We start from the raw sequence: 55,233 nt of genomic DNA, 5'->3' as shown, positions 1-55,233 counted from the left end.
CTACGCCGACGACACCCAGCTGTACCTGTCGTTCCCCCCGACCGATCTGCTAGGATTGAAGCCTGCCTCGCAGACATCTCTGCCTGGATGACCGAGCACCACCTCCAGCTGAACCTCGCCAAAACTGAACTTCTCATCATCCCGGCTAAACCCTCCATCTCCCACAATCTGTCAATCACCCTGGGATCTGCGACGGTGACCCCCTCATCCTCTGCCAGGAACCTTGGGGTTACCATGGATGACGAGCTCTCCCTCACGGCCCACATCGCCGCAGTCTCCCGGTCTTGTAGATTTACCCTCTACAACATCCGGAAGATCAGGAGATACCTGTCTGAGCACTCCACCCAGCTGCTAGTCCAAGCACTGGTCCTCTCCAAGTTGGACTACTGCAACTCGCTGCTCGCTGGTCTCCCAGCATGTGCAACCCGCCCTCTTCAGAGGATTCAGAACGCAGCGGCCCGCCTGGTCTACAATCTACCCAGACGTTCCCATGTTACCCAGCTCCTCATCTCTCTCCACTGGCTACCTATCAACGCCCGTATCAGATTCAAGACCCTGGTACTGACCTTCCGAGCAGTGAACGGGACTGCACCCGTCTACATCAAGTCTCTCCTGCAACCTTATACCCCCACCCGTCACCTACGGTCTTCTTCACACAACCGCCTGGTGGTCCCACCGCTCAAGACTGCCCGGTCCCAACACAAGCTCTTCTCCTGCCTGGCCCCCCAATGGTGGAACCAGCTCCCCACCTCCATCAGGGACACTGACTGTCTCCCCACCTTCAAGAAAAGGTTCAAGACGCACTTGTTCCGGGAGTACAACGGCACTTAAGAATGCTTGGCTGGACTTGTTAGTTAGTTTCCTCCAGGATCACAATGACTCTTATTAAGTGACTCGTTGCTCTTTTAGGTTAGATATAACGAAGCTAAGTCTTGTACTCGCTGTGAAATATTTTACTATTGATTGTTCTTCTACAGGTACAGTCCTGCACTTTTGTGGTTCATGTTGTTTTAATTTGTAACTTGTATAACTGCATGCTCTTATGGGTCTTCCCTTTTGGCACTTGTTTAGCTTTTTCACAATGTATGCTTCATGTTTTGGCTACTTGCAATGTTTGGGACTATCTCGTTGTTATGATCAGTGACCTATGCTCTTTTGTAAAGCTCTCTCTTGGAAGTCGCTTTGGAAAAAAGCGTCTGCTAAATGAATAAATGTAATAAATGTAAATGTAGTCGGGTGCAGTCCCTTTCACTGCTCGGAAGGTCAGTACCAGGGTCTTGAATCTGATACAGTGTTATTTCATGTTTTTCCATGCTCAGCTCACGGTACATGGCAATTTCATTGGTCCGTCCCGATCCTGGTTTTATGTAGTTGTTCCAATACGAGACCCTCCAGACCCAACTTCCCGACCAAATTTTTTTGTGGGCGGGGAGAAGTTGGGCTGGCAGCTAGGCTATCTCGTATTGGGAACAACTACATAAAACCAGGATCTGGGCGGACCAATGAAATTTCCAGGGCGGGCTTTATACGATGATGGACAGATGATCAACAGTAATTAATCAACACCGTCACGAAAGAGCCCTTGGGTTGAATTCGTTTTCAACAAATAACATATGACGTTGCTCTGATTGGTTGTAGGTCTATCCAATTGAGCGTAGAGGCATTTGTTTTACGAGTTCGGTTGAAACACGCCCCGTAGTCACAGCCCAACGGAGAGTTTTCAGACTCATATTCTGACTAGAATTATGAGTATGACAACGTCAGGCTAGCAACATCAAGTCAGCGTATCTGATTTCCTTGCATCATGCTGTGTAAAAGCTGTATTTTGATCGAGACAGGAGCACCTATTTATATCAATAATGATCGATATTGTAAGTACATGAACCCAAGTCTGCACACTTGTCCATGACACAGTTTTACACAAACTACAACAGTGACCTTAGAGAACTAAAACTCTTTATTAACTTGTCTAACACGCCCCCGAGCGTTGTGCACTGTGGGAAGGCCAGCGGTGCAAAGCCTTAAAAAACGCTGCAGTGCGAACGCACTTATCAGCGTGAGAAATAGGCTACTACAAGGTGCTGCGTGAGCGTGAGAAATGCTTGAGTCTCACTGAGAATGCGTGAGACTTGATCTGCGTTAACTTCAAAATGTAGCGACTTATAAATTGTGTTCATATTGCGCTGGGGTTCACATTGGGTGAACACGAGCTTTTCAGGGGTTAAATTTCCCGTGTTTGACACCATGTTTTGTTTGGAGACCACCCTTTTCCGGAGAATTAAGTTAAATTCATCTACAAAAACGTGTTCAGTCTCAAGGTGAAAGTATAGGAAACATCGCGTGCATTTCTGATGCTTTCTACGAAAGCAGATAAAGCAGATGACCACGCATTCACGAAGACATTTTAAAGCTGGCTAAACTACACAGCAAAGGAAAGTCCTGACACGAGTACACACTACAGGCATGTTCAACAAGGATCCTCTACTTAAAGAACACAGCCAACAACTATTTTAATGCCTTGAATCGACTGCGGCATATAATATGCCAAATTTACTCATGACATACATGAAGAACAATCATTAGGCAAATGATTTAACTAGACTGCAATTGCGTTTCTTTTAACTTTGCTTCCTGCAAACGGTCACGTGGAGAAACCTATGTCCAATCAGAAACAAGTGCGCATTGCGATCTTGTGTTGAAGAAATTATTTAAAGGGGAGGTAACGGGGACCTGAACTAACTTTTTTGAGGACCTTGGACAGTTCCATCGACGTTGATCAGTTGGAGACAAGACGCATTCATCATGAAGGAGCAAGTGATCTGAATGATTAAAGGTTCGATCACAGTAAAATGACGAGATATCTTCTTGTTGTATTCTAGGCTATTTCATTTACAATAAATTGCGATTGGCTACTGCACCGGAAAAATCCCTGTCATAAGTCAATGATTTTGAGGAAAAACCCTGGACAAATATGAGAGCGCTCTTTCTGAATGTAATTTTGCTCAAACAAAATTTGTTGGTGCCACAGCTCTAAGACATATGGGTAATTGGGTTCACGCTTTGCTTTATGGCACCCCAAATGCTCATTTTCAGGAAGTATAGAAGAAGAACCCATATTTGCTCAGTGTGATATAACTCCTCCATTCGTTTATTATCTCAGCCACCAGCCATCACATCCATCAGAGGCTGCGACAAGGGCCCAATATTGGTCCCTGAGTCATGTGACTTTAGACCAGTGAAAGCCCTGGCCCTGATTAATGTCGCCACACAGCTCTGAATTTTGAATGAAATCATCTTGTGAATCAATCATTAGTCAAAATTTACAGGCTTTGTAAATGTCAGCAGTGTACAATTCAATACATGTCGACAGAATAACAAGACACTGTCAAATATATTCTACAGACAATATTTCAGTATTACATTTACATTTAGTCATTTAGCAGACGCTCTTATCCAGAGCGACTTACAGTAAGGGACATGCCGAATGGTGCTTTTTTAACTCTGTATTTTTTCCAACTGTAACTTTCTTAATGTGTAATACCTGAACAGTCCAAACATTCATTAATTTAATCAATTACATTTTAGGCTCATTTAAATTGGCACAACGGCGGTAATCTTATTGGCTAAACTGTCTCATATACAGCATCTTATCACCAATAAGTGATCTATTTTTGTAGAAGTCACTGAATGATTGAACAAATAATGTTATGAATCAATACATTAAACAATGAACAAATGAATGTTAAATAATACTTTAAGGGCATTTAATAAAAAGTACTTGTTTCAGGCCTACGTCTGAAGGAACTCTTGTTTTTCCCAAGTCAATCTCAGTGAAAGAAAATGGTTTATGTCACCTGTAATAAATAAAAAAATCCCTTTGACATGCTACTGAATTTTCAAACAGATGTTTCAACCTTTTCAGTGACGTCAAGCCAGTTGTTTTGGTGTCCTCTATCCAATCGGATGCATCAGTTACATTCTACCGGAGCCGAAATGGGTCCATTCATGTACCGTACCTATCATCCCGTACCCCTCATCGGGTGCTCCGTGGAACCCGACTGCTGCTTTAAACGGCAGCACTGACATGGAAACCCCATTGCAGTTGCAGAACGATTTATTTCAAGAACAGCAGTTCCAGCACTGTAAGTACCAGCAATACTGCGGACGAGAGGAACGGCTCACCAAGCAGCGCGATCCATGCACCTGCAATAACTGTACCTGCGATCCAAGAAAAAGCCTTATTTTTCGCGGGTCGTCGCCGACCACTGTTGGAACTTTAAGGACACCATCTGTAACCTCGTCAAAGCAAGGCGGTCAGTTTAGCGTTTGTGAGTTCACACCCTCTAGTCATGGTAGTTCAACCAGACAGCATCACCCTCACCGTCAGCAATGCCACGATCGGCAACTGGGCAGCCCAAGCAGCAGCCACAAAGAGAGTAACTCATACAATGAAATAGCCATGAGCAGCTGCAGATACAACGGCGGCGTAATGCGGCCGCTGAGCAACTTGAGCTCGTCCCGCAGAAACATACACGAGTTTGATTCCGAGTCTCAGCCTCTCCAACCGATCTCTGCCGCAGACCCGTCGGACACCTTGATATCTAAACCGGAGAACAATTCAACAACCCTGATGCCTTACGCATCGGGAGACGGAGGGGGTGGCCACAGTGGCAGTAAATCGGGTAAAAAGAAGAACCAGAACATTGGGGAAAAGCTTGGACACAGAAGGGCCTTGTTTGAGAAAAGGAAACGTCTCAGCGACTATGCTTTAATTTTTGGGATGTTTGGGATCGTTGTTATGGTCATAGAGACCGAACTCTCATGGGGAGCTTATGGAAAGGTGCGTAACTCAATCCCGTAACGTGCAGAGCCAATGCAAATTGATTTTCTAGCATGTTCAGTGGAGTTCGTTCCAAAGTACCTCCTGACATTTCTACATATTTACATTGTTTCCATAACGTAGCATGTGGTCTATTGATTCTGTTTCTTGAGACTTATGTATATCTTTACGGGACCCGCGTCCAACGATAGCTGCATGGCTGGATAGGGATAACGTTGTCCAGGTGCTTGTTATCTCCAGCAACACAAAATAGGCCTAAAGTAGTGACACATGGTGTCACATTTTTTTAATTTATTAATGAGTCAAATGAATTAATGTAAATTGGCAAATCAATTTACCTAGTTTACTGTAATGAAGTCTAGAATTTAGTTATTCTTGAGATATTTCACAATATGTATTGTTGAATTGCTATAGTGTTGTTCCTCTCTTCCCAGGAGTCTTTGTATTCATTAGCTCTAAAATGCCTGATTACCCTTTCTACAATAATTCTCTTGGGTTTGATCATCATCTACCATGCAAGGGAGATTCAGGTATGTGTTTTTCTCCTTCTAAGGTATTAATATCATAGACACACATGGTATTTTCATCATATGGTTAAATAGCATCATTATGTTCAAATACATTCGTCTAACTATGCAGGCTACAGGGCAAGCTACAGAGCTGACATTAGAAAGCAGTGTGCAATAGCTGCAAACAACCATCTTAACAAATATATTGTTGAGCTCAATTGACAGTATTACACACTATATTTACATTTAGTCATTTAGCAGACGCTCTTAGCCAGAGCGACTTACAGTAAGTACGGGGACAATTCCCCCGAGGCAAGTAGGGTGAAATGTCTTGCCCAAAGACACATTTTGGCACGGCTGGGAATTGAACTGGCAACTTTCAGATTACCAGCCCGATTCCCTAACCGCTCAGCCACCTGACTCCCTGAGTCCCTTTACTACGACATAAGCTAATTAAGGAATGAAATCCTATTACTCAAATGTTGACCCATAAAATGAAACTCCAGGCCATACTGTATTAAAATGTGGGAAAGACACACGTTAATAGGTTCCATAATCTAAATTGAAGGTTTGAAAATAAAGGTTTGGTTAATGCAGTGGAAGTACCATTTTTAGAGGATACATGAGCAGCTAAACGATTGAATGGAAAATCTATTTTTCAAGTAATGTTTTATATTTGGCAACCTCAACGGGTTGATGGTTTGGATTTCAACTCCCCCTGAATTGCTTCAGCTCTTGGACAAAACTCAATTTTATGACCTTGCGTCAGAGCATTGTTGCATTATGTTGTTTCTTCCTGCAATTCAGCACTTATGTCTGGGTTGTAGGACTACTTAATTAAAATGAAGAATGGCGGCCCCACATGGTGTTACTCCCGGACATACTGTAAATTACGCTATTGTCAAGAACCTATTAAGCAGCTTGATGTGAGTGAAATAGACAGAAGAAAAAACACATTTGCAAAAGATTGGGGCGCCAAATATGTTCACCACAAAAGATTTTCTTGTGTAGGTGAAAAAAAAAATCACTCAAGCACAATGCATTTTTCAAATAATTAAAAAAATGATCTGGAAAATTGCAACTCTAGAATGATTTGTACTTGCTCCACTCAGTGATTTATATGACTTGTTACTTGTGTTAACTCTTAACTATTTTCTATTCCTCTTTTGACTTATAGCATAAGAATATAAACAGTTGCAGAATGATTTTGTTGTTAGACTCATTTATACAATGTCTTATAGGTGACATGACATGAAAACTTCATTTTATGAGGTTATTTAACATTAATATGAGTTCCCCTAGCCTGCCTTTGGTCCCCCAGTGGCTAGAATTTTCGATAGGTCTAAACAAAGCCCTGGGTGTTCTTCTCCGCCTTTGACAAAATGAAGGCTCAAACGCTCTGTTTGAAAATCTCATCCAAGTGATGTTGATACGAGAAAGGTTACCTCCCCTCTCTCTGCTTTGCCCGTTCAGATCATCTGGCCCCCCCATGAGAAACTGAGCTACCACCGTGCAATGGCAAGTGCGATATCGTTTTTTCCTGGAGAGACATTATGGCGAGCAAACAAACGAAGCACAACAGTTGCTCAGTGCTTGGATGTACAAATGCAAGCACAAGTCTTTATTTAATTCCTTCATCCGAGCCTCTGCACAACCAATATCTAAATTTTATTTTCGCTGGAAAAGCGCCAACACAACTTCCCAAAGTTTTGCATGTCTGCGCCAAACATTTCAGCCACTACTGTTTCCTCAACTTGAGCCAACACAAAGCTGGCCTTGCTGAAATTAAATTCTGGATCATTATTAAATCTCATTGGTCAAGCTACAAACCTTGGACAAGTAAGTTAACTAAAGCTATATCATTTTGTTGCTTTACTGTATACGGTTACCCAGCTTGCTACCCTTAGAATGTGGCTGTAACATTACCTCTGCAGCCAAAAGCTGAGTTACTGTTGCTAACGTAAAGATAAATGCAAATGGCATCAAGTGTGTGTGTGAATACAAACACTGTAACGCCAGTGTTGTACACTTCTTTGTTATTTGGATAACCGCTATGCTGTTGGTGTTATGGGCGTGCGCGATATCCGCCTTTCTCCACATTGAAATGACTGAGTGTGCACCTCTGCAAACCAGGGTGATCCGATGAGAATGGCTAAATTCGAGGCATCTTACAGCAACGGGGGCTACGAGCCATTGCGATACATCCTTTGTAAACATTAGCGCATGTTGCCGCCCCTCTCCTGCTCATTAGCATTTAAAGCTACAGACACAGAAACACTGAATTTCGGGAAAGAGACTTCAGATACAGTATTAGGGGACCACTAAGGCCTGTATAAAAGCATCCAAAAACAGCATGTCATGTCACCTTTAATAGACCACTAGTTCATTGTCTTGTACACTCTTGAAACAAAAGACCCCTGTTTTCATTAGGCCTTTCTGTTATATTTAGGGCTTACAAGCCCCAAAGGCATATCAATCATTGAAATAGCTCAACAGTAAAATGTGTTTCCTTTCAAATAAATTACTGTAAAAGCTTTCTTTTGTAAGGAATGACAGCAATGCATGCATCATTACCATGTATGTATATATTTACAGTATATATATATATATATATATTAGTGCTGTCAAATGATTACAATATTTAATCGCGATTAATCGCATTAATGTCATAGTTACCTCGCGATTAATCACAATTAATCGCACATTTTTATCTATTCTAAATGTCCCTGATTTCTTTTTGTCCCAATCTTTTTTCAAATTTTAATGCTCTTATCAACATAGAAAAGTGGTTCGGATTGCTTTGTGCAAATATTTTTTTTATTGAAAACAACATTGCAATCGCCTGGCTTTGACGAGGGGGCAGAGAATTCGCATCAGCTGTGTGCTTGGCCATCAAGTGGTATTTCAGACTGGACGTGCTGCGATGATAGCTCAGTTTACAACGACAAAACACACAGATCACTGGTCTCGTCAATAGAACCATTTGGCAACTTTTTAAAAGCAAACTTTCCATTCATAATCTTATTGGCATCCATTTCGGCATCTCGCGCTCGTCATCAACTCAAAACGTAACGTTAGCCTACTACCAGAGAATGTCTAATATCCGTAAACGGGCTCTGCTACTACTCTTTAGCCAGCTCGTAAGCCAAACGAGTGTTTGGCGTGCCTGTTGTTTTGTTTCCGGTCTAGCTAGATCCGGTGTGGTGTTGTAGTTTTTCTAACGTCGGTAGTTGTTGCAACAGCATGTGAAAAAAACTACAAAGTTTGCTAGGCCAAAAAGAGCGTTAATCGCGCGATAAAATAATTGACGCCGTTAATTTGGGTTTGCGTTAACGCCGTTAATAACGCGTTAAACTGACAGCACTAATATATATATATATATATATATATATATATATATATATATATATATATATATATATATATTAGACATGCTGTATTTATTTTTTGAACTACACATTCTCTTTGAGATTAAACATACATTTTATTAAATCCTTGCAAATGCTAAAATACATTACCTGGACTGGCAATCTGGCATACCGGGCAAATGCCTGGTGGGCCAACACACTTGGACCGATATGATATATTTAATATATATATGAATCTTTATGTATTTTTTTTATAAACTTAAAATTGGCCAATGACCGGCCCATAAAGCAGGACAGCAGCCCATTGGTTAATTTTCCATAATGACACTGGGCTGGCCCAATCACATCTCTTAACTATTTTGGTATACTGATGGATGGTGTCCGACAGTGGGCTGGTTGGGGAGCGTGGGCCGGTCTGAGCAAAAATGCCAAGGCCATTTTTTTGTCCCAGTCCAGCCCTGACTGTATGTACAACTCTACTTAGATAGACAATCTTCAACAATCTTATTCAGATTAACATTTTCTCTCTTCTACCTTTACTTTTGACATTCCAATGGCATACGTACTGTTATTGCACATCTACACTACTATATTACTTCAAACTCCAGTTGGCTTGGATAGTGAACCCGACTGAAAGCATATACTCACTTTTATTGCCACCTGCAGTTCCAGAGTATATTAGTTGTGGCTAAAGTGTTAAGAGGTGGCAGAGATCTTTTCAATTAAAAGTTATTATCCTCAGAAGGATACATGTGTGCACATCTGTATGTCATGACAAATGCTTGTGTCATGCTTGTGCCCCCCCCCCACACACACACACACACCACATTCCTCTCACGCTTTGAAAGTAATTCACCTGTGAAGACTGTACAGACAGGGACAAAATGTGTTCTCTGGGGTGCTCAATTAGTGTATTGTGCACGTCTGTTCTTTTTAGTTTTTAGTCATCTCTCACATGGAGACTGAAATGACGAGATCAGTCTGAGCATGGGACTCGGACATTAGCTGTCAGGCGAGGTACACAACTGGGACATATCCTCTACATTAAGATGGCAAGATGGTAGTGATTGGTGACATGGAGCTTAAAGCACATCAGATTTCTCTCTGTCTTTATAGATAGACGTCAGGTCCAGGATGTAAGGCATTATCTCTTCAGATTCTATTATACCTCTCTCTCCACTTTCTTTATCTCTCACTGCTTTGCCACCCAACAATTTTATTATTCACCCAACCCCACCACACACTCTTTTTCTTTTTTTCTCTCTTTCTCTCGCTTTCACTCACCCTTCTCTCTGACTCTGCCCCCCCCACCTCTCCCCCACATTCTGGCTCTGTTTCTTTCTCTCTCTCTTTCTCTGTCCAATTAGTGGTAGTTGTTACTCCCTACAACATAGTGTTGCCATTCAGAAACATTTCTGGCTGAGTGATTATTTCCTCAGGTGCTACTGCTCCCTATGTGAGACAGCAGACCTCATGATGTCTTTTGTCGACAGCTGACAATCCATCAGTGCCATTATGCGTTTTGTTTGCTGTGTTGGCAGGAGGCTCTTTTAGAGGAGTCCGTGAACGAACTTGAGAGCTTGGAGACTATGCCTCTACACAAGGACTTGTCATTGTCAACGGTCGTTATGAGAAAGAGAAACCACCTAAAGCATGGTTTTGCTATCTCCACAGATGAGCTTGCTGAGCTTCCAGCATTCCTTGAGTGACACTTATAATTGTTGTTTTGGTTCTTCTTGCATAAAAATAACCTTGCCAGGAGCCAATCAAGTTGAGGGCACTGCTGTATTTGGGTGCCATCTGGTATGATCAGAATACTGCTAAGAACTAATGTGTGATGCTTGGAGATGCGCATTACCGCTCTCAAACCGGTCTTTGATTAGTATTTTCATACATGCATCTGCCCCTTTACCTCCCTTTTTTTAGTATACCCGGGGAGAGAAGATGAGATGTGACAACTTGAGGATTTAATCCAAACTCCACGTATGCCAGCTGTCTGAATGATGGTGAAGCCCCAGTCTATACACTGGTGGTGTCCTCTTGGGGTAGTGCGTGTGTCAAAAGACACTGTGTAACTGCAGGAGATGGTCTACAATTCTCACAGTGAAATCTGTCCTCTACCTGAGATGCCCGACAAGAGTCAGATAACAACGCTGGCTGCTGACTTTGAAGTTTTCACTGAAAAAACTGTCTGAAGGGTAGAGATACTCTGCCTCCCAAAGGGCTGAGGAAAGGAAGGATAATTAATTGCTCGCGTTTGGTAGGGAATGCACTATGTATGATCTGAAAAACGGATGCATAGATCATTTATATGCCAGTGTGTTTACAGTCAGAGCTCTCTGAAGGAAATTAGATGTGATTGGAGCTTTTTTGTTGGCTTCCATCTTTTCTTTTGTGAACAAAAGATTGTGACAGTGGAAGACCTCCTATTTTCAATACAAAGAAAATGCACCCAATAACTTGAGATTTACTGAGCAAGGTGGCCTTTTAGAGGCTCACTTTGATACAATAAATAAACCATTGCATTAATTTCTAATTGGGATAAACCTCTCAACCTAATTTACTAATGAGATTGAGCGATTTCATTCTCAGCGACTAGATATATGTTCCCATCTCCACATTACACAGATTAAATATTGAGCTGGATTCCATTAGTTATATTGAGCAGCGTAGTGAAACCAGTAACCCACCCAAGAAGCACAGTGGATGAGCATCTACCCAGCCATACCTACAGCATATGAGACAGGTGTGGAGGACGAGATGCTGAGGAAAGAGCTGAACTGAGGGACATGTGTAATTGAGTCATGTGGACAAAAAAGAAATTTGGCGCAGTGACATTGTTTATTATACCCAGGAATGCAACTTTACTGTGATGAGCTGGGGAAATACTTCCTTAATGATTAACAGTATTTTTTAGACGACAAGCCAACCATTTGAGTGCAGGCACTGGACCTTGCTAGGTGGCTATATTTAACGAGGGATTGGCCTCGGTTAGAATTTGCCATTAAAGACTTTTCAGAGATCCATTGTGCCTCTTTTAGTATAAGACGTTTTTGTATGTGTATAAGTGTGTATGTGCAAATGTATATGTGTGTGTGTGGTCCATATGGTCTAAATGACACTCAGCAAAGCCATCTCAAGATTTGAACTAACTGAATGCAAAGATTCTTGGCTTGACGAGAACTGGATTACTAGGACAGCCAGTCCACAGTGTCTCCTCTATTTAAGGTAATTGATCACCCAAATGGCCACTTTCAGGGCAATGAAGACTTTTTGCTACTCACAAACTGGAGAGATTTTGATCACTCTGTTTTCATGAATATGTATTTACCCCACCCGCACCCATCCCTTTTTTAGGAGGAATCCCTATTGTAATTGTTGGTATTATTATTAGGATTCCTCCGTCAGGAGGAAGTGTGTCAAAGTGGTATGTAGATCTACTACTTCAAATTGAAGAAGAGAAGATATTTAGAGTAAAGACAAGTTACGTTACATCTGTGTTCAATATCGTCAATTAAAAGTAAAAGCTTTCCAGTTACGAAGCGTTTGTTCGTAGGATTAACGCCAGTTGCAGCAAACACTTAGCTAAGCTACCCCAGCCCTGGTTTGGCTGTTCGTGATGGTCAGCTATGACAGTCGCGCCTTGATTTTTGCATATTTCTCTAAAACTTGATAAAATAAAAACGATCTAGCTATATTATGTACACTTTAAGCTCAATGTTCATACCTTGTTTGGCCAATTTGGTTGATTGTGGGAGAAAAAAAAAGTATGCTGAACTAGTTAAGTTTGATAGGGAGGAATCTTTTTAATGATTTGAAAGGATTTACCATTACTTTTAATGGGAGAATAATTTGCACAAAAACCTTAATTTTGTAAAAAGTATAAAAGTGGGAAATACCAGTAGTCAAAGCCATCATCTCACTTATTTCTCACTTTTATACTTTTTAAAGAATTAAAGTTTTTGTGCAAATTAAAAATGTAGCTCCTTCTTGATTTTTATGTAATGTAAGTAATGGTAAATCCTTTCAAATCATTAAAAAGATTCCTCCTCTATCAAACTTAACTAGTTCAGCATACTTTCAGCTAGAGACATCATTCGACCTTTAAAATGTTCACAAGACATTCAGCTATTCCCAAATGATTCAGCTTTTTCAAATATTCAGCCAATTTTGAATCGTGGCATACTCTGCTGGCTGCTCGCTTTCTGATATTCAACTAAATTGTCAAACAAATTTCCTATAGTTTAACTTACAGAAACAAGTTATACCTTAAAATGTAGGAAAACTTGTCCTCTTTCAGCCAATGTAACTCCTAAAGAGCTCACATTGACAGATTTTCAGCTTTGAGCCTTGAAGCGAGAGCAGCCTTTCAAATTCTTTCACTAACTTCAATGGAGAGGTGGGTAAAATTCGTCAGAGAATTTCGAAAGTAGACGTGTTTTTAAACTGCCGGTAGAGTCGTATTTCTGACCGCACAGACATTTAAAGGACATCTCTGGTTTCGGCAGAGTCTTGGGTCTCGGACAATATCCATATTTTTGGGATTGGATGTATAATTTTGCGTCTAGGTTAACTTGTTTGAGGTGCCCTCAGCGTGGTAACCAAACAAACAAGCACCATGAAAGCAGAATTGGGTAATTCTCTGGTAATGTTTTGGAAACTGCAGGTAGAGTCGTATTTCTGACCGCAGAGACATATAAAGGACATCTCTGCTTTCATTTTTTGGATTGGGCGTATAGGTTTGCGTCTAGGTTAACTTGTTTGAGGTGTGGATGCTAGCTAAATGTGTCATTCTCTCTGCCCAGTTCGTTAGCGAGTACAGCTGCTCCATTGCCGTGGCAACCAAACAGACACGCACCATGAAAGCAGAATAGGGTAACGTTTTTGAAACTGTAAAAAGAGTTGTATTTCTGACTGCACAGACACATAAAGGATATCAATGGAGTCTTGGGTCTCGGAAAATATCCTTACTTTTTGGATTGGACGTGTAGTTTTGCGTCTAGGTTAACTTGTTTGAGGTATGGATGCTAGGCAAATTTCTGTTATTCTCGACGAACCAATAAAGTTAATCATTCATCAAACCCGATTACTAGCAATTGTCGGTTTATGCCAATAATACAATTACTCCGTTTACATGTGTAATTAGTTACGCGATTACTCAATAAACACATCTACATGATTCTTTTTTATGAATCTGCTCCACGGACGAAACTTGCACTAGTATCATCCTTCTGCAACAGTGTCGCAGTGTCTTCTTGTATCGGCCCTACTGCTGTATGTTTGAATCCTACTAAGAAAGCCAAGTAAATGCACTCAATGGTAGGCTACATCTGCTACTGCTATTACTATCCCAATGTAACACAGGTACTTTTGTCTATGGGGACTTTTATTTTGACGATTTTATTTTCTCCGGCGCGCTAGCGGGAGATGCAAAGACTCCTGGGTAGAAGGAGGGCTAGCTAGGAGAGAATGGCTGACACTCCACGATGGCCGTAAAAGCTAATATTGTTGCGTTGGAGCTGTGATGTCGGACAGTGGTGCACGGTCGATCGAGGTTTAACGGGTCTGTGTGGAACTGAGGACTTGTGTGGAGCCGGAGGCATTTTTGGGGGGCCCTGCTGTTTTTGTGAGTCGTCCGTGAACGGTGTTGGAGCGAGGTGGGTTGATTTCCTTCTACGGACCAATTGATTGCACGCGACAGTGAACAATAAGGTGAACGATCGTTGGAGGAGTGGTTTATACATTATTTTCGAGTTTTCTTGTTTTTTTAAAGAGACTGACGATCGCTAGATTTGATTTTTGGGCTACATTATTTTTCTTTCGCGATTTGGATTGCTCGTGTGCGTGCTGCATGCGAGCTTAGCTGTGCTGCGTGCAGGCTGAGCTGCGGCATCTTGTCAGGAAGTTTTCCTGAGTTATTTTATTTACCCTGCCATTCGACATCTCATTGTCCTGCCTCAGCTATTTATTCTGTCATCGTTATCTCCTCAAGTCAACGCATCGGTCGTCAGAAGGAAGACCGGTACAACAGTTCAACACACACACACACACACACACGGACATTTCACTAATACAGACTAAGTGTTTCAATGTAATAATGTAATGTTGTGATAACTTGAGTGGATTTATAAGAATTGTATAAGTGAATTAGAGGTTCTAAGAAACATTTCTGAACTGTTAAGGTTTCTTTTAAGTGTTCATGTTTTATAAGAAATACAGAATAACGTTTTTTTGTACTTTTGTTATTTTATCCTATTAAAGGAAATAGGGTAACATAGGGAAGCAAAATAAACGGCCTGTGGTTAAAACTGAGACATCTGACAGTTGTTGAAGCCCCTTGGGGTAGGGGCGTCTCACTGGCACTATTAGGATTAGGTGGGTGGGGATGTGGATGTGAGCTTGTTTCCACCACATGGACTTCAGGAGGCCACAGTATTAATTTACTCATCTGAGGCCTACGCTACTTATTCCTGTAGTATATATAAAATGGTGTCAGGTAAAACATATACACTGTGCATATTGAGACTCAAAGCACTAGAGTGGGGACCAAGATCCTGTCACTCTTTAAGGCTTCCAGGGTAGTGGTTAAATATCCCCTACGAAACAGGATTCAGTCTTGTTACATTTGGCGTCACGAACAGGATAGAATTATACTGTATCTACCTTCCTTTGTGTGTCACACGGTCACTGGCCTACAAGCTGAAGGATGGCAGTTGGAGGAACTGAAGGAGGAGATGGCGGAGATGCAGAGGCGGTTTGCCGAGCAGGCGGAAGCGCTCAACCAAGCTAGAACCGAACAAAGAGAAGCCCTGTTACTAGCACGAGCTGTCTTTGAGCATCAAACCACTTAAGCTTCCCCAGCTACCATTTATATTCCCAGGGACAGGAAACTTCCAGAGATCAGTGGTCGTTCGACCAATACTGGAGAGTTAAGTGTCAAGGAATGGGTTGCGTCAATGGAATCCGCGTTCCAAGTAATGAAAGTACCTGCCGAAGATCGTGTGGAGTTGGTGAAACAGCATCTCAAAGATGAAGCCAAAGCAACTGTGAGGTTCATGTTGGTTGGGGGTGCAAAATCTACCGATGATATATTTCAAGTCCTATTAAACACCTATGGAGACAAAGTGCCAATCGGAACCAGACTGAAAGATTTTTATGAACGTAAGCAAATGCAAGGAGAGACGATATGTTCGTACGCCTACGACCTACAAGAGAAACTAGCCGAGTTGGGCGCAGAGAGCCTAATCGAGTTCCAGAGGCCGAAAGTGTGTTAAAGGGACAACTTGTCCTGGGCCTTCGAGATGATTTTCTGAGGCGTGAAATGAAAAGGCGAGTTAAAGAGAATACAGGGTTGTCTTTTATTGAGGTAATGCAAGCTAAATCACTTGGGCTGAGGAAGAAGAGACTCAAATGCCAGACATTTCAAAACCCAGCCCCCGTGTTAGAGTAGTAAGTGCTGAGGCAGAACAAGCTTCCTCTTCGTTAACCCTGGAAAAACTGCATGAAGCTATACAGAAGATTGCCGCTAAACAAGAAGAACTACCAGGCCGTACACGGTAATAGCAGAGTACAATTTCAACAGAGCCGTTCCAAAAGACAGCCCCTGAAGGACAGCGATGGCAGATACATCTGTTATTCATGTGGTGAACCTGGGCACACTAGCAGGTACTGCTCTCAGGGTGCTGAACCAGCTACAGTGACTGACAGGTCCCAACGTTTTACACAAGTGCCTGGAACTAACCTTGGAAATGTTCCAACAAATACAGTGCAAAACAGTCCTGGACCATCTATGATAAGAAGTCATACAGCTGAATGGACTGATAAAGCGACCGACACGGTGAAAAATGGCGCATTTGGAGATTGTCTGACTATTGTTAAGATAGCTGGTGTTGAGACAAACTGCCTACTGGATACAGGCTCAGAAGTGTCCACTATTACGGAGTCACACTTTAAGAGGTACTTCGGAGAACAGGAGCTGAGACTGTCATCTGCTCACTGGGTTAGACTCACCGCAGCTAATGGACTCGATATTCCTGTTCTAGGTTGTTTGCAAGCTGATGTGGAGTGCATGGGGAAGGTTCTCCCGGGGAAGTGTATCTTTGTGCTGACAGATACGAGCCCACAAGCAGAGGAGATAAAGGGACTTTCAGGAATCATTGGAATGAATATCATCAGTGAGTTTAAGTCATTGTTTGTCACAGGAGAGAATGTAAAGTCAGCCAACAAATATGGGCAACCTGCAGAAGCAAAGATAGGTAGGGTGTTAGCGAGTGTTGAAACAACCAAAACCTTGAGTCCTGATGGCAAGATTGGGTTTGTCAAAGTTGGGGGAAAAAAACCCATCACCATCCCTCCACTAAGAGTGAAAAGGTGTTCGAAGGTCGTTGCAGAGTGCCACCTAAAGTGAGGTGCCAAGTTTTAGTTGAGCCCGCCACTGGTGTGAGTCTACCCAAGGGGCTCCTAGTGGCCAATGTACTAACCAAAACTGAGGGTGGTAAGGTTTCTGTACGTGTGATGAATTCAAGCGAGCGGACCATCAGACTTAACCCAAGAAGCAGAGTGGCAGCAGTATCTAAACCACGGGAGGTGTTAACTGAGAATACACTGGAGTTCGAGGAGGAGGAAGGGACGCTGCATGTTAGACGAGTGGCGCATGTTCAAGCATTCAAAATTGCCGACAATTCCCCAGTACCAGTCCAGGTGGATTACGAGAAGCTTTCCCCTGCTCAAGGAATGGAACTTAACCAGCTGTTGACAAAGTACAGAGACGTATTCTCCACAAGTGACAGTGACTATGGGTACACACAGTCAGTAGCACATGAAATTCACACCGGCGATGCTCCGCCAGTAAAACAGAGGCACTGTAGAGTACCACCACATGTTTTCCAAGAATTCAAGAAACACGTGCAGGACTTAGTGTCGCAAGGCACCCTTAGGGAGAGTGTGAGTTGGCATCCCCAGCAGTTATAGTTCTGAAGAAGGATGGGAGTGTGCGCTTCTGTTGTGATTACAGAAAGCTAAATCAAGTCACATGCAAAGACGCATATCCACTTCCCAGAGTGGAAGAATCTCTCGACGCACTGGGGAATGCGCAGCTGTTCTCCACCCTAGATCTGGCGGCCGGCTATTTCCAGGTAGCTGTAAATGAGTGTAATCGTGAAAAGACAGCAGTCACTACCCCGTTTGGACTGTTTGAGTGGACGCGGATGCCATTTGGGCTGTGCAATGCGCCAGCCACCTTCCAGCGCCTTATGGGAGTTGTGCTCGGAGACTTAATCTTTGATGTCCTCTTGATATATCTGGATGATATCATCGTGTTTTCCAAAGACTTCAAGAGTCACTGTGAGAGACTAGAGCTGGTCTTTGATCGACTGAAGCGCCATGGCCTGAAGTTGAAACCAAGCAAATGCTTTCTCTTCAAAACTGAGGTGAAGTTTTTAGGCCACGTGATTTCCTCTGAAGGAATCAAAGTCGACAGTGAAAAGGTTAGTGTCTTGGATGCTTTGCCTGTGCCCAAAAGTGTGAAAGAAGTGAGACAATTGATTGGATTCATGAGTTATTACCGGCGGTTCGTACCCAAGTTTGCTCAAATAGCAAAACCATTGCATGCGTTGATGGGCAGCAAAGACAGAAAGAGAGCCTCGGAACTGTTCACGTGGAGTTGCGAATGCCAGACTGCATTTGACCACTTGAAACAATGCCTGATGTCACCACCTGTCCTTGCTTACCCTGACTTCAGCCTTACGTTTATTCTCACCACAGATGGAAGTCTACAGGGCCTCGGAGCTGTATTGAGTCAGAAGCAAGGGGGAACAGAGCGTGTCATCGCATTTGCTAGCAGAGGCCTGAGGGGGTCAGAGCGGAATGACAAGTTTTACAGTGCATTCAAACTGGAGCTGTTGGCCCTTAAGTGGGCTGCAACAGAAAAGTTTAAAGAGTACCTGATGTTCTCCAAGTTCACTGTAATAAATGATCATAACCCACTGCGTTATCTGTAGACTGCAAATCTTGGTGCAGTTGAGCAACGCTGGGTGGCCCAGTTAGCGGAGCTTAATTTTGAGGTTCTGTATAAGCCGGGCAGACTGAACACCAATGCTGATGCCCTGTCAAGAATTCCCTCCAGTGAAGTTCCTGAACGGGATGACACCGAGAAGGATTTCATCCAACTGAACTCTGAGGAAGTGCGTGCGTGCCTGTGGTCTGAGCAAGAGTTCAAGCGGGGCAAGACTGACGTTCAAGTGGCGGTACAAGCATCCATCAAGACAGTGCTAAATGGTTACAGCTGGAACGAAATGAGAGCTGCAAAGAAGTGATGCCTTGATGGGTCCCATGCACAATGCAGTGTCCAAAGACAGAAAACCAAGCAGGGCAGAACAGCAGAGTATGCCAACAGAGTCGAAAAGGCTTTGCAGGGAGTTTGAACGTCTTCAGCTGCATCATGGAGTGATGTTTAGATGTATTCTTGATCCGAGGGATGGAGAGAATATTAGGCAACTAGTTGTTCCAGTCTCCTTACAGCGTTCAGTTTATGACAGTCAACATGAGCACGGAGGTCATTTTGGAGAGAAGAGTACTCTGACAATGATGAGACGGAGCTACTATTGGCCCAACATGTCTAAAGATGTTCAAGGATGGATAGCACAGTGTAAAAGATGTACCCTTGCAAAGGATGTCTTTCCAAGAATCCGAGCTCCGATGACTTGCAGCAATGTCACTGCTCCTTTTGAAGTGCTGGCGATGGACTTCACCCAGCTGGAAATGTCCTCAGGAGGGTACGAAAATGTTCTGGTTCTTACTGATATGTTCACCCGGTTTACAGTTGCTGTCCCAACTAAGAACCAAACGGCGAGTACTACTGCAAAGGCCCTCATCAAACATTGGTTTGTTTACTATGGGTGCCCAGCTCGTCTGCATTCGGATCAGGGAAGATGTTTCGAGGCGCACGTGATCAAGGAAATCTGTAAAGTGTATGGTATTGGAAAAAGTTGTACAAGTCCGTACCTCAAGGAAACTCACAGTGTGAGCGGTTCAACCGCACAATGCATGACATGCTGAGAACGTTAAACCCTGAAAAGAAGAAAGACTGGAAAGCTCACTTACCCGAGCTAGTGATGGCATACAACAATCACGTGCACTCATCCACTGGCTATTCTCCCTTTTACTTGATGTTCGGGAGGGATGCACGCCTTCCATTAGACGTCTTGGGGGGGAAAGGATTTGGAAGAAACTGATGCAGAAAACCTGGATGATTGGGTGAGAAGTCATCATAGTCGACTAAAGACTGCTGTCGAAGTCGCAAATACGGTTGCACAGGAAGCCTCTCGGAGACGTAAAAGAGTGTATGACCGCAAGTCCTCTGGAGCGCTTGTAAGGCCTGGTGACTGTGTGTTGCTACATAATCACAAACACAGGGGCAGAAATAAGATTCAAGACAAGTGGGAAAACAGACCCTACATTGTAGTAAAGCAGAATCATTCAGACATACCTGTATTTACTGTGAAACCCGAAAAAGGGGGACCGTCCAGAGTAGTACACCGAGATCAGCTCCGTCACTGCACATTTCCTTTGTCATTGTCTAGTACCCAACGTACAAACACATGTAGACCTGTAAATCAGTCAGACTCTGAAACTGAATTCCCAGATCTTGTGTGTATTCCAACCACTGGACATAACCAGAGTAGGGGTACAGGGGTGGTACAGACGGAATCCAATGATGTAGATCAAAGAGAGGGTTTAATGCAGGAAGAAGAGACTGTAGATGTGATCCCGGAAAAAGAGTGTGAAGTACGAGAAGCTTCTGATGATGCTGACATCTCAGATGTTGATAGTGACATTTCAGATGTTGATGTTCCAGAGCTTAGATGCTCTCAAAGACAAAACCGTGGTAACTTACCTGTAAGGTATAGAGATGATTATCTGGTGGAATAGTTAAAGGTTGTGATGTGAAATGTGTATGTACTTTGTTGAGATTGAAAAATGATGTATTTTGGTCCATGTTGCACTTTTGAATTGTGTACTGTTCATGTTCCAGGGGCAGGCGGGTTGGAGATGTCGATGGTATGGCAGGGTTTAGCAGGGGGGAATGTAACACAGGTACTTTTGTCTATGGGGACTTTTATTTTGACGATTTTATTTTCTCCGGCGCGCGCTAGCGGGAGATGCAAAGACTCCTGGGTAGAAGGAGGGCTAGCTAGGAGAGAATGGCTGACACTCCAACAGGGGGTCCGCAACCCCCAGGTGGTCCGCAGAGGTACTGCAGGGGGTCGCGAAATGTTTGGTTGATGAGACCAATTTTATATTTCTTTTTTTAAATTGTTTTATCTGTATATTTTATTGTAGTCTTCTCAAAACACATCTAAAATAATAAATTCATTGAACAAGGTTCTCAAGCAACACGCATTTCAACCAACACGTATCGTTTCCCCCTGTGTTAAACAGTCTCGGCCTCCGTAGGTTCATTACTAAGCAACAGACGCGCGAACACGCTTTAAAACCTGAGGACCCTGCTCAGTGCAAGGCAGGGATGTGGCGGCACACAGCCGTTGGCCATGCCAAAAGCATTGCAAAGAAACGGTTGAAGACGGCTGGTTCGCTACAGTTATATGCAATGAGCTGAGTCTTTGTCACTTATAAGAGCTCAGAAAGAATCAGAAAGATATGTATTCGGTGCATACAATAAACATATAGGAATCTTAAATTTAAATGTGGTCCAACTATACTAAGGGTACATAAACTAGCAATACTAAGTGGAATAGAATTAAAAGCTGAAGATTTGGTGACTGTAGCCTACATAGCTAGCTATAGCCTACATTTTATGTAGTCTTGAATTAAGCAATAAGCCCCAAGAGGCCGTGGTTTACGCTGATTTTAGAACAGGTAAGGGGAGTTGTTAGGCACAACGCGAAGCGGAGGCTTATTGCTTTTCTAAAACTGTTACAACAAATATTTGATATGGTTTCATCAATAAAAACAATTAGAAACAAAATAGTTTCATAATGAACCGTCATTCTTCCGCTACTACAAAGTATAGTTCCTACATAAATCGTTGCCACGCAACAGCCAGATGGACATCTTTGCCGTCTTTTTCCATTTTAAATATTTGATGCGGAGTAATATGGAATGTTTAAGAATGTTATGAGGACAACCTGTGAGGTTATGCTGGATTTTACAATGGCATGGAACGCGATATAGCCTATCACAATCAAGGATGGGAACAACCAGTTTTAGAATTAGGTTTTTACAATGGTCATTTACATTTGAAAGGATTGTAAAACTAGTTCTTCAAGTCAATTGTAGCAAACCCTAGTCATCTTTATCGAATCAAACTTAATTTCCTAACAAAAGCTAATGAAATTGCTCAGTAGTTAGTAACTTTGGAAAACCACTAGCCACAGTGGCTGGTGAGCAAAAATGTTTATGCACTGCTAGCCAATCAGATCGCGTTTATGCACACGTCTAAAAGCGCGAAGCTAAAAAATAAACAAATACCTGTCTTATTTCAATTGCTTATTGAATGCACAATAACAGGGTAGCTATGTTTATACATGGCAATAGGCACAGTATAATAAACATAATTGTATGCAATTTATATAGTAAGGGGGCCCTACTCCATCTCGCCATCAGTTTGGGGGACCTTGGCCTGAAAAACGTTGAAGACCCCTGCTGTAGAATGATCCATTCACTTGAATGGGGCTTCCCAACGTTCTGCGGTGAACAATTTTCTCATATTTGACCGTTGCTATGCATATCTGACCGCTGTCAAGGGAAGTGGCCTTTTTGCCTCGGATTCACGTCTTTCGTAGCACTCCGCAAGTAGTCCGGCAACTTTTCAACCCCAGCGTACTCTGTTGCTTTGCGACGTCAGCTGATTTGAAGCCTAAATAATGCTCAAAGTCTATGAAGTTCAACGTCTTTGGCGAACTATTTCTCTGCTGATCAACAATACAAATGGTAACAAATACATTGTAAAAAGACACACTGTGTTAAGTTATTTTTGTTTGCAAGTAGCCGTGTGTAATAAGCGGGTTAATGTATAGAACGCCGGTCATTATCGGGGAAATAAGCTACTTCATGGCGAAACAAAACTGGAGAAAACTCCGCTTCGCGTCGTGCCTAACAACTCCCCTTACCTGTTCTAAAATCAGCGCAAACCACAGCCTCTTGGGGCTTATTGCTTAATTATCTCTTACAAAAGAAACGTTCTAATTTCCTGCGCTTTCAAACAATCAGTGGAGAGTGGATAGCAACGGCAGCTCGCTTGCCTCTAGCAAACTGCTTTTGAATTAGCCATGTCCCCCTAAATTAATATCGAACTTATTTACGTTTTGGGAGGCTTATTTTCAGTGAGCAGACGGTACTATTTGAATCGCAATTCCATTTGAAATACTGCCAGTGACAACGTTGTTACAGTAGCTTGTTTCAAAGGGTGTTCTTAATGAAATATGCAATATGAGTAGGATAAATGCTTGAAAATATCACTAGAAGGGAAAACGGACCCACCTGTATCTGAAGCAAGCAAGCACACCCTACAATTTCCCCAGAAATTGTACCCTCTCTTATTTTTCTTCTCCTTTTTGAGTATCAATATCTCAAAAAGTCCCCGGTCATCATATATTTTCTAATTTGGCACATTGATACTACATACAAGTGGGTACCCCCACACCAAATATGGGCCACATCGGACCATAGGGGGCGCCACAGGCCACGCCCAAATGTCAAATTTTCAAAGGGATGGCATTACCACCCCATTGCTCCAATTCTTCTGAAACTTGGTGTGCATGCCTCATTTTCATGAGGAACAAAAAAGCCACAAGACCCATAAGGTCCGCCATGATGGATTTTCCTTTACAGTGATAATTTTGGAAAACATTCAAAATTCCTCTTCTCTTGAACCAAAGGTCTAATTGACTTGACATTTTGTACAGATATGTATCATTGACGTATTTAAAAATGTTACTTAAGGTACAAATCAATCAAGTACAAAATGGCTGAAAGGGGTGTATTTCTGTAAATGTCGACATTGCCTCAATATGTTTGTGTCACCATATCAAATGTACTTTTGAAGGATGGTTCAAACTTAATACGCTTTAAGGTGACATGCCTCTGAAGTACCATGCAAGGTTTCACCTTGATATGTCAAAATATGACTGATTTACAGCTGTTTGACCTTGGACCAAATCTGACAATGCTCGCCATTGGAGAAACAGCTTTTTTTATTATGCTGTTATTGAACTTTGTATATTCCATGCCTGGGAATGGCTAGATTGGCAGAGATGTTGTGCTGGTAAGCAAAGGGTCGTACGTTCAAAACCAGTCAGAGGCATAGTTTTTTATTTTTTATCCTGACAAAACGGTTTCTAGTCTTCGATAAATCCTCTGGTTGTAAAAACATAGCAATGCGTGTTTATTTGAGCCCATCACAACACTCCAATCATCTCTTTAGCGAGACTGTGTAAACTACTGCAAAACAAGCCAGGTTCACCTCAGTAGCTAGCTACTTGTAGTCTACGCATGGTAGAGATAACGCTAACGGTTATCGCTAATGTAAATTAAAGTAAAGTGATTGTTCAAGTGGATCCCTCGTTTGTTGCACAAATTCATTTCAGTAACCTAAGCCAGGACACATCCCCACTGATGCTAGGCATGATTTGAAATTCCCTTCCATGACAAGTTATGGCACTCCAAACATCCTGTTAAATGTGCCCCAAAACGCCTAAACAGCATACCCAAAGTAAATTGACTGCTGTTCTTGAACCATTTGGAGTACATGCATGTAAATGGACTCTTTTGAAAGCTGACACTCTGAAGTTATGTTTCCTGTTGTCAGGACCCCTGTCAGTCCTACTGGTGTTGAGTAATAGAAGCTTGAACACAAGGAAAGTGAAAGTTTCTAATTCCGCCTAGATTTTGTGTTGAAAACAGAGGCCTAAAGAGGCCTAGAGGTGGTAGGTATTAGCTGGAAGACAGCATTGGACCACAGTCTGAAGCCTTACCCAATTCAAATCAAAAGTCAAACATAATACCACAATATATTCAGATTTGACAAATGTTTTTATAAGAGTACATCCAGGCGTTTTCTTTTGGAGACGCCCAAATGACCCTTGTAACCAAGGTCAAATTCTTAGGATAAAAAAGGTATAATTGTTATCTCTAATGAATGGTGGTACTTAGAACTATCATATATAACAGCTAAATCCCTCATTAGTATTACTGAAACTCAAAAACTGAAGCATGAACACATTGGAGAGCTTTATCTGATTCCCAGGATTGGCCCTCACAGAACACTGACATATTGCGCAATCGACTTTTATTTTTTTAAGGCTCCACAACACCTAGCATATGGGGTATCGCCATTTACAGCTAGCTCTAAGCTACAAGGATAACTATCTCATTTCAGAGCCAGTCGAAGCCAGTTAGAAAAAAACGTGTAGAGGGGGCGGGACCAACAGACCTAGTTGGCTTTAGAGGGCTGTCACCGGGGCATGGAAGCTCCTATTGGGTCGAACAAGGTGTAAACTCAAAAGGTAAAGGTGTACTCTACTCACATCTTATACTATGAGCGATTGTTTGTGAGACACTGGAAAAACATTTTTTGACGACGGAAGAATAAAGCAACAAGATCGTGGCTATGTGTGGATATAATTCATTGTTTGGACAACTACTCAACATGGTTTGATACTTTGGACCTTTGGAAATGTAAGCAGATTAGGTTTTGATGAGTTGTGTGCATACCTCGAACATTCTGAAGTAATCGTAGGTAAGTCTAACTTTTTTCTCTGGCATTGTTGAAGGAACGGTCACCGGACAAAGACGTTGACGGTACTTTCTGTTGAGAGTTGAGCTTGAATTAGTTTATTTCAATGGAAGCACAAGAATCGTAGCTTTCCAACGAGGTATCATATGTGTAGCCGTCTAATTTTTTTTTATCGCGGGCGATACAGTACGGTGGCCCTGAAGTGCAAAACACACTCCCTAATATGAGTACATCCCCCAAATGAAAACACCCCCGAAAAAGAGTCAACTCTCGGATCTCTCAGATGACTTGTTCACCTCCCCCCAATATAAAAACACGCTCCCCCAAATGGAAAACGACATTACATTAACTTAAAAACACATTACATTAACTCTGAACGGAAAGGGTAGGTACTACACTTCAGCACTGATTGGATGCAGTAGGCTAACTGACAAGATAAGAAATTGATCGACAGAAGTACCAAATGCAATAGCCTGACAGAGTTACGTGCACCGGGACATTTGTTTGGCTATCGAAGAATGTAGCAAATAGTAAGATACTTAAGCAAAAGTATTGCGTGTTAAATGTAAAAATCCATAGCCAAACAGCTATATCCTGGTCCCCATTACTCTGTCATTGTGGCATTTCGTTCTAGTAGTTGCAGGGGCGGATCTAGAAAAATATTCATGGGGTGGCAAGAGGGTGGCAGGAGATTTTGAGGGGTGGCACCCCCGCAGAAGTATATATGCTGATTTAATCGCAGTCATATTAATCAATGTTTATTTGGAATGCCCCCAAATTAAGACATTTTAACAAAAAAACCTAAGGCTACATTATTATGGCACATTATTAAAGCCTTAAATCAAAGATATTGAGGAAACACTTAACAAACAAGTGTTTTCATTGATTTATTGGCTAATCCATAATAAACTGTATCATCAAACCAAAGTTTGGACAACTTGGCCGGCTAGTAGTAGAAGAATGTGCCACAAGTTTTAAGTTTGTATGGTCCATTTTGACAACATTTTTGCAGAAACACTGAAAATGGTGTGTATTCAAACGGCTGCTAGATTTTTTCGGCATTCAGGCTGTCTACTCCTTTAACCCGGTCCCTAAATATGACATGGAGCCTGAACAGAGATACACATATGAATGTCTGTTGAATCTCGAATATAAAACTGATTTCAACTCGGTCTCAGTCGGCGCAGTGGGGAGGGTGGTTGGAGTCGTCTAGTGCTGCATTCACTTGCAGTGGGATATTAGCAGGCCCAAAATTTGCGAGCGAATTACATTTTATGAAAACCCACGGAATTTCAAATAGAATGCATTGGTCTGAGGCAAAATTTAAATTGTCAACTCATTATGTCTGTATTCTTTTCGAAATGTTTAACCTGTAAAAAGAAACCATTTCCACCAGTGTGGGTAGTAGCCTAGGTCTGTGATAGCAATCAAAAGAGGTTTGTCAACCCTGAAACTGAAACAGTAACGTTTACGTTAGACTATAGCCAATATTAAAACTTTAGTCAAAAATGCTCAGATTCAGCCCTGAAGAATTGACACGGAAACACTTATCAACCAAAACTACAATAATAGACAGGGACAGTGAGTGTTCAGGAGATCTTTATGAGGATGGATGAATACTTTTCTGCAAAGTCTGTCAACATTCAATCGACCATAGCCTATTCCGCGTCAAACTGTTGTGTAACATCTTTGGTCGCTCTGACAAAAGAACAGGAAGGCTATCGTAATTCCGCATTTTTTTAGTCTGAATAAACACAGAAAATGTAAAAAAATCTGCATATTTTTTTGGGCTTGTATAGAAATTCACTCTCGCAAATGTTTGAGTGGGTATGGGTAGGGGGGTTTGAGTCGTGTAGTGCTGCATTCACTTACAGTGGGATATTATAAATTTGCTGTGGCAAATGTCCAACTCGGCGGAGTGGGGAGGGTGGGTGGAGTTGTCTCATGCTGCATTCGCTTGCAGTCGGATATTAGAAATTCGCTCTCGCAAATGTCAGATGAGCCACAACTTTTCTTTGTTTTCAAAGCTGCCAACTGGGCTGGCACCTGGTGTGGCACCTGGGGTGGCGAGGCTATTTTTAGGGTGGCAGTTGCCACCCCGGTAGATCCGCCCCTGAGTTGTTGACTATTAGTTCTTCTGAAAAGTCCTGCTTCCTTCAACTGTGTTTTTAGCGTGCGCATTGTACTTATTTTAATATTGTGAAACGTTAACAGCATAATTAAGATTGTTTCATAGGAATGACCCTGATTATAAGAGTAGTGTCATGACTGAATTGTAAACACAAATGTTTCCTCTTTCCTTTCAACCAAAACGATCAAGTTCATGATAATGACAGAGTTACGTGGACTAGTTGTTTGGCTATCGATGTTTACGTTTAACACGCAATTTATGCTGTTGCATTAGTAGACTATGCTACATACCCAAATAAATGGCCTGGTGCACGTAACTCTGTCAGGCTATGGCATTTTGTACTTCTGTCAATCAATTTCTTATCTTGTTTGATAGCCTACTGCATCCAATCAGTGTAGAAGTGACATCATTCTGAAATACCATGCACAATTTCATGTAATTTCACCTTGAAATGTCAACTGTTTCTTAACCTTTGTCCCAAAGCTGACCAAAGCTAATAGTATGCCCTTTCTGTTTATACAATCTCAACAGTGTGTAGCAGAGAGGATAGAGACACTGACTTGTAACCTTGTGCTCATGAGTTCCAATCCCCATTCAGCCTATTGTTGTTGGCCAAACATGAAGTAGTTTTGCTTTGTTTGCTCTTGTTGTCCAAGTCTCGATCTTCTACAATGTACGTGTTTATAATATTTTGCCATTTTGCGGAGGAACCCGCGTCGCTGCTTGCAGCTATATCTATTGTTGTAATTTATCTCATGAACACATTGGTAAAAAGTTTTGAAATTTGGCCTATTGATACAACATGCCACAACCACGGCCCAAACACAGACTGGCCCACATCATACCATAGGGGGCGCCACAGGGCACGCCCAAATGTCCACTTTTCAGAGTGATTGCATTTCCACCCCATTGCTCCAATTCTTCTGGAACTTGGTGTGCAGGCCTAATTTTTCATGAGAAACAAAAAATCCTCAAGGATCCATAAGGTCCACCATGATGGATTTCCCTGTACAGTGATAAATTGGGAAAACCTTCTAAATAGATCTCCTCCTAAAAACAAGGTCAAATTCACTTGAAATTTTGTACAGATATGTATCATTGACATATTTAAAAATGTCACTTAAGACAGTTGAATCAAATACAAAATGGCTGAAAGTGGTGTATTTATGTAAATGTACACATTGCCTCAATAAGTTTGTGTCACTAAATCAAATGTCATTTGATGTAATAGGCTTTAAGATGACACCCCCCTGAAGTACCCTGCAAAGTTTCACCTTGATATGTGAAAATATGACTGAATTACAGCTTTTTGAGCTTGGACCAAATATGACAATGCTTGCCATTGGGGAAACATCTTATTTTATTATCCAGTTGATGACTGAAAATGGTAAAATCCAGATCAGGAAATGGCTCAACTGATTGAGGTGGTGTGCTGGTTAACGAAGGGTTGTAGGTTCCAACCCAATCAAGGCTACATTTTTTTTTTTTTAAAGAACGGTTTCTAGTCTTCCGGTCAATCCTCCGGTTGTATCTGGGACATAAAAACGGGACAACAGGATGACTGGGTTGCTGCTGTAAAGAATAGCTTAATCGTAGTGCTTTAAAAAGGTTGATTGGGTGCCAAAACTTGTCATGTAAGGGAATTTAAAATCATGCCTAGCATCAGTGGCGATTTGTCCTGGCTTAGGTTCCTGAAATTAATTTGCGCAACAGGCTGAACAATCAATATACTTCATTCGAGCTAATTTGGTTGTGAATCTGACACTACTATGCATAGCCTCCAAGTAGCTAGCTACTGTTGTAAACCTGGCTTGTTTTGCAGTGGTTTACACAGTCTCGTTAAACAGATGATCGGAGTGTTGTTATGGGCTCAAATGAACACTCATTGCTATGTTATATTAATAGGACAAAATTACAGCTGTTTGAACTTCAACCAAATCTGACAATGGGTGCCATTGGAGAAATGTCTTATTTTTTGATAGAAAAACGGACTGATCAAATGTCTAAGTCTGTGAATCGCTTAGTAGGATGAGACGCAGTGCTGATGTGTGACGGGTGGTGGGTTCAAATCCAGTCAGAAGTATAAACATTTGTTTTTTTATTCCGACAGAAATGACAGTTTCAAGTCTTCTGCTTAATCCCAGTGTTACTATCTATTATGTCAATTTTACAACATTTTGCCATTTTGAAGGAGGACCTGCCATTGCTGCTTGCAGCTTATATTTCTATTTAGTTTTTAGCATTACTTTACCTGGATCATCATTTATGTGACAATAATCTACAGTGGAAGAAACCGGAGTGATTTACCATGCAGCCAACATAATTTTCAACGTTTTCTCTGTAGAGAGAGGATCCTGTTTCCTCCCTCTCCCTCCCTCATAACTAGAAGTTGTGTGTAAGCCATGGAATATTAGATGCTCATAAGAGCTCTTTGGTATTGTATTTCAGGTCATCCATTACCATAATTGGTTCTACCCACCAAGTAGGCTTCTCTTACATAATCTACTTTTAAATGTTTAATTACATTGTTTTGAAGCAGCAAAGTTTGTAAACGTTTTCTTTTGTCCAAAAGAATTGTCTTTAATACGGAGCAAAAACGTTTGTCCTCGGTCCTGACAAAATATATTGTGTCTTGTTCTGTTTTGATGGCCTAACTCTGTGAGTAAGAGGCCGTCTGTCACATAGAGGAGTAACAGCTTGTGTTTCCATGTCTAAGTTACACTCCCTTGGACGTCTTAACAGGCAGGTCCCTGGTTAGGGTTACACCATCTCTTGACAGATGTCATTGCCTTCGGTGAGCTTGACGTTGCTCATTTGATATGGACAACAAGCTTGCTGGAGTTTTTAAATGATCTTCCACTGCAGGGGAAAATACAACCTAGGGTTCTGATGAATGCCTCTAATGTGTGGGATGGCTCCTATCATGCTTCACTTGGATGTGGGTCATTCATCTAAAGTGCTGTACAGTGAACTAGCCCAAACTGCTTTCCATCTATTATGCGTTCGATGGCAGTGGCTGTTGTATATGCTGCATACTGGGTTTGTCAGTGGTTGTAGTGTAATATTGGTGTTTGGCATCACCATGTAATAGCAAATGTCATGATCCAGGATGTTCTGTGTGGAATGTTATTTGAATGACGTGTAGTGTGGGTGTCTGTAGTGTCGGGGGGGGGGGGGTGTAAAATATGTGTTAGTGTCTTGTGCGTGGGTGGCTTGAGCACAATTTCCTGTAGGTGGGAAATGTGTTATTTTAAGTGTGTCCTTAGGCTGAAGATAAAAGCTGACTTTTGGCCCTGGAAAATATATTTTCAATGATTCAAGATTTAGTACATTATTATCGCTAAATATTAATAACAATCCAGGTCATCTATCCCATTTAGCTTCCTGGAGTTGTCCATAATTTCTGTTTTGTAATTAGGAATTTAGAGTTAGCCTAAATAGGGTAGGGTTGGCAGGATAACAAGCCCTAATGTGTGGTTTCACTTAGTTATTGTCAAGTTCTTTGTACCCATTGAGTATTCTGAATTATTTAAATGTCTGTGTTTTTAACTGATGTGCCAGACCATTTGGCTGATGTGTGTGATGTATTTGAAACATGTTCTCCTTTTTTCTAGATTAATTGATCATGAATATTTTATTGTCTTTCAATCATGTTATTTTGTCAAGTCCAACAATGTGTGGGATAGACAGGACCTATTTCAAGCACAAATTGCAGTAGTTTTAGAAAGCCACTTATGGACGCAAAACCTGAACCATGCTGAAAGGATTTGTTTATGTTACAAAATAAGCCCAAATCAACATTATTAATTAACATATCCCTCTCTCTCGACGGGCCGATATCTCTTTACATGGCTTTATAAAAAATAAATATAAATGTAATCACAAAGCTTTGTGGGGTGAGTTTTAGTCATAATGTAGTTTGTCGTTTGCATTTCCCCCCACCCTTTATATTGAATGGATTCTGCAATCACAGTGGATCTAGCCAACCAAGAAATCTTTCTGGGAATTTGCTGACGGCAACATTTTGTGAAATATCTACACCCAGTTGTGACTGCCCCGTATACAACCGAAAGACCTTGAGGTGATTGAGTGCGGAGAGTGAACCGTCGGGGAGGACTACTGGCACTGTGTGTCAGAGAGGAGAATGATTTGATGACTGTGTAGGAAGCTAGTGGGCACGATTGAATTTAATAGTGATTCGTCCACAGAAGGCATATCGAGGATGGGGTTGGCGAGGCAAGAGAAGGGAGGCCATCTCTGGAGATGGAAGTAGTTTATGTTTCAGATCATAAGCCCAGTCAATAATGTGACTTGACTAGATAGTGGTGATGGTGGTGGGTTAGGGCATTGGCCCAGGGTGTGAGCATGGAGCCATGAATTCTGGCGCTTGCAGACAGCTTAGATGAAAGGGAGAGAGATGGATGGGAGGTTGAGGGATAAAAGATGGAAGGGGCCGGGGAGGACAGATGATAGAGAAAAAAAGAGAGGGAGAGGACAGAGTGAAGGAGAAAGAGAATGAATTTGAGGCAAGGGGATGTGGTAGAGGAGAGTAATTAGGCATAGTGAACCCCCTATCCCACCACCAGAGGACCATCCAACCTTCTGGTCACTGTATCCAGGTATTAAGAAACTTATGCTAAAGTAGGCAGTGACAGATGTTCTCATCGGGATAGTGCTTTGTAGTTGAAAATATCCAGCCCACTTCACAAGTCACTTCACGTATTGATATCTTTAAATACATATATAAGCCACTGTAACTATTCTAAACTTTGTGGAGGTAATGATTTTGGGGGGTAAAAAAAATAGTAAAAAGTTAAAGTGATATTTAAAGCCTTAGATTGAGTATGTTAATGATCTGATCAAGTATAACTTTGTGCATTTCCCTTTAATATTACAAAATGGTTTACAGGTAATGATATCCAACCTAAAACCTCTGAACACAAAAGTTCAATAATATTGGAAATAGACGTCAGGGCTAAGAAAGTTTTCCACGCTATGTTCTTGTGCCAGAGAAATACAAATACAATCTGCCATCTAACCTCCATCTGCTTCTGTCTCCATGTGCCTAACTTGGGCAGTTATTTATGGTGGACAATGCAGCGGATGACTGGAGAATAGCCATGACGTACGAACGCATCTTCTTCATCTGCCTGGAGATTCTGGTGTGCGCCATCCACCCCATCCCGGGGAACTACACCTTCACCTGGACTGCACGCCTGGCCTTCTCCTACACGCCATCCAAGACGGATGCAGATGTGGACATCATCCTATCCATCCCCATGTTCCTGCGTCTTTACCTCATCGCCCGCGTCATGCTGCTCCACAGCAAGCTCTTCACCGATGCCTCTTCCCGCAGCATTGGGGCCCTCAACAAGATCAACTTCAACACGCGTTTCGTCATGAAGACACTCATGACCATCTGCCCTGGCACTGTGTTGCTGGTTTTCACCATCTCGCTGTGGATCATCGCAGCCTGGACTGTCAGAGCCTGCGAAAGGTGCACTCCCATCTGCCCTTCATACTCCATGCACTACATGAAACATAGATAAGGCCAAATGGTTTGCTGTGGGTAAACATTCCTTTCTGTGAGGCCAGTGGGTAGATATAGCTTGATCCCCTAGATCTTCTATGTTAGTATTTCTTAACCCTGGTCCTCAGGGACCCCTGCACTGCATGATTTAGATGTTTCCCTGCTCCAACACACGTGATTCCAATGAATTGGTTTGCTATTTAGAACCCTGATAACGACCATTCATTTGAATCAGTTAGGGAGCAGGGAAACATCTAAAACATACAGGGCAGTGGACCCGGTGGACCAGGATTGAACCCCCCTGATCTAAAACATGCGGGGCAGGGGGTTCCTGAGGACACGGGTTGAGAAAGGCTGCTCTATCTGGTACGCATATGTAGTGTGTGTGTGTGTGTGTAACAGTGTCAAAAACAGTCAGGGTCATCATAGTTTACCGCCTGTCAAAAAATATATTATTATTAATAAATGTAATCATTATTAAATACAGAAATACAAAATTGTATTGGACAGCAGCTGCTAAATTGTCCATACATTAATAAAACACATGAATGGACGTAATATTGTGCCTTGCACATGCATATCCAAGTATATGCCTTTCTCTCCTCTTCGCAGCCAAAATGTGTGTGTTATGTTTTACTGTAGATACCACGACAACATGGACATTACCAGCAACTTTCTGGGAGCCATGTGGTTGATCTCCATCACTTTTCTAACAATTGGATACGGGGACATGGTCCCCAATACATACTGTGGAAAAGGAGTGTGTCTCCTGACTGGCATTATGGTGAGTTCAGACTCTTTACAAAAAAAATCTTTCTCTTCCAGTGCTGCTTGCATTAAGTCATGTATTTGAGTCTAGCCCTCTGGGTGTGTTTATGAACGCTTTCAATGAACGTGCTCTTTACAATGCTTTAAACATGCATTCATGAAGCCATATGCATTGTACAGAATGAATGACTGTTATCACTCAGGCTCTTGTGACCATAGAGCACATAATGCTTTGTAGTGCTACAATGTCCCATCGGATTAGGTGAGAAGGTAATGTCAGTGGCCTGTCTCTTAATACTGGTGTGAACAGTACCAGACGGGGTTGGGTCAAAGCACAGATTTAAATAGAAGGGTTTCATTTAGTCGACAGTCTTATCCAGAGCGACTTACAGTAAGTACAGGGACATTCCCCCCGAGGTGAGTAGGGTGAAGTGCCTTGCCCAAGGAAACAACGTCATTTGGCACAGCTGGGAATCTAACTGGCGACCTTCAGATTACAAGCCCGACTCCCTAACCGCTCAGCCACCTGGCTCCACGGGTTAGACAGGCAATGATCAGTACACAGGCAGACAGGTCAATACAAGTAATCTAAAATGGAGAATATGAAAACTAGCCAAGGTCTGGAACAATACACAAATTAAACAAGGCTCGGGCTGAACTAGAAACAAAATCAAGACTTCGCACCTGACCATACACTTACAGGCACTTACTGTTTGTGTTTTTACTGTACTGAAACCCTAAACGAGACGCAGCCTATTGTCCTTATATTCTGGGGATTCCAAGCACGGCAGCCAGCACCAGCTGCAGAAGGCTCTGGCGTGACAACTGGACGCCTCCAGAAGTTTCTTTGATATTTCTCAATTTCTAACAGTTCACCACACTCCACTTCTTACAGGTTGTTCATGTTCATCATGCTTCTAATAATAGATCATATTATCTCTTAAGGAATGATAAATGAATGTTTAGGTGAGTTTGCAATATGTTATAAATGTATTCAGAGAAGATTCTACTGATAAGATCCTTTTCGATCCTCAATGATTTCATAGATTTGTCTATCCAGAGGATTTCACATCAGAGGATATGACTTTGACACCATTTGCTTTGTTTGTTGTATGATTTCAAGTCCAATAGTTATTCCAGTGTTCGAGCTATTCACAAAAATATGGCGTAGTAAGTTTTGTATCTACTCATGTCCGTGTTATTTCCCAGGGTGCCGGCTGCACAGCTTTGGTGGTAGCTGTAGTTGCAAAGAAGCTGGAATTAACCAAAGCTGAAAAACATGTCCACAATTTTATGATGGACACACAGCTGACAAAAAGAGTAAGTCAATATCCTTTTGATGGTCAGATTTTCATAATATAAAGTTTTATTCCCCTTCTAGTTTACATTGTAGGAATTCTGAATATGATTGAGTGCTGTCCTGTGCTTGTGAACGCCACCCCATTCTTGTTCTGTTGTTGCAGGTGAAAAACACAGCTGCAAACGTACTCAGGGAGACGTGGCTCATCTATAAGAACACCAAACTAGTAAGGAAGATGGACCATGCCAGAGTCAGAAAGCACCAGAGGAAGTTCCTCCAAGCTATCCATCAGTAGGTTCCACCCCCAATAACCCCTAAACCTGTCTGTAACTGGGTTTGGTTGATGTGTTTCAATACGTCCCATAAAAAAAGAAAGAAGCAGATATCTGAATTGTTTGACACCTGTAGCAAAGGTTTTACGTTTGTATTTCAGGAATTACTTTTATTGTTTGTCTTCTCACCTGACTGAGATATTGTCGTGTATGGGGAACCACCATTCATCACAAATGTGACTGTACATATCTATTGGTTGTGTATTTGCAGTCTTGTATAAATAGAGCCTTGAAAGCCAATGAAAGATATGACAGATGTTGTGGGCAGGGCCTATACTTTATTGTTATAGTTTAAACTATTTCTCTTTCTCTAGACTATATCTCTGACTATATGTATATAGTCTTGTCAGCAGTTACAGGAAGGTCACAGCAGTAATCACCCTCTCCCTTCCGCTCTCTCTTTTTCTCCCTTTCTCTTTTTCTATCTCTCTCTCATGCTATCAGTCTCCCCTTTCCCTACCACCACCTTTCGCTCTCTATCACTCTCCCTTACCCCCCCCCATCTTCTCTTTAAAAAGCTGCCAGTTCTATTCCATGTCACAATGTCTTCTCTGCGTCCTTGTGTGCCTCCAGATTCAGACAGAAATCACACTGACCTCGGGGTCTGACAGATCTAGCTTCTTTATTTCCCTCCACATGATCAGACTGTTACTTGTCAGGCACTCTCTTAGGGAGTCTCCAGGGAACAACCTCCAGTGCACTCAGGCTCTGAAACGTGTATTGATTTTAGTTACTCCATTCTTTTAACCTGCCTCAACCCAATTACAAGATCCTTTATTACTTCCTCTCTTGAAAGTGATTGACAGTTACACTGAATTAGTAAGAAATTATTTTTAAAAGTAACTTTGTATAGATGTTGTAGTGAAAATCCATGTTTTATGTGTGTTAACAAGTCTGTGTGGTCTCCCGTGTTCGACATTCATTTTCTCATTAATATGTGTCTATTATCATGAGAAAGACTGACAGTTTAGATATTTGATAGCGGCACGCAATTTGGGAGTATTGTCTGCTGCTGCAATCCGATGAAGTCCAATGTGTTAGGATTATTATGGCCTTACTACTGCACTCAGGCTATTTGTGGTAGTGACATTTCATGTCAACCCCCATCTCACTTGAACAGCCTAAGAATGGAAAGCCTGCAGACCTAAGGAAATAATCTATAAAGAGACATATTCTGCATTAGGAAAGACAATTATAGTCCTCTCTGCAAGGACAGTGTTGTATTACATCCACATCCACTTCTGTAAAAGAGCTCAATGTGCAGCTGGGCTATTTATTAAGAGATGCTGCCGTGTTTTTGACCAATTGTGTGTTAAGTGCCGACTCAGGCTTGAGCAGCGGGGGTAGTTAAGCAGGCAGTTTCATGTGTGCTTTGGTTCCCAGTCATTGGCCACAGAGAGGGCTGGCCTTGCAGTTGGCGTGTCTTTCCAGTCAAGAAGAGAGAAGGAGGGCGGGGGGTTAGTCAGGGCTCAGTGACCTGTCTGGAGGCAGTAGCACACACGTCAAATCAAATATTGCCTTGGCTCGTCTGCTGGTCTCTGCTGAATCAACAGTGATAACACAAAAAAGGCAGCATAGCTGGTTACAGCTCTGTAGGGAGTTGTAAGTACGAAAGGGTCGGAGGAAGAGGAAGTGGTCAGAACGCTCTATGGTCTCTCTTTCTCTCTCTCTTTGTCTCTTGCTCTCGCCCTAAACTGGGGTGCATGTAAGACTCAAGAGTATGTTCTCTGTGGTTTCCTGCTCAAGGGATTTTATCAAGGAGCTTGGCCCGACTATGTGTCTGTTAAGCAGGTCCAGTCTGGAGGGGAATGATTAGGACATCTAGAAAGCAGCACTTCACTGGACCTGTTACACTGTTACATTTACATTTAGTCATTTAGCAGACGCTCTTATCCAGAGCGACTTACAGTAAGTACAGGGAAATTTCCCCCGAGGCAAGTAGGGTGAAGTGCCTTTCCCAAGGACACAACATCATTTGGCATGGCCGGGAATCGAACTGGCGACCTTCAGATTACTAGCCCGACTCCCTAACCGCTCAGCCATCTCCCTTTTGTGTGATGTTACAATATCACAGAGGACTGGTGGTGATTACCTGTCTGTGTGTAGGCGAGAGAGTCTGGCAGAGATGGTGTTATACCATTACTGCTCTTGCTGCTGCTATTAAGGATATTAATGTTAGTAGGATTTTTCCAAGCCTGGTTGATGGGATCGAGGCTAGCAGTGCAGCAGTGGGATGAGAGCTGCAGCACTCAGGCTCCAGCAGACTGATGTTGCCACCTGGAAACGTTTCTTCTGATGTTGTATTAATTCATTTGTCTATTTTATGTTTCCTTTTTCCGGTTTTATCAACACAATGCAATAGAGCTCGAAAGTAAGTCTTCGCCTCACATGTAGCTACAGATGTTGTGTGCATGCAAATGAGAGCTTGTCTTTCAACTCAATGATGTGACTAAAAATTACACTCCCTCATATGATAAGTGAAATTCATAACATCCCAACATTATGCTTTGACATGAAAAGCAATGTAACTTGATGCAACATCAGCATGCAGAAAAGGTCATTGGTCAAGAATCTTCCAATTAATGTAATTAATTAATTACAGTTTTTGCTCTATCAATCAAACTGATTCAATAGCCTAATGATTCGAACTAAAAAATAAAATATATATGGTTGTATTTTTTATGGAAAGATTACACAATTCAGCACTTGATGGTCTGACATCATTATACTCCTACAACAATATGTACATACACCATCCCTATTAGTCTCCTTCTGGAAATAACCCTACAACATTGTTGACACAAACTTTTCCTAACATGAATTTCAATTATCGGTGATGGAGGGTGTTTTTCTTTCCATTGTTGCATGGATGTGATGAGAACTTGATCTTTAATCAGAAAAGCGCTGATTAAACTCCCTCAATGAACGGTGCTTTCGCTGACTGAAGGATGACCACTAGCACTCCCCCAGCAGAGCAACACAGCTATGGGCTTGGTGGATCATATATCTCCCCAGGTTATGTTTACCCCCTCCCACGCCCCTTTCAATCATGCTCTCATCAACAAGGGCTGGGAGTCATCTTTCGGCTTGTGGAACCATTGTTACGCGTGTAACTACATTTGCAACCACATCTTCTCCATTTCTGTCTTGAATGACTCAATAACAGACAGGATTATATGTGGGCCCCCTTTGTTGGTAGTCATGTTTGATTCACAGGTGTCTTTGTTGTTGATATGCGTTAGTCCTCTCAGGAGCACGTGAGAAGTTCACCATGCTACATGTTGAAATTGGTTTCAGAAGATCTTCTGAAAAATGGTATGCCATTTTAAACAACTGGCACAAAAGCTACATAAAACGAGCTGGTCAAAGTATGTCTGATGATATGTCTGAGAGGGTCTGAGATAATTCAGCCAGGCTACTGTTTGTTCTCCTCATTTGTTACCTCAGCAAAAGTACAGTATCACAGCTCCCCCATGGCAGAGCGAGGAATGATGGAAGAGGAGGGCAAGAGGAGGAGAAGTGGTGGTGGGTGTGTGTGTGTGGGGGGGGGGGGGCTAGCAGGAAAGACAATAGGTGCATGGTTGCTTCGGGACTATAATAACAGGTACATGAACTTCGAGGGAAAGGTCACGGTAAGTCTGTGGGAGCTCTCCTGACTTTAAACTGATAAGTGTTGTGCTTACGGACACAGCATGAGTCTCCATGTCCTCTACTCAGCACAAATCCCTGTAGTCGAGAACAGTAGGTCAGCTGAGCAGGACAGAGTCAAAACTCAGCACCCCGTGTACATCAGCCTAAAGAAAATGTTGCATTATCCTCAGCGAGGTAAACATGGGTCTCAAAGGATTTACAGGGGTATTGAAAGCTTAGCATAGCTGCTTTTTCTTCCTGATGAAAATCAGAGCCGATTGAAGGCGGCCATTGAAAATTAGGGCTACACTGGAACATTGAATCACAGAGGGGGAAGGACAGATAACATTGAGTGTGAGAGGGACACAAGTACATTCCACATTCGGACCCTAGCACACCCTGTTTATCTATGCCACCTAACAGCTATTGGTCATCCAACCGTGAAATGCAGAATTTCTTCAGGTCTTATATCTCTGCTGCAAAGACACTGCTTAAGTTTAAGGTTCTTAAATTTTACCTATGCTTCACCCATTCAAGAACAACTTCTGTTTCATATTCTACATAAAATAAAGGATGTTTTTTATTTTTTTATTATTGTCTTCTTGTCGTAGAATGTGCTTATTGAAAAGTCTATGGCTGCTCAGTCACCAGTCAGGGCCTCATCTCTCTTTGCCTGTGTTTTAGTTACTGTCTCCTATAGTGCCCCCTGTTGGTGTAGTGTGCCATCTCAGTTACACTTCTGCCTGTTGGGAATGAAACCCCAATTGTATTCTCAGCCTGGATCCACACAACTAAATGCTATCACATTCACACAGTCCAATTAAAGTTTATGACTCCAAGTCCATTGAAGACAGAGGGCATAAGTTACAGAGCCTTGTTATCTTTATGCTATTGACAATGTATGACCGCCAAGGTTTTGTCCCAGGTACTTTCTGCTTGCTCTGAGCATTGCCTTAGATGTGATTTAGCATGCATGGGTGATTGCAGACAAAAAGCACCAAGATATGGTGAGAACTGAACTGTTGTCAAGAATACTGCACAGTTGCTGTTTCTAAATGCCCAGAGCGTGTGAGTGTGTGGGGGGGAGGGGGGGGGGACTTGCTTTGCAAGCCTAATTACATAGGAGTTGTGAATTACTTACAGTAGGCCCGCTGTATAGATTAATAGATTCATATAATTCAGACTATGGAACTAATGTTTTTTTTATTACTGGTCTGTGTCAATAATATAGACATTGAACCAGCGATATATTATTCTAGTTTCTCAATATCTCAAAAAAAACATGTATTTTGTATTTAAGACATGCAAGCTCAGTTATAAAATAGTTTGGGAAGGTGTATAAAAACAAGAGAAAGCCCTATTAGATCTGTCTGTTTTAGTCTCTTAATAATCTATTTTTAAATATGTGTTTCTTCAACCATGGTGTATTTTCAATCTACACATACTGCTTGTCTGCCATATATTCTGGAGAATTTGAGATTGAAAGGCTCACTGGGACTCTGGTATCTCTATCGTAAGAATTGTAATAGAAACTTCCTTGAAAATGTAAATAGGCTTTTGAGAAGTTAAATAATTCATACAGTCAAACAGAGCAATCTCTTCCAGGACCACAGAGGAGTCCTGTAGAAGGCCCTTTAACCAAACAAATGTACTGGTCACAGTTATAAAATCTCACATTTTAATCTGTTTACACCCCATACATAGTAAGAGTCAGTGAAATCCCATTTCAGTTATTGTAGGTCCTTGGAGTTATTTCAGGATGTAGTGATTGTCCCATTCTCCCTCTTGGCAGCTTTCACCCTTCTCCTCTCTCCGCCCCTGGTCCCTTCTTGCATGCAGCTCAACCAATCAAACTGACCCATGCAAATTCCTGCATTCTTTACACACATCCTGTGCATGTCCTGAGAGTGCTCTCCGTGTGTATGCCTTGTGTGTGCACAGATGTGTTAAATCCTATTTGCCTTATTGATAGAAACATTTATCGGGTTCTGAATGGTCTTGTGTTCAGATTGAGAAGTGTTAAAATGGAGCAACGCAAGCTGAATGACCAAGCAAACTCACTAGTGGACCTTGCAAAGGTAAGCTAGACTGACAATTGTCACAAATTGAGTTTTACTCTTACATATGAAAATCCTCTGTATAACCGTTTTTGGAATAGACAAATATCTTCCTATTCTTTTGGGATAAGTGACATAAATTGCTGCATGTGGTTTTCAACTCACTTGAAGTTCATTAAAATTAGCACCTTTTCATGTTAACAAAGTCTACAGGTGTCAAATAAACAGACAGGCGTTCATGGGGCCATTTCAACGAGACAGCTTTGAACTCATGATGGTTTCCTGGCAACCTACTAATCCTACTAATCCTTGCAATGTTGGTCCAAAATTATGTTTATTCTTGACCTTTTCTCATTTGTGTTCTGAAATACCAGTACATTTCCTGTCTGTACTTTATCACTAACCTCCAATTGCCCTTTCACACTTTATTTTGTATTACCAATATCATTTTATACATACTAATATACTGGAGTTTTTAATCTTGTTCTTTTTAGTTTGTAGTGGTCTTGCTATGCTCTAAACAGTAGTTGACAAACCTTACGGAAGGACCAGGGGTCTCATTTATAAAGCTTGCTTACGCACAAAACGGGGCTGAAAATGTGCGTACGCCACTTTCCACGCAAAGGTTGTGATTTATAAAAAACACATTTGACGGGAGAATGTGCGGTCCTCCACGCAAACTCTGACCTTCCCGTAGGCCTACGCACATTTTGAAAACAGTTGGAATTGGCGACGCAGATGACCGTACTGTAGTCAGACTGCAGAAATTGAATGTGGGAAGAACATTACTCATAATATTTATATATTTTGTTTTCCTCACACACATTTTTTTTAACATTCAATTTCATGATTATCATGAAGATTACATCCAGCAGTGGTATTTGCGCTTGTACTGAGTGATTCTTGTTCCATAAACACCTTGTACAATCCAACTCAAATTTTAAATAAAAATTCAGCGCTTCCTCACCATCAGATTGTCCACTACGGGAGTTCAGGAGGGGGAGATTCCCCGACTGCATGGAATACAGGATAACATCACATCCTACCTTTAGATAACTGCAGAACACAGTGTATAACTAAATATATTTATGTAATAGGCCTACTGTGCAAATATCCTCATATGTCAAAAACTGGAAATACAGTCGTTAAGCTACCGTGCAATCGCTACACTCTACGTCCTCGTTATCAGTCCAGACTTTAATAGATTACTGTTCATAACAAAACGCTTTTGTTTTCAAATTGTATCTGGACTCGCAGTATCACTGGCACAGTTGACGCCACTCGCACAGTTTTTTTTAATTGGTGATCTACCGGCCACCACATTTTCAGAGTTTTCGGGCTCCACCAATAGGCTAACAGTGTCTGAGAAGTTGTCATGCGCTATGATTCACCGTAAAGAACAATCGTATGCCAGGGTCATGATGAGATACTAGATTAGCATTCATGAGGTGCTTTGCGTTGACTATATATGGTTAAACATGGGCGTGTTCAGGGCGGGGTACTATGCTGATTCACGTACGCACACTTGTGGGTAATCTGTGATTTATAAAGGGAACATTGCGTACAGGTGTGCGTACGCACGGTTTTATAAATCCGAATTTTTGTGTGCGTACGCCATTTTAGGCTTTTGGGCGTACGTACACTTTTAGTAAGAATCCTAAGCACAGTTTTATAAATTTATAAAATTATAAAAACTTATACGCACAAAACGCCACTTTCCACGCAAAAGTTGTGATTTATAAAAAACAAACTTGACGGGAGAATGTGCGGTCCTCCACGTAAACTCTGACCCTCCCGTAGGCCTACGCACATTTTGAAAACAGTTGGAATTGGCGACGCAGATGACCGTACTGTGGTCAGACTGCAGAAATTGAATGTGAAGAACACTCCTAATATTTATATATTTTGTTTTCCTCACACACGTTTTTTTCATTTAATGTCATGATTATCATGAAGATTACATCCAGCAGTGTTATTTGCGCTTGTACTGAGTGATTCTTGTTCCATAACCACCTTGTACAATCCAACTCAAATTTTAAATAAAAATTCAGCGCTTCCTCACCATCAGATTGTCCACTACGGGAGTTCAGGAGGGGGAGATACCCTGACTGCATGGAATACAAGATAACATCACATATCCTACCTTTAGATAACTGCAGAACACAGTGTATAACTGAATATATTTATTTAATACTGTGCAAATATCCTCATATGTCAAAAACTGGAAATACAGTCGTTAAGCTCCCATGCAATCGCTACACTCTACGTCCTCATTATCAGTCCAGACTTTAATAGATTACTGTTCATAACAAAACGCTTTTGTTTTCAAATTGTATCTCGACTCGCAGTATCACTGCCACAGTTGACGCCACTCGCACAGTTTTTTAAAATTGGTGATCTTCCGGCCACCACATTTTCGGAGTTTTCGGGCTCCACCAATAGGCTAACAGTGTCTGAGAAGTTGTCATGCGCTATGATTCACCGTAAAGAACAATCGTATGCCAGGGTCATGATGAGATACTAGATTAGCATTCATGAGGTGCTTTGCATTGACTATTTATGGTTAAAAATGGGCGTGTTCAGGGCGGGGTACAATGCTGATTCACGTACGCACACTTGTGGGTACGTTTTATAAATGAGACCCCAGGCAGTTTGCCAGCCGGACGCTGCAAAAACAGCAACCTAGGTAGGGAGCCACGCTGGGATGGGATGATTCAGCCTGAACTGGAGTAGAAAGGAGAGAGAGAGAGAGACAGAGAGAGACAGAGAGAGACACAGAGAGAGAGAGAGAGAGAGAGAGAGAGAGAGAGAGAGAGAGAGAGAGAGAGAGAGAGAGAGAGAGAGAGAGAGAGAGAGAGAGACATCTGCATAGCCCCTGCAAAGCAAAGGGAAATAATTTAGATGTCACTGTGTCCCCCTTATCTGTTTTAAGGAGAAATAAGTAATGCTTTCTACTTAACCCAGCCAAAACAGCAACAAAAAACATGTTTTATGCATCTTATTTTATAAGTGGGAAAAAACACAGCACTGCACATTATTATTTATTTATTTTTCTGTCCTCTATCTATTACTCTGGTTGGTGTTTTCTATATATTATTGTAGCATATCAGTCTAAGCCCCCACAGTCCATATCAATGCGTTGTTGCTCACGTCAGTATTCTGTGCCTCAGTATACGCATATTTATCTATACCAACTGGCCTCTGGTCTATATCAACTCTATTAGGAGCAGATAAGTACTTAATGTTTACAGTGCCCTCGCTGTTAACTTATAAATTCCAAGGCCAGCACATATTCTGTTTTCCTCATTTCATCGACTGTCAACATGCCCAGTGCAGCGGAAGCACCTCTAAACACATCCATCGTCTTTTTATTGATTAACCTTGTAAATTAATTAGCACTCTGATCCTAAGAAGGGATGAGGGTGTATGTTTGTGATACAACACAGTGAAATGCATCTGCCCTAGTTTTAGCTTGACTAGCTGTCAGTGTTGCTTTGGCCCTTTGTTGATCACTGTGATTCAAAGCCCAGCCCATTATTTCTTCCCCCAAATGAGCCGAGGACAAGGTAAGAGATGAATGGCTTAGCCCCAGGCTGCCTGTGATGACTCTCCTGCTTGAACAATACCTCATCACCTACTACCCAAAAGTCTTCACTCCACCTCCTCTGAAGTGTGCCACCTCAATGTTTGATCATGTATATCACATCCTAGGCAAACGCATCATAGTGCAAAAGATTGATAGTGTTTTTTCTTGATATTGAGTTAGTACATTACATTTACATGCTTTGATATATGTCATCTTTGTTGTGAATTCCTAAATGAAATCTCAAATCAAATTAAATAATAGTGCAATCTACACTATTTGTGTTCAAAGACTTACCACTGTAAGTTATCTGTTACTGTCTGTATTTGCTTAGGTGGACAGTTTTGTTGTAACTAAGGTATTTTGGAGACAGATTCATCATGTGTGGTCAATTGATCATATTGACAGTTTAATCACTTCACAAGTAAAGAAATCTTTAATGCCCTAAGCCAATTCATGCCAGATTCTTGTGTTCCTCTTTCCGACTCTTGAGTGTGTGTTCTCTCCTCTGCTCTAGACCCAGAACATCATGTATGACCTCATCTCAGACCTGAACGAGAGAGGGGAGGACATGGAGAAGAGAATTGCCCTCTTGGAAACCAAGCTGGAGACGCTGCTGGGGAACCTCCAGGCCCTCCCCGGCCTCATTAGCCAGGTCATAAGCCAGCAGCACAGGGACTTCCTGGAGGTGCAGCTCCAGCCGTACGACAAACACAGCCCTGAGCGCTCACAATCCGTGTCACGGCGTAGGTCGTCTTCCACTGCTCCGCCCACCTCCTCTGAGAGCAGCTAGAGTCCAAGAGGAGCACCTCCATTGAAGACTTTTGCCATCATATGGTCAAGTTGCATTTATTGTAAAGCCTTATGGTTTCAATAAGTATTATCTGAATTCTGATGACAGAATCCAAAGTTTAAGGGACACTGCGTTTTAATGAAGAACTCAAAGCTGTTTGTTTTCTATTACCTCAAAAAGATGTTATCCTTACTCTGGTGACATGACCATAAAAAGGATGCTTTCCACAGTCATAACTATAAAGCCCTATTGATGGGGGTGTGATACTAACTATTCTACTCTCTATGCAGAGGTAGCCAGGGTGAGTGCAACAAGGTTACCAGGTATGAAAATATCGCACTAAAATAGTGCTTCTCACTGACTTTGTGCTTCTGCTGACTTGGTTCAGATGCCATGTTCCTTAAAGCAAGATGAGGAACCATGGGACCTGTCAGGGAGTAAAATAATTTTATTGAGGAAAAAAGTACTATATTTGATGGAATTAACTGAAGTGGCAACAAAGGGTAGCACTAAATTGCTCCAACACATTGTCACTCTGAGGTCAATTTAAAAGCTTGAAAATGAGGGGGGGGATATATATTTTAGGTTAGAAACAGCATCAACTATAATGTTTTTTTGTTTAGTTTTTTTGCAAAGGGCCCCTGTAGAATGATTATTTCCGGGGCCATGTTGAAATTTTACTCCTCTAGTCAAAATAAATGCATCTAAATCTATACTTGCACTTACCTTTTAATCAATGCACTTCAATGCTGACTGATGTATGATACAAAATGTGTTGCTCATTTAAAGGACAACATTCTAGATGTTTGGGCATGGGTTTATAATTGTCAATTATCAATTTCCCAGCTATGGGTTAGTTTTGAAGATTTATGACAAATCCCTAGTGCTGTTTACCACAAGGAAACCTCCACTTAACACTGTTGAACACTCAAATTAAGTTGTTTAGTTATGACATACAAATATTACAATGGTATGTATTTTAGCCCTTGGCCTTTGGCCCTCTATATGTGTACTGGACATCACCACAGATTAGCAACAATAACTGAATGCTTACCAAGAACTCACTGACAAACCATATGTACCTTTTAAAAGAAAAAATATATTTTTTTTTTCTTCCTGAGGACAAGCACACCATCTACAAAGAAGCAAATAACGATGGTTAAAATTGTGATCAGATAAGGATTGCATTGAGCTTGTTTAGATGAGATTGTGCATATTTAATAAAGGATTCAGGGCTAGGGTTAAGATACTGCTGTTAATGTAAGGTTCACTATAAACTTGGATTTTGTCCCTCTCGTGTCTACAATGACAATATACATCAGAATATAAAATATACTGTAGCAAACATCTAGAATGCAATGTTTCCATAGAGGAATGTATCAACTGTGGCTAAACACTCCATTTGTTATACTTACGTATGTCCAGTATTAGGTTGAATAGTTGTCATATGTCAAAAACCCGACAGCAAAAAAGACACTTAATTCAAATATTCACATGACACTTTCCTATCCCTGGGCTAAAATGAAAATGTGCGATTTGAAAAGTCCCCAAATGTGCTATCATTAAAACTTTGTTTTGTACAGCAACATTGCTGGCCAGCTGTTATGGAACAAAGGTGAACTTCCACATGTCATGCACCTTTTGGTAAATTAAAAAACCTTTTGCAAGGTTCTCAGACGTTTTGATGAATGTGCTATTCATCCAAGGTTTAACCATCAACTCAACACAAGATTAATCCCAACTACAGTACTATATGATGTGATGTTGGTTTTGATCATGAAAATATTGGCAGGCAGTCAAGGATTATCAGCAACATATAAACCTATGAGAGATTATATATATGCGAACGAAATATTAAACAATAAAATGTTACTATTTACAAGATATCTGTGTTTTCAGTTTGCATTGTGTGTGTGTTGTCTTAACAACTTTTGCGGGGACCAGAAATCCCCTCAAGGATTGAAAAATTCAGAAAAAATGTAGGCCTACCTTGTAGCATTTTATGAGGCCCTACAACAGGGGTGGGGTGGGGAACCTTTTTTCTGCCAAGGGCCATTTGGATATTTATAAAATCATTCGGGGCCTTACAGAAATATCAACTTATCAATTAACTCAACCCTAATGTGATGGCTGGAACTGCTTCTCTTTGGTGAGGTTTGTGATGTTGGCTGGCATGGATGCAGCCTGTTTTGACTAGGGGTGCTACTAACATTTCATGATTACGGAGAGGGATCGTATTATTTTTTATACTGCTACCAATGACTGCTTATTGATCTGAGTGTTAATCAGGCGCAGAGCCATACGTTGTAAACATTCGGGGCTTAGCCTAAACCAGGGGTTTTCAAAGTGTGAGGCGCGTTCCCCTAGGGTACATCAAGCTAAAAAAAAACTATTTTGCACTGAAATTAATGCAAAAAAGTGACTAGGTCTTAAGGCCGTTATATGCTACTCCGTACTATACGATTACGGACACATGGGAAGGGCCTACGCATAGTTGGAACGCCCTGAAACGCCCTCTCCGTCGTCTGCGGGGCCGACGGAGACCTTTATGGAAGGCCTAGTGGGCAAGTATTAAGACGCCCCCGTGTGTTAACCACGCGTAATACGCAAGAGTCTGTTTCGCCTCGAATTGACGCGTGTCAAGTGACACGTTGCCATTTACAAAACGTAAATTACGTCTCAAACTTTGAGACGTGTCAAAAGCACGCGTCTAAAAAAACGCGTGCTTTGAACGTGTCACGTGACACGTTGCCATTTACACACGTAAATTGCGTCTCAAATTTTGAGACGTGTCGAGCAAACCACACTAAATTAACGCCTGGTTTGGCACAATCAGCGTCTGGTTTTCCAAAATTAGTTTTCCAAGTCTGCTTGCTTGAATCTCCGATGGGAAATTAACAATTGTAACATCTAATACGTAAGTAAAGTAGGTCTTAGGATGCTTGTGCGAGCTAGGCTACTATCAAATACAATGTTGGTTAGCTAGTTAGCTATTAATTTGAAGTTGGGGATCACAATTGCAATACTATGATATAACAAGGGGTGCAGAGACAAATAAATGCAGTAATATCAGGCTGGCTGGCTGGCTGGCTTCTGGCTTGGAGTTTTGTGAACTGCCCTTGCAATGCGATTGCGTTGCCTCAGTATTGTGCGCGATTAGGTTTCACTGCCAACATTCCTTAATGTTAGAGGCAATGCGCAAACTCAGTTGTTGGCGATATACAACTGTTGTTACTATTCAAGTCAAATGTATTTTATTGTCATTTTCAATTACCTATGGTTGTACAAACGAAACAGAGTTTCCCCAGGACCATGATGCCATATTAAAAAACATGACAGTAAGGTGCTAGGGTCAACGTATATGTAGCCTACAGTGACAGGATAGAATGTATAGTGACAGGACAGTATGTACACTGACAGGACAGTATGTACAGTGATTGGAGGTAGCAGTTATGAAGTGATAGGTTCTCGTGCCAATATATTGTGATGCCAATTTGTTGAGCGGTCATCTTTCTTGTATAGACTTAAAAAAGTGAAATACACACGGTGAGATAAATAAAGGTTCATCGGCTGTCCTTCACATTCACACACTGTTGTCTTTATACTTAACAGATCATCTATGGTGTCCCAAAGGCCCAACTCATATCAGGTCACCTTCTGGCAGCAACCTTGCAGTTGGGTTTCACTGTGCAACCAGTCCAAACCAAGCTGCTGCTGGGCCAAGGGATGATTGTAATGGCACACTGGGACTTGTAGATGACCTGAAATAAATATTTGTCTTTCTGCTGTGTAAGATGTAGGCCTACTGCTTTTAACTTGAGTTGAATGCTGTTAAACACTGCCATGGTCAAAAAACACTAGCCATGGCTCTACTTCAGAAAGGATACTGTTCACAGCTGTATGAGTCAATAGGACATTACCTGAATGATTTGTAATGACCGGGAGGCTATGCCTGTTGTGATGATGGCATAAATTAGATTGTTGCCTTTATGTGCACTGTTTGGGTCTCCTTTCTCTGTCTTCTGTTGCTGTGTCTTTGGTTCTGTTGCAGGATGGCAGGCAAGTAGAGGAGCTGTGATTGCTGCAGGGGCACAGCTGTGACCTGTGCCTTGGTCCTTAATAATCTGTGCCCTAACAAGTTGGGTCTCGCCATTACTAGCAGGAACATCATTACTGCTTGCTTTTTAGTTTGTAATGATTCTTTACACTCAACACTTTCACTGATCCCACACCTATTCCCTACACTACTAATTTACCAACCATTTCTTTTGTAAGCACATTTTATTAAATAAATACATGTTTATTCTTATTACCGTGGCTTGTCACTTCCTGAAGTTCTTATCTAATCTTCTTATGAATCCAGTTATGACAGCATTAAACAAGCACTGGTTGGCTACACACCTCATGCCGGGCTTATACAGATGTGTGTATTGGCACTTTGAAAGGTTTAGTGTAGGCTACTACCTTGTGTGAATGAATACATTCAACGTTTGTATAGTGACCTGTATCCTTTTACGACAAGTGTGTAGCACCTCTACTCTAAGGAAAATACTATATTTTGACTATCTTTCTGTCCCCCTGGTCCTCCCCAAACACCAAGGGTGTTTCCAGAGGCCAACACCTGTGACATAACCCTGAGATTTCCCATACACACAATCCATGTACAGTTCAAACAGTACATGAAGTCTGGGATAATACAGTCACACACCTTTGGGCAGGCATCATGTCACGGCCACAGCCGTGCCCCCCTGTTTTTGGTTTTGCCCTGCCCTACCGTGTCCTTGTGTCTGCCATTGTCTTCACCTGTGTCTCGTTGAGTGGTTTCAGTTCTTGTTTGTAATATCTTGTCCACCTGTGTCTTGTTTGGTTCTGTGTATTTTAGGTTCCTGTTTTGTGTCCAGTCTTTGTCTTGTCCTTACCCTTGTTAATGTGAGTACCCTGTCCAGTGCCGGTCTTTCCTATAGGCGACATAGGCAGCCGCCTAGGGCGGCATAAGAGTGGGTGCTGGTGAAAAATCTTGCCTAGGGCGCCAAATGTGCTAACACCTCTACAGACCCTGGCTGTTTCCCGTTTAAAAGAATAAACCCTTTGTTTGGCAATGTATGGCTACTCTCCTGCGTTTGGGTCCTACCCCACCACACACCGTGACACATAAGGCATAATTGAATTAATTAAAGACTTCAAATTAAATTGTATAACCTAACTTTTAGAGTGTTTGATTTTAAAAGGGTTTCTTAGTAGCAATTGGCTTCTGAGTGTAGGTGGCAACCTACAGATATTACCGTTGGACTTACAAAAATGTCTATTATAATTCTTTAAACTTCTCTTTAATCAATGCATCTGCAGTCGTAATCCTGAATGGAAGCTTACTTAAAATCTAGTATTTTTCACCCTTTACCAAGACACTGTAGCCTAACGATGGTACATTGTGTTAGTTTGGAGTATGTTATTAGGCTGAATTTCTCAAAGATTAGCTGAGATATGACCCAACTTCCTGTTTGGTTGCTTTGTTGCCAATTTTGATTGGCTGTACCGGACAAACGGTTTTGAGAATCGAATATCCTTTGATAACTTCTGTGAGGGTTGGTCTGATGATAATGTGTGCCAATTCTGGGGAAGATTTGAAAAAAATAAAAGTAGTTGAAGCGAAAAAACGTGTTTCCTTAAAATTCAGAATGGTGGAAAATCTATATAACCGGAAAATGACGCCATAGGGTGTGTTGAACTCGTCTTGATCCAGGGAATCCAATGGTACCTCATTTTTGAAAATCGGTCATACGGTTCAAAAGTTACATGTGTAAACACAAGTCAAATTTTGACCAGTTGGTGGCGCTAGAGTGCTCCAATGAGAGACATGAAACTTGGTGAATATAAAGAGGGGACTGTGCTTAATAAGTGTGCCAAATTTCACAACTTTTTACCATACGGTTCTAGGGGCTGCCATAGACTCCAATGACAGAAGAAGTGTAATAATAATAATAAATATAACTGCAAGCAGTAATGGCGGATTCCTCCAAACACTGCAAACCATTGAAAAATGTTTATTTTTGACAAATTGTAACTGTATAGAAAAATGTATGCTGCAGAATTACCAATGGCATACCAAATCTGAAATGCAATACCATCAAGATCCACAAGGGCCTTTATTTCAAGCCAGTAAGTGAAGGAAGGGGGCTTGGTGAGCTTATCCATTCCAGAAAGCCTTGTATCTTTATGCATTAAGGCGTGGCCTGTAGCGCCACCTATGGGTAATGGTGGACCATTTGTGGTGTGGTAGTTACTCTTGGCCTATACTATTAATGTTTCAGGATTTTAAAAACTTTTTACCATTGCATATAAAATCGGAAATGCAATACCAACAGGATCCACATGGGCTTTGGGTAAAGTGTGGTAGTTACTCTTGGCCTGTACTGTCAATGTGTCAGGATTTGGAGACCTTTTTACTATTGCATACAAAGTAGGAAATGCAATGACACCAAGGTCCTCAAGGGCCTATGCTGATATTCAAGGAATGAGTGGGGGCTTGGTCAGCCCACACAGTCCTGATATGTTGCGTGTGTGTCTTGCCAAGCCCGCGCGTGTCAAGGGAAGAATGAGTGTCTGAGAATTTGGAGCATGCGCGGGGAGGAGCAGGGGACACATTTCATTGTAAATTTCCCTAGAAATTAGCCAAGCATGCATGTTTCAAAGATTCACCAAAAATCGACCTTTCATCTTAGAGTCAACTTTTTCTCAGATTTGTGTACTAAACATTCTCAAGAGTCTTCATATGAACTTGTTTGACTGGCTTACGTGTAAAGCATTGCGAACCATTGAAAAATGTATATTCTTGACAAATTGTAACTGTATAGAAAAATCAATGCTGCAGAATTTCCAATGGGATACCAAATCTGAAATGCAATAACATCAACATCCACAAGGGCCTTTATTTCAAGCCAAGAAGTGAAGCGCTTTAATCTTCACAAGAAGTGAAGTGCTTTGTGCTTTAGGGCGTGGCCTGTAGCGACACCTATTGGTAATGGTGGGCCATTTGTGGTGTGGTAGTTACTCTTGGCCTATACTATCAATGTTTCAGGATGTTTTTAACTTTTTACCATTGCATACAAAATCGGAAATGCAATACCAACAAGATCCACATGGGCTTTTGTTAAAGTGTTGTTGTTACTCTTGGCCTTTACTATCAATGTTTCAGGATTTGGATAACTTTTTACCATGGCAAACAAAATCTGAAATGCAATACCATCAAGATCCACATGGCCTTTGCAAAAGACCAAGGAACACTCTCCTGAAATGTTGCGTGTGCGTCTTGCCAAGCCCGCGCGTGTGTCAAGGGAAGACCTATGGGTAATAGTGGGCCATTTGTGGTGTGGTAGTTACTCTTGGTCTATACTATCAATGTTTCAGGATTTTTATAACTTTTTACCATTGTATACAAAATCGGAAAAGCAATACCAACAAGATCCACATGGGCTTTTTGTTAAACTGTTTCTTTGCCTATACTATCTATGTTTCAGGATTTTGAGACCTTTTTACCATTGCATACCAAATCTGAAATGCAATACCATCAAGATCCACAAGGGCCTTTATTTCAAGCCAGTAAGTGAAGGAAGGGGGCTTGGTGAGCTTATCCATTCCAGAAAGCCTTGTATCTTTATGCATTAAGGCGTGGCCTGTAGCGCCACCTATGGGTAATGGTGGACCATTTGTGGTGTGGTAGTTACTCTTGGCCTATACTATTAATGTTTCAGGATTTTAAAAACTTTTTACCATTGCATATAAAATCGGAAATGCAATACCAACAGGATCCACATGGGCTTTGGGTAAAGTGTGGTAGTTACTCTTGGCCTGTACTGTCAATGTGTCAGGATTTGGAGACCTTTTTACTATTGCATACAAAGTAGGAAATGCAATGACACCAAGGTCCTCAAGGGCCTATGCTGATATTCAAGGAATGAGTGGGGGCTTGGTCAGCCCACACAGTCCTGATATGTTGCGTGTGTGTCTTGCCAAGCCCGCGCGTGTCAAGGGAAGAATGAGTGTCTGAGAATTTGGAGCATGCGCGGGGAGGAGCAGGGGACACATTTCATTGTAAATTTCCCTAGAAATTAGCCAAGCATGCATGTTTCAAAGATTCACCAAAAATCGACCTTTCATCTTAGAGTCAACTTTTTCTCAGATTTGTGTACTAAACATTCTCAAGAGTCTTCATATGAACTTGTTTGACTGGCTTACGTGTAAAGCATTGCGAACCATTGAAAAATGTATATTCTTGACAAATTGTAACTGTATAGAAAAATCAATGCTGCAGAATTTCCAATGGGATACCAAATCTGAAATGCAATAACATCAACATCCACAAGGGCCTTTATTTCAAGCCAAGAAGTGAAGCGCTTTAATCTTCACAAGAAGTGAAGTGCTTTGTGCTTTAGGGCGTGGCCTGTAGCGACACCTATTGGTAATGGTGGGCCATTTGTGGTGTGGTAGTTACTCTTGGCCTATACTATCAATGTTTCAGGATGTTTTAACTTTTTACCATTGCATACAAAATCGGAAATGCAATACCAACAAGATCCACATGGGCTTTTGTTAAAGTGTTGTTGTTACTCTTGGCCTTTACTATCAATGTTTCAGGATTTGGATAACTTTTTACCATGGCAAACAAAATCTGAAATGCAATACCATCAAGATCCACATGGCCTTTGCAAAAGACCAAGGAACACTCTCCTGAAATGTTGCGTGTGCGTCTTGCCAAGCCCGCGCGTGTGTCAAGGGAAGACCTATGGGTAATAGTGGGCCATTTGTGGTGTGGTAGTTACTCTTGGTCTATACTATCAATGTTTCAGGATTTTTATAACTTTTTACCATTGTATACAAAATCGGAAAAGCAATACCAACAAGATCCACATGGGCTTTTTGTTAAAGTGTTTCTTTGCCTATACTATCTATGTTTCAGGATTTTGAGACCTTTTTACCATTGCATACAAAATCGGAAATGCAATACCATCAAGAGCCACATGGGCCTTTTTTTCAAGCCAATAAGTGAAGGGAGGGGGCTTGGTGAGCCTATCCATTCCAGAAAGCCTTGTATATTTGTGCTTTTTGGCGTGGCCTGTAGCGCCACCTATGGGTAATGGTGGGCCATTTGTGGTGTGGTAGTTACTCTTGGTCTATACTATCAATGTTTCAGGATTTTTATAACTTTTTACCATTGCATACAAAATCGGAAATGCAATACCAACAAGATCCACATGGGCTTTTGTTAAAGTGTTTCTCGGCCTACACTATCAATGTTTCAGGATTTGAGACCTTTTTACCATTGCATACAAAATCGGAAATGCAATACCATCAAGAGCCACATGGGCCTTTGCTAAAGACCAAGGAATGAGTGGGGGCTTGGTCAGCCCACACTCTCCTGAAATGTTGCGTGTGCGTCTTGGCCGCGCGTGTGTCAAGGGAAGGCTGAGTGTGTGTGAGATTTTGGAGCACGCGCGGGGAGGAGCAAGGGAGACATTCATTGGAAATTTGCCTAGAAATTAGCCAAGCAAGCATGTTTCAAATATTCACCAAAAATCGGCCTTTCATCTTACAGTCAACTTTTTCACAGATTTGTGTTATGAACATTCTCAAGAGTTTTCATAT

General features: G+C 41.6%; 1 protein-coding gene across 3 annotated transcripts; it reads left to right on the top strand.

Annotated features, from left to right (window-relative positions):
- The first annotated feature begins 4,084 nt into the window (after positions 1-4,084).
- On the top strand, positions 4,085-47,436 carry kcnn2 (potassium calcium-activated channel subfamily N member 2). 3 transcript variants are annotated; one of them, XM_084686865.1, is made up of 9 exons: positions 4,085-4,840; positions 5,275-5,370; positions 32,680-33,098; positions 33,774-33,915; positions 35,109-35,219; positions 35,363-35,490; positions 37,894-37,902; positions 41,170-41,239; positions 45,319-47,436. In XM_084686865.1, exons 1-9 carry the CDS (start codon positions 4,085-4,087, stop codon positions 45,592-45,594), a joined length of 2,007 nt encoding a protein of 668 aa, XP_084542991.1. In that variant the 3' UTR covers positions 45,595-47,436. The 3 variants fall into 3 exon arrangements, with proteins under 3 accessions (XP_084542991.1, XP_084542990.1, XP_084542992.1); XM_084686864.1 differs by lacking the exon at positions 37,894-37,902; XM_084686866.1 differs by lacking the exons at positions 37,894-37,902; positions 41,170-41,239 and having other exon boundaries at positions 45,319-45,487.
- The last annotated feature ends 7,797 nt before the right edge of the window (positions 47,437-55,233 follow it).

Source organism: Hypomesus nipponensis, chromosome 22 (genome assembly GCF_054491055.1).
Source record: "Hypomesus nipponensis isolate SF chromosome 22, ASM5449105v1, whole genome shotgun sequence".
NCBI classification, from domain to species: domain Eukaryota; kingdom Metazoa; phylum Chordata; class Actinopteri; order Osmeriformes; family Osmeridae; genus Hypomesus; species Hypomesus nipponensis.
This window is presented reverse-complemented; position numbering and strand designations above follow the sequence as displayed.

Coding starts and splice junctions, on each gene's coding strand:
- kcnn2 (XM_084686865.1), top strand. CDS start 4,085: ATGGAAACCCCATTGCAGTTGCAGAACGATTTATTTCAAGAACAGCAG. Junction 33,099..33,773: donor ACTGTCAGAGCCTGCGAAAG/GTGCACTCCCAT, acceptor GTTTTACTGTAG/ATACCACGACAACATGGACA. Junction 33,916..35,108: donor GTCTCCTGACTGGCATTATG/GTGAGTTCAGAC, acceptor GTTATTTCCCAG/GGTGCCGGCTGCACAGCTTT.